The sequence below is a fragment of the Triturus cristatus genome, chromosome 8 (genome assembly GCF_964204655.1).
Source record: "Triturus cristatus chromosome 8, aTriCri1.1, whole genome shotgun sequence".
NCBI classification, from domain to species: domain Eukaryota; kingdom Metazoa; phylum Chordata; class Amphibia; order Caudata; family Salamandridae; genus Triturus; species Triturus cristatus.
In genome coordinates, this window is record NC_140591.1 from 677,031,364 (window position 1) to 677,103,452 (window position 72,089).

The following is a 72,089-nucleotide window of genomic DNA, read 5'->3' on the forward strand; positions in this document are numbered from 1 at the left end:
TTTACGCGGGGGAGCCTAGAAATGCCCCTGGCAAACGGCCTGGGAGCGATCCTCCCGAAATGAAGTGAGCCAGCGGGCTGCTGCACCTTGAATACCCACAGACTTGATATGGCCGGCCAGAATAGTATGGTCGACCGTGTCAAAGGCAGCGGACAGATCCAACAGTACCAGTGCCAGAGGGGAGTTTCTATCCGCGTTGTCCCGGAGAGTGTCCAGGACAGCGAGAATGATAGTTTCGGTAGAGTGAGCCGGCCGAAAACCTGCCTGATGGGGATCGAGGTATTTGGAATCTTCCAGAAATTTGGATAGGCATTTAGCCACGTGGGTCTCTAATACCTTTGCTAAAAATGGGAGCAGAGAGATCGGGCGGTAGTTCGATAGAAGCGCGGGGTCAGCTCCTGTTTTTTTTAAAAGGGGTACCACTAAGGCTTTCTTGACCAGATGAGAGTAACTCATTCAGGAGGGCAATTGCCGGACCTGGATAAGCTGCCAAGCAGTCTTTGAGTATGTGAGGTGGGCAACAATCAGAGGGGGAGCCGGATTTAACTTTCGCTAAGAGATCTGTGGTAATGTGTTTCTCTATGCTTCTGTATTGGAATGCAATGAGCTCATGGAGCTAGTGTTCTGACTGTAGCTTCTTGGTTCTAAAGGAGTCAGTTGCTCCTGAGCCCCTTCTTGGATGGATGTCAACCTACAATAAACTACATACTACCAGTAACCCTCGCAGGCCTCATCATTACAAGATTGGCGACGACCGGCATTGAAGAATCTAAAGGAGAACAAGAAGGGGCCAATCGTCGAAGCGGTGTAATTTTCATTTTATTTTAAAGAGAAATATCACATTAGACTTTGTGAACTGTTCTTACGAGTGAGGTGAGAAATTCAGTTTTCCCTCTACTGCTCTGCGTAAAGAGTGAGCAACTCAGCGTATTTTGACAAACTGTAGGGCTTTTCTATGAGCCGGGAGCCGATGTGTTACCATGGTAACGAGTTACGAGTGAGCGAATACGAGTGAGCGAAAGCCGAGAAATAAACTGTTATTTCTCAAGCAAGGTCTACAAAATCAGAAGGGTCGAGCTAAAAAAAAAATAACCTTACTCGCTCTTTTTGAACACCACAAGAGTGTAACCACAGAGTTCCACGAGAGCGAGTGTAAACACATAGTTCCACGAGAGCGGTGTGCTCGTGAAGGAACTTTGAACCTAATCGTGCCTCCCTCCTGCGCGTTCAGCTTTCATTTGCTTTCATTTTATTTGCAGCGTGTTACTTTTGAACAAGGACTGAAAGAGAAAGGCTCTCACCTTTGCTGCTTCCTCATCGTTCTTCCCTCGCCTCGCATCTAATCCCATCGACCCAAGTGATCATAGAGTTGCCAACTGCACGTCTCCTGGCTGGTTTCCTGACTGTAGCACCCCCAGTGGTTCGTTAATAATTTGCAACTTGGTTCTTCTTCATTCTCTGTGACGTGCACACACTCAGCTTTTAAAAAAAAAAAGAGAGAGAGGTTTTTTTCTTTCTCTCTTATGGTCCCAGCTTTGTGGACATATATATATATATATTTTTTTTTAAATTTCTTTTTCTGCACATTCAGCTTAAACATTATTCTTCTTTTATGGTTAGATCTAGCAGAGCTGTGTTCTCTTGCAATGTTTTTTTTGTAATTTCAGTAATCTACTTGGTGTTTGGCACAGCGCTGGTTATTTAGCATTTTATCCAGCATTCGTAATTTTTATTTTCACTGGTAACTTTGTTCCAAGATGCAAAACATTACAGCGCCAGCTTCTTTTTTGCAAGATCCTGGTGATCCTCCTCTAGAATGGAAACTTTGGATTCGCTCATTTAAAGCCTATTTAGTAGCTATTGATGCCACCAAATTCAAGCCAGACAGGAAAAAAGGGTTAATGTACTACCATCTTGGTGTGGAGGGTCAAAACGTATTTGACCATTCCCCTGATTATGATGGATCTGACGACGACATTGATGAATTTGATGCAGCCATTTTTCAACTTGACAAGTATTTTGCCAAATCTAAGAATTTGGTTGTCCACAGATTCAAGTTTTTCACTAGAACACAAAAACCGTCGGAGAGTTTCGATTCATATGTAACTGCTCTGAAAGTTCTAGCGTCGACATGTGAATTTGAAGGGTTTACTTCTCAGTTGATTAGAGGTCAACTGGTGGCTAGGTGCAGTTCAAAGAAGATACAAGAACGCTTACTCACGTGTAAGAATCCGTCCCTTGACAAGGCCATTGATATAGCGAAAAGTATTGAGGGATCGGGTCAAGATGTCAAGTCTCTTGAGGAATCTCTTAACAAAACTTGCATCTCGGGGGCTGTTGTGAATAAGCCTACTACGCCTGTTGAACAAAAAAGACAAACCATTGCAGCTAGATCTGGTTCCCAGAATTTTGCACAGAGGAAATTATTTTGTTTTAAGTGCGGGTCACCTAATCATGTTTCTTCCTTTAGGTACTGTCCAGCACTTGGTCAACAGTGTAAGAAATGCAATAGATGGGGCCATTTTTCAAAAGTGTGTAGGGGTGGTAGATTCAGTAATCCTGTTCGCTCTGTGTTAACTGAATATAACGATGTGGAAAATGAAATTGTTGGTACTAATGTTGAATTAATGTTGGGGGTTAGATGTGTAAAAGAAATACATTTTTCTTCTGTGGTTGACCCCGAAGTGGAGATTTGGATTAATGGAGTGTCCATCAAACTCTTGGTAGACACTGGTGCCCGCATTACCATCATTGATTACAAGAAGTACATTGTGTCTTGGAGTAGTCTTTCTTTGCTTTCTCCTGATGTCTCTACAGTGGCATTCAAGGGCAGCAAAGTGGATTTACTGGGGTTTTTTGTGGCCAGTATCAAGTTTCTTGATTCACACACCAAGGGCAAAGCTTATGTTGCTCGCAAGGGCATTAATGTCCTGGGGTTAATTCATCAAGCAGAGTTGAAGTTGGTTATTAGACCTGGTTCAACTAATCCAGTTACTGTTGAGAGACTTGTTTCCAGCTGTGGCTGTTGTTCTGTGAATTTGTCGGGTGACAGTAAGGCACAACTTAGCCCAGGTTTGACTTGGGAAAAGAAATTCGAAAAGGTTTTTCAAGACAAATTGGGGACAATTTCAGATTTAGTTTTTACAATGAAAGTCAAACGTCAAGTTGTCCCAGTTAAACATAAGTTACGTAATATACCTCTAAGTGTCAGGAAAGACCTTTTCGATATGCTCTTGCTTCTGTGCGAACAAGGTATTATTGAAAAGGTGGAGGGTACCCTTTGGTTGTCCCCCATAGTTCTTGCGAAGAAAAAAAATGGAGAACTTAGGATGTGTGTGGACTTGAGGAGTGTCAACGAGGCGATTTGGGTGGATAACTTTCCCCTGCCGAGGATTGAGGACCTTATTACCAAAATTGGTCACTCTTGTTGGTTTACAAAGCTTGACCTTCGGTCGGCTTATCATCAAGTGGTATTAGATGAATCCTCTCGCCATCTGACTGCCTTTGTTACGCCAGAAGGAACTTTTCAGTTTTGCAGGATGCCCTTTGGCATCGCTTCGGCGGCAGCAGTTTTTCAAAGATTGATATCAAGTATGTTTGACCACCTATCTCAAGTAGTGGTCTTTCAAGACGACATTTTGGTGTTTACAGAAAGTGAAAGTGAGCATGACACAGTTGTGGGAAATGTTCTGAGTATATTGGAAGCGAGAGGTGCCACCCTAAGGAGGGACAAGTGTATTTTCAAAACCAGGGAAATAGAGTATCTGGGTCATGTCTTTTCAGCTGAGGGTATCAAACCTAAACCTTGCCTAGTTAAAAGCATTGTGGATGCTACTGCCCCAAAGAACAAAGACCAATTGTTGTCTTTCTTGGGTCTTTGTGAGTTTTACGCTAAGTTTTTAAAAAAATTTGCAAATTTAACAGAAGCATTTAGATCTTTGCTTAAGAAAAATGCAGATTATAATTGGTCTGATGCGTGTGAGCAAACTTTTAAGGTTATAAAAGAGAGAATCATCAATGCTCCAGCCCTGCAATCTTTTTCAGAGAAAAGGGATACTGTTATCACTGTAGATGCATGTGAATATGGTTTGGGAGCTGTACTTACTCAAATGGAGAATGGACGTGAGTTCACTATTGGTTTTGCTTCACGCACCTTAAGGAATGCTGAACGTAAATACTCTGTGATAGAAAAAGAGTTGCTTGCATGTGTGTGGAGTGTGGAGAAATTCAAGGCTTACGTTTGGGGTAGACATTTCACGCTAAAAACTGACCATTGCCCTTTAGTTAATATTCTTTCGGGTAAGAAGATCAAACGCACCACAGCCAGGATTTCAAGACTGGCTGCTAAGCTGTTAGAGTTTTCTTTTACAATAGAGTACATTCCGGGGAGGAAAAACTCCCGAGCGGATTGTCTGTCTCGTCTCCCTATTGATGAATGTGACAGTCTTGATTGGGAAGAAGAAATTGAAGAATGTTTTATTGCATACATAGGAGACGCGAGCTTTTCAGAAAGCGAGTGGATTTCTGCACTGCACTCAGATTGCACGCTAAGTGAAGTAGTCACATTTGTGCAGTCTGGTTGGCCAAAAGAATCTTTATTATCTAAAGAGGTACAGCCTTTTTGGAAGGTTGCAGATGAATTGTCTTTGGAAGGTAACTTGCTAGTTTGTGGAGAGAAGTTGGTAGTGCCTTCTTCTCTTTGTCAACAAGTGATAAAATTAGCTCACAGTGGGCATTTGGGTTCTACTCTCACTAAGAGGAAGGTTAGGGAGAGGTTTTGGTGGCCTCGTATGGACTCACAGATTGAAGATTTTGTATTGAGTTGTACTAAATGCAAGTCTAGTGATAAGGTGTTGATAACAGAACATGAAGTTGAGTCAGTAAGTCTGTGTCCAAAGAGAGTGTGGCAACGTATTAGTGTTGACTTTCTAGGTCCGTACCAGATTTTGCCTCACAATTTGAGATATTTTGTTGTAATGGTAGACCATCTTTCCAGGTGGCTTGAAGTCGAACCGGTATCAGAACCATCCACAAGGAAAGTCCTTGAGTGTTCTCTAGAGAGGGTTTTCCAGCAGAACCGTTAACCGATAATGGGGTTCAATTTGTTTCCTCTGAAATGTCTTCTTTTCTAGAGAAGTGTAAGATTAAACATTTGAGAACACCTCTCTATCATCCCCAGAGTAATGGGAAAGTAGAGCGCTTTAATAGGGTGTTGGTGGAGTGCATTCAAGCTTCCATTAAGAGCAACTTGGATGTGGCTCAGTCGATCCATGATCCACCGCACTACCCCGCATTCTGTCACTGGAAGATCTCCTTTTGAACTCATGAGAGGTAGAGAGGCTGCTACTGAATTGTGTCCGTTCTGGATTCTTAAGAAGTTGCCAAAATCAGGGAATCTTGGTATTTGGTGTGAGACTGCTGAATACAATTCAAATTTGTTCAGCTCAAGGAAGTTGGAAAATAAAAAGAATTTGGGGTTGAAGCCTTGCAAGCTAAAGGTAGGGGATTGGATTCGCGTCAGGAATCCTGTTTTGGTTGGGAAGGGTTTCTCCAAGTTCAGAGATCCTGTCCAAGTTAGTGAAGTAAGGAAGATATGCTGTGAAGCTTTCTGAAGGCAACTGGTGGGGTGTTTCTCGTGTTGCTTTAATACCTAGCGAGGTTTCCGTCCCAAGGGCAGTTGCACAGTTACCAAGAGACAAGTCGGTCCCACGTAGGAGTGATCGTATACACAGGAGGCCCATGAGATTCAATGACTTTGTTTCCCGTTAAAGTTTTAAAGGGGAGGGAATGGTGGTAAATGCATTATTCTTAAGAGGTGTCTGAAGTGATTTGAATGCATTGTTAATTCAGATTTGTAGGTTTTTAGAATTGTATAGGTGGTGTATAGTTATTTTACTGTTTTTATTTTGCTTGTTTTATTAAGTTAAAAAAGGGGGATGTGTGGTAATGTGTTTCTCTATGCTTCTGTATTGGAATGCAATGAGCTCATGGAGCTAGTGTTCTGACTGTAGCTTCTTGGTTCTAAAGGAGTCAGTTGCTCCTCAGCCCCTTATTGGATGGATGTCAACCTACAATAAACTACATACTACCAGTAACCCTCGCAGGCCTCATCATTACAAGATCGTGAAAGGTCTAAATGCTAATCCTGGGGAAGGCAGCTAGGGTACAATTGTTTGGTGCGAGGCAGAAGGAGTCGAAGTAAGTAAGTATTTGGGGATGCTGGCCTTGATAGCAAAGATTTTTTTGATAAAAAAATTGTTGAGAGAATTACACAGAGTTTGTGAGGGCATAGCCTTTAGTAGAATTCTTTCTGGATTAGATAGTTCATTAATTATGGTAAAAATTTCTTTGGAATTATTATTGGAATTGAGGATGCGTGTGGAAAAATGGGTGGCTTTAGCAGTCAGGATGTTTTTCTTGTATTCTTTCATGGCTGCGATGTAAAGGAGTTTTTTGTCAGGGTAGTATTTCTGTCGCCACTGCCTCTCTAGCTGGCGCACGGCCAATTTCTGGGATTTAAGTTCATTAGAGAACCACCTTTGTGCATCGGCGCGGCGGGCTAATTTTACTCTTTTGAGGGGTGCATGTTTGTTACTAGCATTAAGTAGCCATTCGGATACGTTCATTTCTGTCGTGTTAATGTCAGTGCCAAAGGGCGGGGCAGTTTTAGTTAACGTATCCAGAAATTCTTTTTTATTGACAGTGTTCCACTTCCTAGCAAGGCCGCCTTCGGCCGTACAGGTTTTCTTGATAGGCAGAAATCTAAGTATAAACTTTAACAAATGGTGATCTGACCAGATACAGGGAACAACAGTAGGAATGGAGGTGGTCGGGCTGTTAGTCCAGACTTGGTCCAGAATATGACCTTTTAGATGGGCGGGGGATGAGACCTGTTGGCTGAAATTTAGATTACTGAGAAGGTCAGATAGCTCAGCCGATTGTGGGCCTTCATGAGGGTCTTTGTACCAGTAATTAAAGTCGCCCACAAGGAGGATCTTAGCATGCTCAATCACGAGTTTAGCCATCAATTCACTGAGTGAGAGGGGAAAAAGAGGCATCTGATGGGGTGGCCTATAGAGTAGGACACAAACAAAGGAGTCATTGATTGAGTCAAGTTGTATTACTATGTTCTCAGTCTCCTTAAGAGGGAGACATATTTGGGAGCAAAATCTGTAACTAGTGTGAATGATGGCTGCGACCCCCCCCCCTAATTAGCCAAGCGGGCGGTTGGCATGTATAATATAATAGTCAGGGGGTAGAGCCGCCAGCATATCAGGGGCAGAGTCAGCGGTAAGCCAGGTTTCAGTCAGCAGTAGGATACTAGGTTTGTCTGTGAACAGGAGAAGAAATATGTACAACTGGTGTTTGATAAGGGAATGAGTATCAAGATAGTAGATAGAGATTGGGGATGCCTCGGGTTTAGCCTGGCTCTGTGAGATGTGCTTGGGAATGGTTGGGGTCTGAAATTCTGGAAAAGTGAGCAGTTTGGTGTGAAATTCAAGTCCAGATATGCGAGCCAGGGTTTTATGGGCGAGATATAAGTGAGTAGAATGCAATGTCTTCAGAGTTTCCCCGGAGTGGGTTGTGCAGCGGGCATAATAGCAGGCCTCTGGGCCCGGCTGGGCGCGGACGGGTGCAGACGGGCTTGCCTTTGGCGTGCCTTCGGTGCGCCTCCGGCGCTCCCGCGCTGCGTGTTGCATTTACCTCCATTCCCCGCCCTCTGCTCCACCCTCTCGCAGCGTGATTGGCTGCTACCGGGGGGAGTCTCTAGGAGCAATCAAGGGAGCCGGAAAGCAGCTGTCTTAGGCAAGGAGCACTACTGTAACAATTCACATGCAAAATACAATTCTAAGTGCAATTTTTGTTTTTAAATGCAATGATTTTTAAAACTAAGCCATAGCGTTTTCCTGACAGGCCTAAAACAATTCAAGAGCAAGGAAGCCTAGCCTGCCTTTCAAGGGCATTCATTTTTGGTGCTGCCTCAGATTCACAGATTCTTGTAAATCTGGGGCAGTGTCAAAATACAATGGGTTTTGCATGGAAATGCCCTCAGCAAGACCCATTGTACGCCCTTTTCAAGCAATGTGGTGCGTGAAAAGGGGTCCTGTTTACAAGGCAAAGTTAAGCCACTCAAATGGCTTAGCACCACTTTGTAAATATGAAGCAGAGCATAGCACCTATGGCGCGTCAGTAAAAGTGATGCACTGGTGGTGCTATGCCCTTTTAAATATGCCCTACAATACCTTGAAGCATGTGGAGCCATTTCTGTCAGAGAAGCTGGTTTACACGTATAACACTTGCTTCAAAAGGAATACTACCAAGACTTGTGAGCTGGTATGTGTTACAGGTATCCCTCATTCTGGACTGGACGCTTTCTCAGCCAGCTTTTTGCTGTACATAAAGGAGATGACCCCATTGTTGTAACTATCGGTATTTTGCAGACTGGAGTTGTAGGTCTGGATTTGCTTTAAAGGACGGTAGTATTTTCAGGAGGGATTTATTAAACAACATTGTGTCCTGAAAATGGTCTCTTGTATCTAATTGTCCATCGAAGACGGAAACCTCGACTTAACTTCGTTTAAAATCTTAAATATTGTTGATTTGATTTTGTCTGAGCTATATCCAATGAATGTTAAAGCTTCGATAAGCTGGAATTCCAAAATAAGTTAATGCTATTTGTGTTAAAAGGAGTGACTGCACTTCCACTTATCCCTTGTTCAAAGAAACTGAATTAGATGAAGGGATACTCTGGAGGTGCCAGTGTTGCTATGTTTGTTTAAAAATGTGCATAATATTTAAACAGAATATGAAGTAAAAAGAATAACTTTATCTTCTTTATACCATTGAGTATGATTTCTATTTCATTGGATTAATCTTTTGGATCCTTATTGTGGACCGATGTTGAGTACTGTAATAGTTTCGATGAAAATAATTCCTCAAGGAATGTTCTATGTATACTCAAAAGGAACAAGGCAGCAAAAAGAGCAGGCGGACACCTTTAACCCGATTCCTCCACAATCGACTGGGCAAGGGTAGACCAAGCTCACAGGCAGCGAGAAAAGACAAGACAGTGGGCAGCCCTATGATCAAATGCTGAAGCAGAAGATAGAGTCCATATCGGTGATGCATGGGGCAGACCGTGCATCCCATTAAAACCGCCACCGACTCAGTAGTGGATTTCTTTGCCATCCCAGAACCAGCGCCAAGCCCCCTCAGTGTAGAAGGAAGCAAGACTGTGCCTGTGAACATAGGTAACTGGTGGAGCTCCCAGATGGCGGTTACATTGGAGGTCAAGGCCCCACAGCATTTACGGGCCCTCCCCCCTGCTTTCCTTGAACGATACTGAAATGGCTTGGGAGACCATGATAAAGTCATTGTTTACCGAAAAACATCCAATGATGGAACATGTATAAGCAACCCTTTATGGTGCAGGTTAGTCTGGGGGCTGCACAAACAAAAGAGAATGCATTGGAGGGAGACTTCACAGGCTGAAATGTTTCTGGGTTGGGAAGAGTTGGCCCTAAAAACAGCACAAATAGATGTGGGGAATGAGAGCACTGTGGATATGGTCCTCGGGGAAGTCTGCAGCACACAGCTTCTAATGCAGAATTGAGCTCAACAAACACATTAAGTGGGGGCACAGAGGAGGTGGTGAGAGCTGGATGAGATATTTCAAATGGCAAGGAAAGCGTCGCCACAAAGGAAGCGCAAAGAAAAGCTACAAAAAGCAGGGGTAGACTAGAGGAAGCCTCCCAAGGAGTAAATACATTATAGTGGGACAATTAAGATACTCAAGTCTGAGGAGGGTGATTATCATGGGACACAATTCACAATAGGAAATTAGTCTACAGGTTGTGGAACAGAGGAGAGAGGGGATCCCTTGCTAGGCCTAATCTATTGATCTATGAAACAGCTACAAGAAGACATTCGGAGGAACAGCCGTAAAGCCCATTTAGCCACCAAGAAATTGCAGTGAGTAATAAAAAAGATGAATAAGACATGCTCTAATATTGGAGGTGGAAGAACGAGTCAATGCACTAGAGAGGGAGGTCGGAGCAGCAGAAGGCCAGGGTGAAGCCCACGAGTCACAACTGGTAGATATAATGTGGAAAATTGAAGACTTTGAAAACAGGCAGCGGAGAAATAACCTGAGACTCCTGGGGTGTCAAAAGGGGTAGAAGGAAGTGATATAAGATCTTTTAAAAGGGTGCTTTTATGGACCTTTCAATGTGTAACTGGGACATGGAGTACATCACTTTCCATAATGCTGAAAAAAACACGGGTGGGGTAGTCAGACAGATCCAGAGCTTGCCCCAATGCTAGAAGGTCTTTTGATGATTATACCTTTTTTGTTCACCCTGACTTTTGCAATATTATGGTAGAAAGATGGGGGCGATTGAGACAATTAATCAAGTAATTACAACTTTTTTGCTGTGAAGTAAATTTGATGAATCTGGCCCTGTTCAAAATTATAGTCAGCGGCAAGATTTGGCATTTAAATCTGAAATAAAAGCAAAGGAGTACCTCCACAAACTGTCTCTGGGCCTTCAGAAGAATTAGTTGGGTCCAGTGGAAGACGTTGCGAGGGGCATGTTTAAAAAGGAGACATTTTTATAGGGACACAGTGTTGGTAATATGGTGGGGGAATAAGTGGATCAAACACTGGGATTCAGGGTATGATGATAAACATAGGATTACTTGTCAGATCCTCTATGTGACTGCAATTATAAGGATGTACATGATGTGTGATTGCACTCCCAAAGAAAGGGAAAATCTAGGTGTATTCTCCTTTTATCTTGGTAGGCCAATTGGGAGGGGAGCTCTGGGGCAGCCTCATGAACATCACTCAAGCCATGTCTGACCTGACAGCCTCACGGTGGTGGAGGGGAGGGGTTGGGGCTGAGGGGGAGCGAGGATTTGTGGTTGGGGAAGGGCCTGCAGATGAGGGCGTTTGGTGGAGTGTGGGCTACAACACAGACAGAAACTTGTAACAGTGGTGGTGTTGTTAAAGCTTTGTAAATAATAGAAACATGGAAGAATAAGGAAGAGAACTGCTGGGTTCTTTATTTTTGTGTTCAAAATATTTTTATTGAGTTTCCATATAAAGCAATACATAAAGACAATACAGAAAAATTAGTATTGGCCGAAAATACCTAAACATAATATAGAAATACAAAAGCATCAAATGAATTGCTTTAGATAACAAAAAATACAAGTACTCAATAAAAAATAAAAAAGGGGGAGGAAACAAATATAAAACGATTGCATTAACTAGCAAATATAGAGCTACTATAACAAGAACATTTGTCTATTATAATAGCAATAAACAAAAAACTAGATATAAATATGTAATTAAGAAGATAAATATATATCAACATGCATCCAAAAAGAGTGATAAGTTAGAATTATGGCCAATACTGGATAGAGATAACTGAGCACCTCTTCTTGCAAAAATAACCCATGACCACCAAGCATGCACTGATAATAACGAAACATCTTTCCAACAGAATGTAATGGATTTTAAAGCAGCATATATAGGAAAATTAAAAAGTTTACCTTCTAAGTCATTTAATTTGTGTGACAAAACTGCGGATATACATATTAACATTTTAAATCAAACATCATCTTGAATAGGTAATATCTTTTTTATAATATGCCAAACGTCAGTCCAAAATTTAACAACTAAATGACAATCAAAAAGCACATGTCTTAATGTACCAGGATGTAATTTACAGTGCCAGCAAGTTGAGGATTGAAGAAGTTTAGCTTGAAATGAACGTAATGGAGTCCATAAACAGTTGAAAATAATATAAGAGTTAGTCTGATAAAGTGAGACAGGTAACCAACCAGAAATATTGCTAAGTTAAATATCTTTCCATATATCAACAGATAAGGAGAGTGAAAGTTCATTATTCCAAAATACTGAAATCACATTATTGTTGGTTCCTAGAGAATTAGATTTTTTTAATATAAAATAGAAACACCATAAAATGGAAGTGGAAACAGTTTGAATATAAATTGATAAGTCAGCTTTAATATTAGAAGGAATAACATGAGGAAATGAATCTAAAAGTGAATTTAATAAATATTCATATTTGGTAATGTCAGACTGAGGTAAACTACATTTTTTGTAGAGCATCAAATGAAATAAATGCATTGTCAGAATAGACATCTTTAAAATAAAAAATACGAGCATCAATCCATGAATACCAAAAACGTATATTTCTATTTAATTTAATTACTGTGCTATGCCATAATGACATGTCTTCTGTATTAACCGTGGGAGATTGAAAAATTTAGTCTAAATCATTATGAATCGATTTATTGGATTTAAGAATACCATATTTATGAAAACATGGTGATTTATTAGACATGGTTAACAACGTGGGTAATGGAAATTGAGCAATTATTGATTTCTCGATAAGAAGCCTTTAAGGTGGATTATTTAAAGAGGAATGGTTAAACCATATGGAACTATGTTTTAAAATAAAAGCTTTGTGAGACAGATAAAAGTCAAGCAAAGTCAAGCAAGTCAAAACTAGACAGACCTGAGCTCTTGAGGCGGAAGCCGAGAGCGTCTTGTGTTCGACTTTTAAAAATACTTTTATTGTTATTGTATTAATCGTGTTGTACTTGCACTCTTGGTGCCTACCTGCTTTCACGCTGTTGCCATAGTGCTGTCGCCGACCCAGAACCTGCAACTCCCTCACACCGCCATCCCGGCGAGGACGGAGGCCACGCCCCTTTCTGAGGCGACGCCCCTGACGCCGCCCCTATAAATAACATTGCCAACCAGCGCCGCGCGCTAAGACAGACCTGAGCTCTTGAGGCGGAAGCCGATAGCGTCTTGTGTTCGACTTTTAAAAATACTTTTATTGTTATTGTATTAATCGTGCTGTACTTGCACTCTTGGTGCCTACCTGCTTTCACGCTGTTGCCATAGCGCTGTCGCCGACCCAGAACCTGCAACTCCCTCACACCGCCATCCCGGCGAGGACGGAGGCCACGCCCCTTTCTGTGGCGACGCCCCTGACGCCGCCCCTATAAATAACATTGCCAACCAGCGCCGCGCGTTAAGACAGACCTGAGCTCTTGAGGCGGAAGCCGAGAGCGTCTTGTGTTCGACTTTTAAAAATACTTTTATTGTTATTGTATTAATCATGCTGTACTTGCACTCTTGGTGCCTACCTGCTTTCACGCTGTTGCCATAGCACTGTCGCCGACCCAGAACCTGCAACTCCCTCACACCGCCATCCCGGCGAGGACGGAGGCCACGCCCCTTTCTGAGGCGACGCCCCTGACGCCACCCTTCCACGTCTATATATAATGTGCATTTCCGGGACGCGCAGCGGACGAGCGCAGCGGGCGCGCCGTCTGCGCGCCGAAGGTGCGCCTAAGGTAAGCCCGTCTGCGCCCGTCCGCGCCAGGCCGGGCCCTAGGGCACACCTTGCTAGTCATCTCATTATGTACTCGCCCGACGTGCTTAAAAAATTACAGCCTTTTGCCCCTCCACTGTCCCCTACCACCAGCCGTCGTGCACATACTGCCGGCCTTATGCGCCCTGGTCTACCTTCTCCAGGTCGATACACAAACACAGCAAATCCGTCTAAAAATGTCACATCTATCAGTATGTCCTATTTGAACACTCGTTCCTTAGTGAAACATGCTGAAGATATTTTTATCTTGTTGACGGATAATAGACCCGATATACTTCTGCTCACGGAAACGTGGCTTACGTCTGAGTCTCTCCCTGATATCTTGGCCGCCCTCCCCCCTGATTATTATATCCATCATGCCGACCGCCCCGATGGCCGGCCCGGCGGCGGGGTGGCAGCCATTATATCTAAGCGTTTGAACTCCATCTCATCCCTTTCCCTCCCACTCCCAGAGGTAGATAATCTACTTATCAGTGTGGAAACCGGTACCGGTGCCTTCACTTTCCTCCTGTTATACCGGCCTCCACACCCTATGCCATCTTTCTCCACTATTTTGAGTGAACATCTCTCTAACCTCTTAACGGAGCATTCCAGTTTTGCCCTTCTAGGTGACCTAAATTATTGGTTCAATGACACCAGTGCCGGACCTCATGCTTTAGAGCTTTTCGAGACTCTTACTAGCCTGAACCTCACCCAACAGGTCACCCAATCCACCCACATTAAGGGCCATATTTTGGATCAGATCTGGACCTGTAACCTGGCCCTGTCCCAGCCAGTTTTATCTTCTTGTGTCTGGTCAGATCACCACTTAGTAAATACCATCATCACTATTGCTGGCCGGACTCTTGCTCCCCTGATGGCCGGCGGCTCCTCACGCAAATGGAGTACCTTCGACTCTCAGGGCTTTCTCACAACCCTGGCTGACACTCGGCCAGCTTTCAACTCCCCTGATAACATCGAAGGAATAGAACATGACATCGGTTCCTGGCTGAAGTCAGCCAGTGACCTTTATGCCCCCCTAACCAAATTCCCCCCCACTAGACATCACAATTCCCACAGGTGGTTTTCTGTTGACCTCAAGCAACAGAAAACAAAAACCCGCCAGCTGGAACGTATCTGGAGACGTGATTATTCCAACGTAGCCAGGCAGTCCTACATGACTGCACGTAGGGAATATAAATCGGCCATCATTGCAGCAAAAACAGAACACTTCTCTATCAGGATTTCGTCCGCAGCAAATAAATCAAAAGAGGTGTTCAAAGTAATGAACGAACACACTACCGATGACAGAATTCTCCCAGCCCAAACCCCCACGCAAGAAGCTTGTGACACCCTTAATCTTTATTTTTTGGAAAAGATTGAAAAAATTAAAAACTCTATACCTTCCCTACCCCAGTCACTCACACCGAACTTTCCCTCTGACAACTCCCTCACGTTTTCTACCTTCCCTACCTTGGACGCACTCTCATTGGCGGAACTCGCCATCCGTGTGAAATCTGGCTCTCCTAACGACAGCTGTCCACCCTCTGTATTGCGGAGTATCTGTCTCAGCTTACCTGACTGTGTTTTACCCCTGCTAAATGGCTCGCTCAACAGAGGCATTGTCCCCAGCCCTTTTAAGGAGGCTACCCTCTTGCCCCTCCTTAAGAAACCCGGTGCTGATTCTGCACAACTGTCGAACTATCGTCCCATTTCCCTTCTCCCCTATTTCTCAAAACTTTTGGAGGCTCATGTTACTTGCTGCCTTTCCAACTTTATTGAATCTTCTGGTTATCTTGAGCCTAACCAGGCCGGCTTCAGGCCTGCCCACTCTACTGAGGCTGTCATCTTGGCAGTCTTGGAGACACTTAGGAGGAACGCAGATGCAGGAGTCTCTCAAGCCCTTGTACTTCTGGATTTGTCCGCCGCATTCGACACGGTGGACCATGACATCCTTCTCCACCGTGTCAGGCAAGCGGGCATCCAGGGCTCCGCACTTAAGTGGGTTGAGTCCTTTCTGACTGGCAGAACTCAGGCCGTCCGCTTAGGCCCTTACACTGCAACCAAAACGCCCGTGGTCTGCGGAGTCCCTCAGGGCTCCTCCCTCTCACCGCTCTTGTTTAATTTATACCTCAGGCCCCTGATTCAATCCCTCCAGAAATGGGACGCAGTTGTCTACAACTACGCCGATGATCTTCAGATCATCTTCTCCCTTAATTCCCCTCACGACATCAAAACATTTCATTCCGTGATGATTCATATTCAATCCTGGATGAACCAGAATCAATTGAAGCTAAATCCCGGAAAAACTGAGCTTCTCCTCCCTGGACTCAGTCACATCCACTGGGGCCCACAGTTCTGGCCCTCGGAGCTTGGTCTCCCTCCAGCCCCGGTCAAATCAGTGAAGAGCCTGGGAGTGATTATTGACTCCAAATTATCCCTTAAAAATCAAGTGGGTGCAGTCATTTCATCATGCATGTATCAGCTTCGGAAGATTCGTAAAGTTCGTCATCTACTTCCACCTGCCGCACTCACCCAAGTCGTCATTTCACTTGTGCTTTCCCGGCTGGACTTCTCGAACTCCCTCTATTATGGCCTCCCACAATCTCTGTTATATCGCCTTCAGATAGTTCAGAATCAAGCGGCCCGACTCATTCACAAAACCCCCAGATGGCAATCGGCCAAACCTTTACTTCATAAATTACACTGGCTACCAATAGGCCAGAGAGCAGCCTTTAAGGTGGCCTGCCTCACATTTAAAGCTCTCCATTGCCCCGGCCCCGCGTTCCTCAAATCCTTAATCATCCCTCATCACCCAATACGCAACCTTCGATCTGCTTATCGCCACCTACTTGTCACCCCCAAAACTAAAACAAAGAAATTCGGTGGTCGCCGCTTCTCTTACTTGGCTCCCAGTCTCTGGAACCCTCTTCCTCTTCTCATCAAATCCACTCCCTCCCTCTTGAACTTTAGGAAGTTATTAAAAACTCACCTCTTCCCTCTTTGAGTCTAACCTATGCGACTCTCGCCTTTTTCGTCCCTCACTCTCTCTGTCTTAACAGCGCCAGGAAGCCTTTGGTGTCAGCGCGCTTTACAAGTCACACTTAAGATAAGATAAGATAAGATTACATTTGGGCATTTTTAATTTTATGTAACTAATACGAGGTGATTTTTTATTCCAAAGAAATTTGGAGAGAAGTTTATCAACATCTTTGTAAAATTTTAAATAAAATTGAATAGGCAGCATGGCTAGGGTGTAAAAGATTTTAGGAGCAATAGTCATTTTAATAGAATCCATTCTTCCCCACCATAAAAGGTGAAGTGAAGACCATTTGGATGTTTTGTCCTTAATATAATTTAAGATAATGTCACAGTTCAATGTTATTGTAGACTTTATGGGTGAAGAGCATAGAATACCCAGATACTTCAATTTATCCTTTTTCCAAATTATTTCATTCATAGTTAACATATCAGGAGTAAAATAAACATTTAACGGAAAAAATTCTGTTTTATTAGGATTCAATTTATAGCCAGACACTGTAGAGTACTTCGAAATAATCTCTAATAAGGGAGGGAATGAGTATGAAGGATCACTAATAAATAAAAGTATATGATCAGCATAAGCTAAGGTTTTAATATTGACGTCCTTAATATTGAATCCTTTAATATTAACACAGTTTCTTATGGAAGTAAGTAAAGGTTCAATGCCTCTAAGAAATAATAGTGGGGAGAGAGGACAACCTTGTCTTGTACCTCTAAATAGGGAAAATTGGTTTGAAATTTGGCCATTGATAAATAAACGAGCAGTAGGGGCAGAATACAGAGCAGCAATCATGCGAATAAATGTGTCAACAAAATTAAATGATACTAATGTTTGGAATAAGAATTGCTAGTGAATTTTATCAAAAGCTCTCTCAGCATCTAATGTGAGAATTCCCGATGGTAAAGATAAAGTGGAAGCTTGTTCAATGACATGTAGCAGAGTTCTTGTATTGTTAGCAGTATATCTATTCTTCATAAAACCAGATTGGTCTAGATGAACAATGGAATCTAACACAGGGGATAATCTAGAAGCAAGTATTTTAGCATATAGTTTACAATCTTGATTAATTAAAGAGATAGGGTGATAATTGGATACAAGTGTGGGATCATTATCAGGTTTGGGTAGTTCAATAATTAAAGCCTCAGTAAAAGAACCTGAGGTAATTCCTGTAGAATCAAAAATGGAAAAAAGTTGAAATAAATAAGGAATAAGCTGTAATTGAAATTCTTTGTAAAACTCAGCAGGAATACCATCGAGACCTGGAGACTTATTTTTTTAAGAGATTTTATGGCTGATATAATTTCATCTTGAGTAATGGTCAAGCCCACTTTTATCTGATTGTGAAATCTTGAGTAAACCATACTTAGTTAAAAAGGAATCAATCAAGGAAGTATCATCAAAATTGGGTTTGTTATAGAGGGTAGAGTAAAAATCTAAAAATTCATTAACAATATCATTGTGGTAGAAAGCAATTTTACCATTAGAGCCATGAATTGAAATGATTTGAGCTTCATCTGTTTTTTATACGCAAAGAATTGGCTAAAAGTCTGCCGGACCTGTTGGCATTGAAACAATACCTGGCTTTAGAATTAGAAATCTGAATACCAGCTCTTTTGCTAAGGATTGAGTTAAACTCATATTGAAGTTTTTCTAATTAGATTCTACATTGAGAGTCATTAGACGTAATAAACAGTCTCTTAAATTTAGCAATTTGCTTTCCCAAATTTTTTATATTTCCATTAAAGGTTTTATTTTCGTGGGCCATAAGAGAAATAGTTACACCTCTAATATAAGCTTTAAAAGTGTCCCATCTATTAACCATAGAGGTAGAACCTTAAGGGTTAAGAAGGAAGTATTCCTGAATGACATTTAAGAGCTTAGGCTTATTATGTTCATTAAGAACAATGTCAGTATTCATTCGCCATCTAGATTGCTTTGTATAGGAACAATTTAAATTCAAAACAAGAGAAATCAAAGCATGATCCGATATGTCAGTGTTACCAATCATAGGATTAACGATGGATTTAATTAATTGTTTAGTGACTAATAAGTAGTCAAGCCTAGAATGAGAATTATGTGGGTTAGAGAAGAATGTAAAACTTTTATCTGTAGGTAAGTGTAGTCGCCAAATACCAACTAACTGTGTGGTTTGAATAAATGATTTAAAAGCATAAAAAACCTTACGTTTAACTGGATGACGTAAACCTTTAACATTTAATGAAACTACTTTACTGTTATGAACATTAAACTACAAAGAGAGGGACAGTAGGGGCTATTTCCACTCACAGGGGAGTGGGAGGTCCAGCAAGACAAGTGGCCCCAAGGGTGAAGACTACCAAAAAGGAGTATACCTGCTGTTCCTCAAGACAAGAAAGGAGGAGTCAACAAGAAGGCTGGATATAACTAAATACAAAATGCGTATATAGTTGGTAATCCATTTGTTGGATAATAATGCCCTCACACACCCTTTCAGGTGTCATGCTTCATCATATGGGCTGCTCCTCGTCGGGCCGGCGGTGCAATGCCTAACGGGCACCCTAAAAAGGGGCACTTTGTCGGAGATCTTCAATCCAACTGCTGTATGGTGAAGTCCGGGTGTGGGGGCCTGATACACACGTTTTTAATCAGGGAAGGAGGCCTTCAGAATAAAAAGTAAATTCCTAACCGGCACTTCCAACCCTGTTTTACATCACTTATTCTCATCTACATTAGTCAGGCCCCCACACCCGCACTTCACATTACGGCAGTTGGATTGAAGATCTCCGACAAAGTGCCCCTTTTTAATGAGCCCATTAGGCATTGCACCGCCGGCCCGACGAGGAGCAGCCCATATGATGAAGCATGACACCTGAAAGGGTGTGTGAGGACATTATTATCCAACAAATGGATTACCAACTATATACGCATTTTGTATTTAGTTATATCCAGCCTTCTTGTTGACTCCTCCTTTCTTGTCTTGAGGAACAGCAGGTATACTCCTTTTTGGCTGTTATGAACATTAGCCATGATAGAAGAGAAAGAGAAAAAATGTCAAGAAGAGGACAGTAAATTGTAAGGAAAGAATATGAAGACTAGTAGTTCTAGAACAGGCGAAAAGGAAAGAGTAGGACAATGAAAAAAAAGACCAACATTCAAAAGACAACAAAAATGACAAACACAGAGAAACATCAATAACAAATGTGAAACGCACATGCACTTAACAAGCATGACCAAACCAGTGGAGCCCGGCATTTAGAGAGTGACAAAATTAGTCGAGTCATGCGTATCCATCGAATGCTGCGAATGATGTGACTGCTGATCCAGAAATGATTTTAAATCCTCAGGGCGTTGAAATGACTTAGAAAAATAATCTCTCCAGATGCGCATCGTTGAAGGATTAAATAAGCCATACTTAAATCCAAGACTATGCAGTTGAGGACGCAAATCAGAGAATTCCTTGCAAATTTTAACTGTCTCTTTGGCGACGTCTTGATGGATAAACATTTTATTGCCATTAACCAATAAGGATGGAATTTCACGTGCCGTTTTCCTTATCAAAACCAAATGCTGATGACGAAGGACCTTGAAAATCATTTGTCGTGGCTAGGTATGATGAGGATTGCGATGGGATGGAATCCTATGCGCTTTATCTATTTCAAATTTGTCTGGAAATTTAACATTTAAAAGTCCAAGAATCAAATTCTCCAGATATAATCTGCAATTGGAGCCTTCAACATCTTCTGGCAAATTAAAAATACGTAGATTGTATTGCCTGTTACGATTTTCCATATCTAACATTTGAGCAGACATAGGGGAGATTTTAGCCACAAGAGGTGTAAAAGCGTTGATTTTAACTTTGTTATCCTGTATTTTAATGGAGTTATCCGAGGCCCTCATCGACATGCTAGCTATATCTTTACGCAGACTTTTGATTTCTGATGCAATATTATCAGTATTGGCACGTAGAGCATGAAGTTCGTCGAAAATTAAGGACAAAGAGGGTTCACTTGATTCCACCACTTTAGACTTAACAGCAGGAGGAGAAATCTGTTGTTTCCTTAGACTTAACAGCAGGAGGAGAAATCTGTTGTTTTCTTTTATTATTGGTATTTTGTGCATTTTTATTCTCCATTTTCGTATTTTAAATAAAATGAAGAAATAAATAACTCTAAAGCACAAAAAAAGAGGAAAAAATGCAGAAAATGCAGCAGAGAATAGGATGGTACAGCAGCTAAAATGGACTGTGGGAGTGGTTAGGCCAAAGCCAGGCCCTTTTCTGAGAGCTTGCTCCGCCCCCCTGACAGGAAATCTGGGCAGTACCTTATGAGAAGCTCCAAGCAGTCACCAGAGGACACAGAACACTCCTCCCGATGTCTTCAGCACCAGAAAAATGCCCTCACAGCCGCAGGTAGGCTTCACAGAGCTGCCAGGAATGTTTTAAAATAAATACAGCTGTAATTAGCTGAAATTCGGCGATAAAATCGGTCCCCAGACGCAGAGCGCACATTGCGGTGGCCAACTTGTTTTCGTGCGCTCGCGTGAAATCCAGAACTGCTGAGTTCTATGTTGGTCAATTTTACAGATGGGTTGTTATGGGTAAGATTAGGATAGCCACATTAAATGTTAATGGGCTGAATCAAAGGGCTAAGAGACAAAGGGCAGCCATAAATTTGCAACTATTTAGAGCCGATATTGTGTATCTTCAGAAAAACCCATATAGCTGGCAGAAGGAAGACTCTGCTGGAAGCGTTGGACTCTGTTGTAATCGGCTCCATTAATCAACGGACAAGGACATGAGGGGTGACCATACTAGCACAGAATAATTGGCTCAATTTTAAGCAAACCGGTGCTGATAGCCTTGGAAGATGTGTGATTACCCAGTGTTGCTATCCCGGAGGGGCTTTTATATTGTGTTCAGTGTATGAATTAGTCTTCGATGACCCAGGGGTGTTTGATTGGCTGAATAAAGAAACAGCAATATGGCCGCAAGCGTAGCGTAGTACTACGCCCAGGGTTATTGACTACAAGGAAGGGACCTTGAGAATGAAATCTGGGAAGAATGTTATGGTGCTATTGTCACCCTTGACTGGTGGAGAAATGTGTGTGGCCTCCTAGATGACATCTCTGTCCCAGTAGTTAAAAGTATGCACTATAATTGAGCGTGTATGGGCACTAGGTCTCGGTGGGGTGCCCGAGAACCTATGGGCAGGATCAGCTACGAAATAATTCCGCGGCCATGTGGATGGAACTTTTTGAGTATATCTTCTATGAACAGGTCAACTCCTGGACCCTCAGAAGGCTTGGGAACCTCTTTTATGTGGACAATGTTTCTTCTCAATCTTCCCTCAAAATCCTCCAACCTGGCCTCCAAGATGCCGGTAGTTGCACACAGTTCTGACACCGAGTCTTTACCGCCTTCGTCTCTGTCTTAAGCACAGCAACTGAATCTTTGGTCTCCTTAACCTGCGCTCCCATAGTGTGGAGATTCAGGGAGAATTCAGTAGAGACTGAGTTAAGCTTGCTTTCCAGATCAGTGCAGATACCATGTTTTGCTGTCATGATATCTGTCAGGTTGTGAATCGCAACTGTCTCAGTATACTGAACCATGGGTGGCTGCTGATCCCCTGCCTGTTGTGCGGAAATGGGCTCTTTTGGGAAGGTAAAATTATCCAGCATGTTCTGGTGAACAGTTTGAGACCCTTTATTACGAGTCATTGTTGGTGATGTGTTTCCCAGTCACCACTAGACTATAATGGTACGATACGAGGAGGGGGATGTCTTCAGGTACTCACTGCTGCTTGCCAAAGATCAAGGAATGAGCCCCAAATAGACTGTCGGGTTTCTCTTCTCTTCTCCACCCTGACCCCACCACCAGTATCTTCTCAGGCATTATGCACCCCAATACTCAGCGATCTCTCTCTCTAATAGTAGGGCAAGTGAAGCGTCACTCTGTCTTTCAATGTGAATGCTCCAGAGCACCCACCTTTTACTGGCCGAACCCTGCTGGTTGGGGTCCCGGGGTCAATATTGGTCCAGAGATGGGGGCTGAATGTCACCTTCTTAATCTTGCCAGGGCCTGGGAGATGGGGTCTCCAGGGCCAGAAATTAGCCCGGAGAGTGGGGCTAAATGCATTCCTCCCCATTGACAATATGGCCGGGCCCGAGAGATGAGGTCCCCGTGGAGGAAATCGGCCTGAGGAGTTAGGCTGCATGCCCCCTCCCCCTTAAATTAAGTGATGGGCCACAGGTACCCCATTACCCTCCCCTAAAAAAAATGTGGTGGGCACCAGGGGGATTGGGTCCCTGGGGCTGAAATCGACATGTGAAGAAAGGTCTGCATGCCCCTCTCCCGTGTTGGCCAACCCTTTGGCCATGTGCGGCGTGGGTTTGTTTGCATTAGGGGGGCTGGCTGAAGGTGTGGGCTGGGTGCATGCGAGGGGTTGGCTGCAAGCCAGGCCCTACGGCCAGCCCCCTGCTGCTCATGGCGAAAGCCCCCCCATCATGTGCGGCGTCAGTTGGAATAACATATGGTAATTAAATATGAGATTCAATAAAAAAAATGTTACAGGGACTTTATAGTTAGAAAGTAGCATTAAAAATACATAGAACTTCACTGAGAAAACAAAGGTTACAGGGACAGTATAGTTGGGAAATAGAATTTAAAAAAAAACCACTTAAAAAACAAAGGTTCTTATAGTTAGCCTAAGATTTAAAGCAAACACAAGGAGATTTTGCCCACCCAAAGCCATAGCAATTCAGCAGTTCTAGTTAGAGTTATCTCAAGTAACTCTAATTCGTTCCCTAAGTTAAGTATAACTTGCGCTTCACCATGCACTGCTGATTACCCCACATATTACATCACTCATGACATCTTCTATTACATCATTGACAATATCACTGCAACATTTGATGTAAAATTGTTTATGAAAAAACTGTGTATGGTTGGCACAATTTTTAGTTATCTTAGGGCACAAGTTTATGTTACTTGAGTTAACTCTAACTATAACTGCTACATTTCTATTGTTTTGTATGTCTAAAATCTTGACCTAATGATAAGGTCCCTGTAACCTTTGGTTTTTTTGTGAATATATATATATATAAATTTAGAGAGAGATTTATTGCAATTTCTTGAATCATTTAATTTATTTTTAAAAAGAGATGCTAATCTATCATTGAAGCAAGAAGTTCAGAAAAAAAAATTCTGCACAACTTCTGTTAATTGTGTATAGTTTTGATGCATCTTTCACGATTCCTTTGTACCATTTCCAAATGTTTACGGAAAACAGAAGTGATTTGCATATAAAATATTTTACAAAGGGGTTTGTTTTCTCTTTAATTGACATGTCGTGCGCCTGCACACAAGACAACTTAATTGGTTTGCATTAACATGTTTGACCGCTAATGGATAATTTAAAGTACAAAATAGAGAGATTATGCTGGCTTGTGTGCGTGTTTCTTTAATAGAACTTGGAACACGAAATATGCAGTTTGTCCTGGTTTCTAGAATAGATTCGCTGTTAGTTGTTCATTAATCATTGCCGATGGTTATTGAGGGGAGTTAACAGCACACAGATAATAGAGCTCTGTTTTAAATTAAGTATCACGGAATAGATGCTTTCAAGCTGAACGTAGGGATGATAGTTAGGTACCAACATTTGTATGGTTCACAGCAGGATCCCATGCATGTTTTTTTTATTGTGTTCTTGCTGGTTGCATTTTATTTCTGTGTGTAAACATGTACTTTATTTGCAAGGTAGACAATAGAGGATTTTTCAAGGCCGTTAATCCACAGTACTGCCAAAGGGTGGAATCGAGGACAGTCCGTGATACAGGCTCCGTGTAAACACTGACAAAAACAGCTTCAACTATTCAGAGAGCAGCACCTAGAGGATCGTCATTACCAAACCAGCCGCAGCGGATCTTGGGACTACTTTTCCTTTTGAAAAGTTTCAGTCTATGCATTGAAAGGCATCACATTGCCACCGGACCTTGTCACCCCTTTCCTACCTAGTGACATTTAATTCATGCAGCTCTGCCCCTTATGTACTTCGGGGCTCATTTATGAGAACTTGCGGCACATTTGCGCCACTGGTACATCACTTTTTGTGACGCTCCGGCGGCGTAAAAATGCGCCATGTTGCGCCATAATTATGCAGATGCGTCACTTTGTAAATGCCTGCGCCACATTATACCTCCATCAGGTATAATAATTGCAGGGTGGGCGTTCCCTGGAATCCAAGCCTCGTAGAAGTATTGCATTAATCTATAAGATTTCAGTGCACCACTTCTAGGACACTATTGTGTCAATATCTTACGCATGCCTCATGGCAGGCGTAAGACTGACACAGGCCCTTTCACATGGGGCAATGTGAAAGGAACATTGCTGGAGTTGCGTCACGCTTCCGACACAACTCCAGCAATGCGTCATTTTTTAGACGTGTCTGTCATTCCTTGCAAAATATGACACATCCATTATGGCACAAGGAGGGCACACTGATAAGTGACACATCATTTTTTTCACGCAGGGATGCATCACTTCTCATAAATGAGGCCCTTCGTAGTCGTGGCGTACCTGCTTCGCTGTTGCTAGTGAGCAGACTGCTTTTGTATGATGGTTCTAAGCAGATAACTTCCCGCAGATGCAAGAACTCTTACGCACTCTTAACATGCACTGCCTCTACCACAGCTTGAGGCCCCCTCACATGGTATTCCACCACAATATATGAGTACTCACTCCCATCACAGACATCAGCCACCACCAGCATGCAACAGAGCCAACTAGCCCTCCCATTGCAATAAACTTCTATGTCAGAAGATGCCTCAAAACACCCCTCAAAACACCGCACTGCAATGTTACGTATATATTCCAGTACATCACAATGACAACGTGAAAGGCTTGTTTGCTACATTGGAATGAATTGCATGTAGACCCTCAATTGATCCCCACATAAATCATCTGTTCCCACCCACTCCATCACACCCAAGTCAATCATCGCACTCAGTTACATCCCATTACATCGAACAACAAATAACCACTTTACAGAAAACTCCAGCTTATTCATAAATGGTAATTACTAAAGAGCAAGGTGTTGCAGGAATCACATCATACAAAATTTCACTGCTGATGACACCATACTTCTAATACCTTGTTCGACGCTGGCACTTTGAGTAGCTGCCTGTTTGCAAGAAATTAAAAGTTATGGAAATGAATAGGGCTCCAAATGTCCTACTAACTTTCTTATCCTCTCACTGCCTTCAAGATCCCTCAATGCAAAAGTAGCAGGGGAAGTAGAGAAACCAAAGGCCAAGGCGGTGGTAGCATTTGCTACCCCTGATTACTCTTAATTGTTGTTCAAGACTACATGCCACATTGCCTCACTGAACTCTTCTAAGCTCCACAACACCCCGTAACACTCCCTAACACACACCAGTGCCCTAGGCATCCTTCACTCACCGATAAAATCAACACCCATATCGCACTCTAGTCTACCACACCTCGATCGCCTGAGAAACACTCCACTCCTCTGACTAACAACACTACTTATCGCATCTAAAAAGTTATTTCTAAAGTGCAACGTTAGGCATTGTTTTTTTTAATATGTAGAGTTCACAAATGTATTGCTCATTCATTTTTATTAGCCACACAATTGTGATCCATAAGCTGAATTGATTGTGATGCTTTTTCTAAAAGGTGTTGGTCAATTCAGTCGTATTCATGTTATTGACTTTAAAAATGTGATTCGTTTTTTTTTTTTTTTTGCAGGATTCAGACTGCCAGTAGGTAACACAGAGGGCCTGATTTACAAAAGTAAACTTTCCCTTTTGTGTATATAAATACGAGGTTAATTTTACTAATAGGCAATTCGCAGTTGGCGGGGAACTCGACACATGAAAAGATAAGACAGGCCTATCTTTTTATGTGTAGAATGTCTGCTACGAGTGTGGAGTCTCCACAGTCATAAAATCAATATGAAGAAAAAAAACTTGTGGTCTGTAAACACCCAAAAAATAGTAAACTTACACACAAGTGTAGGTTTACTTTTGTGATCCAGCCCCATACCTTTCTCGCTGGCCATTTTTGCTCAGTCCACTCGTCAGCTTCTGTACTGCAACATGTTCTGCCACCCGTTTTCTTTTCCAAACCCCTTCTAATGAATGAATAAATGAAGTGAGGAGGTTTATCAGAAAACCAGGATCTTGGCGCTAAGTGAGTGAAACTATAAGAAGGGAGAGAAAAGAAAAGCAACACACCATAAGGACAGGACAGGTAAAGTGAACCCCCTAGCATATGATACAGAAAAAGATAGGGTTTCAGCTTCTAATAAAAGCGTGAAAATAATTTTGCGATGTTTGTTGGAAATTGACTCGACTCATTAGCTCCTACAGCTGATGTTTGCTCTTTATTTTTCTTGGTAAACATATCTATAACTCCCGAAACTACTTATTTCAAGGACAGCTATTCAATGTGGTTTGCGTGGGCCCAAAAAGATAGAAGAACAGATTTCTCGAACCTCTGCAGACTTTTGATAGATGGAAAACATTTAAACATCTTCTAATACAAACTGGGAATTCATGTTTCACAAATGTAAGCAAGACTTAGTACTCCTTTCTCACAGAGGTGTGACACATGGTCTCGCCCACCGTGGCACACTTGTTAAACCGGGGTTAGAAGCAAAACTCTGCCAAGACTCTAACCTGCATGCATCTCTCTCACGACTTACCTGCTTGCAATGCATAGTGCGCCACGTGGCCATCATATAGGGTTTAATGGTTGCCTTTACGTCGAGGGCCACCCTCGTTGTAGCTAGGAACAGCTTGGCTCCAACCCTGCTTTTTCTGAACTGTGAACAGAAAGTGGTCCGAATATAGGTTAACTTTTTTAAAATGACCAATCCCCAGTCTCTGAGTCCACATTGCTCAAAACGATCACAGTGCCCTCACATCCTCTGAGTCTTTTTATATTCTCCACTAATGTAATAAGCTCCTGTCCCCAGGGACCTGTGTTGAAATGTTAGCTGTTTCTTTTTAGTGCCTGCATGGGCTTTGGCCACGAAGCTCTGTATTTGTCACTTTTTTAGGTGTCTCCCGCCTGCATTCATTCATGGATGTTAGTCCTGTTCTGCTCTATATATTTGTAGGAGAGACTCAGTGAAGGGATATTCTTCACCCTTTTCCTGTAGCTCATATCAAATTGCAGTTTCTTTACTGCTGCCGGTGTTTTAAGCTATTTCTGCTTTACCTCTACTTTAGTCACTCTTCTTTGGAGATATCTTTAGCTTCCATATGTCCTATATTGTCTAACATGCCTAACGCAGCACCGAGGCTACAAGAAGTCATCTTTTCATCTGAAAAGCAGGCTGCACAGCCTTCTACAGAAGTATACAAAAAGAGATGGATTGATTGCTTGAATTGATCTCAGCCAGTGGTATTTTTTGGGGTTCGCATCCCATTCCGGAACACAAGAATCCTAAGACATGTTTTAGCATAGTTGGGCCTCTTCAGTTGGGTGCAGTTTCGTTGCTGTGGCAACATGAGCATGGGTCTACCTGATGACTGTATGCCTACCCTCATCACTGCCTGGCTTCCCCATACATGTCAAAACAAAAAGTGTCTCCCCAAATGCATGAACTTGATTTTCTCGTGCATATTGTGCATTTATGCTTCAGTCTCATGTTGGGCTCCTTATTAATAGATGACCCCAGATGCTGCTTAAGTGACTACTGGCAGCCATACGCATCAATTTGTAAATATGCTTTGAGGAGGAGGTTTACTGCTTGTCTCCCTTAAGACTTTTGTCAGAAAATCAAGTCTAGACTACCTTCCTTCAGCACCAATGATGTAAATGTCTCCCCCCTCTGCGTTCATCTTGACTGTTTCCTCCCTAGATCTTCTTTTTCTGTTGTAAGCACTTGAAATTTGCGAAGAGTCAATATCCTGTAATTGGGAACACTGTTCACATCAATGCCTGGACTATCTGATATAAGTACATGTCAGAATTTGTGGCTTGCATCAATCAAGAACTAACTTTGCTCCTCCTGGATATTTTCTAAGCTCACCTTAGAGATTCCTTTCCTCCCCCATCATCAGGAATCATTTAACATCACGCCTATCTACAGACTGGTGGGTTATTTAGAGATAGTCACAAGCAATAATGGGGGAGCTACATGATGTTAGTTATATAATTCTTCTGACATCTGATCCTCTGATGAAGTGTCAACCTCTCCGACGGTTTAGTACCCATTGTTGGTTTAAACTTCTTCAATTCTCCTTCTAACAAGCTTGAATAGAACACTGGATGATATTATCAGTACTGGATTTCCTTTTGGGAGTTGTGAGAAAGCGTATTATTAGATTAAGTGGATGGTAGTCCTCTTCAAGTTACACTGGCACTATTCCTTGCTAGGTCCAGCTAGGTCTCAATAATTGAAAACCTGCACACAACCCCTGGTAGCTGTAGTACACAGCAAACAGGTGTAACTTGGGAGAAATGTGTAAAGCATGTTGCAGTACAAAAACAGTTAAAAAGTAGAAAACACAACACAATAAATATCCCACTCCAATTGTTGCATCTGCTAGTGGGAGTATAATGGCTTGCAATGAAGGAATGAATGGGGAGTGCATTCAACAACCATGATGGAGTCCAATCCAGAGCTTTCCTTGCACCCAGTGTGAATTTCACAAAGTCATGCTGATTTTGTGCATTGTAACAAACAAAAGGTGTTTGGCTATATAACTTTGGCTATAATGTGCAAAAATACAAAAGCGATATTTAGTTGGGATCAGTTGTAACCTATGTTAATTATTCACAAAGAAACAATCAATTATTATTGGAAACATGGTTCAATCAAACATGATTTTTCTATAGGGGAGTGGTTATGGTGATTAAGCTGCCACGTGTGCCATACCTTTTGGGTAATATGGGTTGTTGAAAGAAACAGATGCAATTGTTGTCGTTCGTATGGGATACAGTCAGGAAAAGAGCACAAGGCAGGTTAAGCAGATTAAAAGTAATGAAAGTTAGTATCTCAAAGGGTACAGAAATACTCAGTGATACTTTACAATTCAAGGATGATCAACATGAAAGTTTGTACATGTCTACTGTTTATAAAAAGCAATATTTAAACAAGACAACTATCTAAACAATAAACAGTGCCTGCTTATATAAGTTGTGAGAGAGTCTATTGTTAAACATAGTAAATGTAGGAGGATTATTCCAGAAGATTGGTGATGAAGATGTCATGGAACAGTTATACTTTGGAGCATGATTAAAGGTCTTGTAGCCTTATAATACTTAAAAAAACAGCCATTGGTCAAAATATAATTATACTGGAAGGAAATCTTATAAAGGTTCTCAAGAAATAGCAATATATGTGGAGTGCAGCCAATGTAGAATATATTGGGCTCCTATTAACAAAGTGAGTGCTGATACTGCTGAGGGTATAACATATGGGGCGAGAATGTCACACTGGACAATCAGAGAGGTGTGCTGACAAGCAAGGCTGTCGGGTGGTCCCCAAAGAGGAGATCACATGTTCTATAGTTCATAGTTCTCATTTAGGCCATTACTGGCTGTATAAAATTTAAAAATGAGAGCGGCCGCTCTTTTCAGTAATATGTTTTCTATGCATAAGTCTCTGGTATCTTTGACTATGATGTCAAGGACAGACCATAGCAGCTCATTTGCAGTTTGCAATTTGCAATTCTTCAATGAAGTGCGTTGTCTACCCACTTAAGAGAAGGGAGGCAAAGGCAAAAAATAAAACATGGTCATAAAGGGTTAGTGACCAGGCTTTGGGGGAAGGAAAGAATACCCTCTTAAGGTTCTCAAATTGAGAAGTTGTAATTAAGAAAGGAAATTGACATACCACTCGCCCCAGCAGTAAATTCCTATCCTTTCTGGTCCTCCTTCTCCAGGGATGGCCTTATAAAAAAGCCATGTTTTTTAGTAACATCACTATGAACCACTGCTAGACCTGTCAACTTAGGGTGGTCTCCCCTCAACATTTTGCCTGCTTACCTTCACTTTTTGCTATATTTTTGTTGCCATTAGGAGTCTGAGCAATGTATTATTGCTGACCAGTGCTAAAGTGCATATGCTTCTGCCCTAAACATGCTGACATTGGGGTTTACCTGATTGGCACATTTAGATTGCCTGTAAGTCTCTTGTAAAGCAGTATACCATTTACCCAGGGTCTGTACTCTAAATGCTACAAGTTGGCCTGCAACACTGGTTATGCCACCCACACAAGATGCCCTTCAAACGTGTCTCAGGCCTGCCATTGCAGGGCCTTTGTGTGCAGTTTACTTCCCCTTCGACTTGGCATTTAAAACCACTTACCACAATTTAAACTCCACTTTTCACACATAAGTCACCAATAATGTAGATCTCAGGGAGCCTCGAGGGCAGGGTGCTTAGTAACTAAAAGGTAGGGTGTGTACTTTTAAGTTTTACATGTCCTAGTAGTGACAAACAGATAACAGCTACATTCATTTTTCACTGCTGTGAGGCTTAGTCTTCTTATAGGCTAGCACTGGGAATTCAAAAAACTTTTAAGCTGGAATTCCTGATCTGAATGGGGTAGGTACATCAGGTATCATATCTTTGGGATGGTGATGGTAAAGTTGGATTTGACATTACCATTTTTGAAATGCAACTTTTAGAAAGTGAACATTTCTCTGCTTTTATTTGATCTGTGTGAAGCCTGTCTCCAATGCACTTCTTGGTTAGATGACTGCTACACTTTGTGCATTTCCTTTAGACAGCCAGAAACACAAGAAGGGTGGGTGTAACACAAGACTCATCTGCATTCTTTTAGCCTTCCTGGCCAGGAAGGGGGAGAGGCAGCTTATACATACATCTAAATAGGTTGTGTTCTGTCCTCTCACCAAGGGCTGATTACTCCCCACAGATAGCATGGCAGACAGGACTACTATCAAAGGGATCCTTGTGGGCTTCAGAGAGTTTCTTTGAAGTCACCCCCCACATCAAAGGCATTTTCGGGTATAAGTTCTGGGGCTCTGGCCCTCACAAACCACTACCCTACTGGACCTTAGAGGAACTCGGCTAGAGTAAAGACTGCTGTGCTGTAAGAATTGCCACCTTGCTGTGACTGACTGTTATTAGGAACTACTTCTCTGCTTTTCTAACCTGCCCTGCTGCCTGCTGATCTCTACCCTGCTGAGGACAAGGATTAGACCCATCTCACTTGAACCCAAGGTGACTACAAGGGTCTGCTGGCTTGACACCTGGTTTCCATAATCTCATGGACACAAAAGACGTCCTGCAATCCTACTGGTGCTGCTGGACTCTACTATCTGTGAGTCCTACCCTTGCCTGAGGTGCCCCCTCCAGTCCACAGCCTCATAAGTGTGTTTTGCAGTTGATTTCTACAAAAACAAATGGATCGCCTCAACTAGGTGAGACATTCTGCTGCATTGCTTTACAAAGCCAAAGTAGCAGCTGTATGACGATATTGGATTAACAGCCTGTGTGGCTCGATGATGACGACACATTGCATTACCTTTAACGGAGCTTGAAGATGATGCAGGAGTCCCTTTGCATGGCTCAATGATAGTACAGAAGGCTCACAACTTTGAAAAAAGCTCCACCTGGGCCTTCCTTCAGCGGGGCCTATCTGGGTCCTGTAGCTGGCCTCCATTCCATCGCGGTTGGCCTCAACTTTGAATCTGTTTTCACATTTAACATTTAAAAATTAATATCTTGACTTCTACATGTTGGATCTTTGTCATTTTAGTCTTGTTCTAATCAGATCAATATTCTCTATGTTTCTAATCTAAACCTGTGTGGAGTCTTTTTGTTGTGTTTCCATTGAGTTAATGTAATTTAAGGGTTGCACAAATATTTTACAAATTGCCTATTAAGTTGAGCCAGACTGCTCTGTGCTAAGCTACCAAAGGGTGAGCACAGGTTAACTTAGGGTCTGTATATGACTTATCCTGACTAGAGTGGTGGTCCCTACTTGGACAGGGTGCAAACCTCTGCCAATTAGAAACCCCATTTCTAACAACCACTGTATCAACAAATATTTTAAAAATACAACACCTAAACAAGTAGAAGTTTTCGCTAAACAAAATATGATAGAAAGGTTTATGTGCAAACTTTTAAAAATCAAAATAATCGAACATCCAACACAATAATCTGGGAAATGGCTAGGAACAGATTGGTAAGAGGAAAAACAGAGAATAAAACTAAAGGGGGATAATGCAAAGAATAGCACTATAAGAAAGAAGGGAAACGAAAAAATTAAAAAAAGGGTAAACAGGATGCAATAAGGTGAGGAACAAAATGATTGCACAAAGGACATGAAGAAAAACACAATGAGGAAAAACAGGCGGCCATGCTTTATAAGAAAGAAATGATATTAACTACTGTAAAGTCAAGAAATAAATAAAGATGACTCACCATAAGTAGGCACGCTTGCAGCACTTAAGAGGGTGGGTGCAGCATCACTGGTGCAAGCCTTGGTAATTGCTTTGCTTATTCCCTCAACCACTATAAGTGCAAGTAAATTTTGCGAGTCAAACAATTTAAGCATATGCTACTTCATTAACAAATCAAGTCACCTCCTTTATCCTAATTGTAAACATAAGGGTTCATTGACCTACAAATAATACTCATTCTCCCCTACTTTCATTTGTATTATCTATCATCACAATAAAACTATCTGCAAAGACGAGTAAGATGTACCTCACACAAGGATGAAGATTGTATAGAGACAGAGGAGCAATGGGAAGTGACACCACCATTGGGATTGTTCCTTTTTCCTTCCCACTTCCTGTCAATTAGTGTTTACCAAATGAGACCTGACATCCACACAGCCTGCTGCCACTTGAGGTAACCCTCTCTCATTACTGAACTTTGTTTTTTGAAATCTCATAAAATGGCATGGCATCAACTCCTGATATTCTCCTTGACATGACTCATCAGTCTCTAGACCAGCTCTCCACAGTCCTCACCATAATGATGTACTCACTGCTCTCAATTAGAGATTGTATAAAAAGCATCTGTGCCCATGGGGATTGATGCTCTCCTGTCAGCCATGGGTCTGTATCTATGCAGACCCACAATTGACAGTAGAAATCACATTTACAGCAGAAAAAATGGCTCCACCTCATACCGCTGCCTTCCTCTGGACTGTAGAGAGTACGATGCAACACAATCATGAACCATGCCAGCACTTGACTCATGTATATAGAGACCTGGGCAAAAAGAAGACAGACTGGTGGAGCAAGTTCTACTATTTGCCAAGACACAACAATGAAGAACACATTTTTAGGCCAATACATAAAGACATATTGGATTTTGGAGTATCTACAGTAGCATTCTTGTGATATTTTAGTTATACGTGAGGAAGGTAGTAAGATTGTCACTTATGTTAAAAAACATTTCATATTCATCAAAAAAGTACTACCATGTAAAAACAAAAAAGTCACTGAAATTCACCAGCAACACGCAACTGAAATAAATGTAACTTCCACCATCTTAGAGGTCGTCAATATTGTAATATGTGAGGTCATAGGAATTGCATCACAGATGTATAAGGTATACTTATGCAAGTAACGTGTGCCTGGCAAATTTCTGTTTTCTTTTGTTTTTTAAACAGTAATGATTTGTCACTGAATTTCTAAGGTTTGTTTCAACATAAGGTAATATCGTACTACCTTCCTTACATATAACTCTACTATAACCTTAGTTTTTCAGTGAATTTTGAAGTTTTATAACATAAAGTCAACTCTCAGCCATGCAAAGCCTTTGGCCATGCACAGTGTGGATTGATTGCAGGGCCAGGCCTGCGGCCAGTCACTTCACATAAAACCTGTGGTTGGCCATCCCCTGGTTATGCATGGACTCATGTATTGCCTCAAAAAAACAATGGTAAAGTGATGTTATAGCAAAGTGCTGGAATGAGACATGAGCTAATGTTAAAAAAACACAAAAAACACTGAAATGCACTATTTTTGTTTAAGTTAACTAAACATAACTTGCACCCACCTCACTTACTGCTTATGACATCATGTATTACATTACCCATTACAAGTTAAATTACATCATTGATGACATCACACATGACATCTCAGTCATGAGTGCTCTGTCTCTTTGCTATAGCCATTGGTTGACTGTAGCAGGTTGGGGGCAGGGTCTTAGAGCAGGCCATGGTCTCTTGCCCAACCCTGTTGAGCACAGTGTAAAATCTGAGCAGTAAGAGTTGGCCAATCACAGCATGTTGGGTGCAGGGAGTGGTAACAGGCCAGAACTGGTGGCCAACCCCTGCTGCCCACAACCAAACACCATGTGTAGTGGGTATTGGCTATAAATAGATTAGGTCAACGGAACAGTTGCATGTGGTATATGATCAATAAACCCCAGAAAATCACTGAAAAACACAGTTTGACAGTTAAGTTAGGATTAGTTTTGGTGATAGGACCATCACAAGCATTTTAGAAAACAAAGCCTTAGAAATTCAATGAAAAAAACTGCTAAATTTCAGTTATAGTTACAAAACAAAACTTATCAAACACTGAAATGCAACAATTATGGTTATGGATACTCACGCTTCTGTCATGCATTGCTTATGACATTACTAAGACATCACTGATTACATGTTAAATTATGTCATTGATGAAATACTGATGACGTATCAAATGTAAGCAGGGATGTTATCAGTGATGTCAGCAGTGATACATGAGTTATGCAATGTGCTGCAAACATAACTGTTAAATATAATTGGTTTTTTGCATTTGAGCTAGAACCATACCTCAGTTTCTAACTTTTCTATGAATGTCATTACTTTTTTAAAATTCAATGCCATAATTTAGCACTATTAAAGTTACTTGACTTTTTCTTGAAATACATTGAAAGCATTTTCTCAATTTCTTACCTATCCTTATGGCATCTCCTTCTGACCGATCTTTTTGTATGTCTCTTTATATTTGATATCAACTTGCTGCCAAGTAATAAACTTTAACAAGCAATCATAACTATTATTTATATATCAGCATTTGCTTTATCCATTTCTATAACTTGAAAAAGAGAAACAGACAATTTTTATTTGATCTGAATATTTTTGAATGTTTAAAACTGCACATCTTGTGCAACTACAGCTAATTTTATTTCTGAATCTTTACTAAAAGAAAAGCATCTGCTTTTTTTCGTGATTTGAGAATGTTAGGAGGAAAAATACTTTGTCTAGACATTTTGCATTTTAAATTAAAGTGCTATTAATTAGGTACATTTATATGCAAATAACAAATTCCACAGTTTCAAGCTCCTCAAATTTCTACAGCTGCAACACTTTTTGGAACTTTTAATTTTAGGTTATCATGTTTTCTTCTGTTACCTGATTCTTGAGCTATTCTTTGGTAAAGGTGTGTTATTTTTAAATGTGGTGCATGTTTTGCCATGCAGAGATATCTAACTGTACAAAAAAGCGTTTATTTCAGCAGTTATTTGTCCCCTCTGCATTTTATATATATAGATCAAAGTAAGATCAGATACCTGAAGTCTTCTATAATTCTAAAGTTTGCATGAATGTCTGTTGTGCACACATTGTGTTTTTTATTTTTTGTTAATGCTTCAAACTGCACTTTCTGTTCCTGTGAAACATTAAAGTTTACAAATGTTTCAAAGCCAAAATGTGTTTTGTTTTATATGTCCACCACTGAAATTGTGTTCCCAAGCATACTTGTAAAGAGTTTCCCATGTTTATTCTTTTATCCTCCAGCCGATTTAAAATACCTATAATAAACTCATGCACATCTTATTCCTGGTTTAGATACTGACTCTTCTTGGTGGCTCTTGATACTGCTTCTCTTATTCTTGTTGTGTAGTGTACCCTTTTAGATTTTTTTGAAAGCTCTGCTTCAATTCTAAAATTAAAAATCCTTGTTGATATTCGTTTAAGCAGTATTTTACTTTTTCAGTTCATCCAGTGTTTTAGATATCATATTTGCATAACAGTTAAGTGCACTTCTGTTCAAGAAGCAATGTCTTTAACAACTGCACCTATAAATGGGGTGGTGGAATAGCTTTGATCCACCTATCAAAAGATACTACAACTTAATATGATACAATGAACCCAGTAATCAGACGTCTCAGTATATGTAATAATAATGAAGCTTTACTAGGATGTATACTTTCTTATCATTCTTTGAATGCACCTCTAACATATTTTAGAAGTTTAGAAGAACAAATTATCTACCTTCAATCCCATTTGGAGAGCTGCTGGTGCTATGTGATGTTAATTGTTGGGCTGAATAACAGAAAACTTTCCTCACTGCCATGACCCTGACATTTTTAACTCATCTGTTCTTTCCTAGTTGGTGAAAGAACTTGCTTATAAATTAGGTCTTGAATCAGATCGGGATTTAACCAACTCTGATAAAATCAAATTAAATCATATTCAAGAACTCCTGTGCACTAATCACTTCCTTTCTGTTTTTCAGTTAACAAAATTAAAAAAGACTAGAAGACACAAATGACCCAAATCACAAAGAGAGACCAGTAAACAGTCACACTGGCTACCTTCTAAAAGCAATTTGAAAAAACTCAGTGCTACTTGCTTGCCTCTGGCCAGACGAAGGATACTAATCATCTCATTTAGTTTAACTCATTATGAAAAAAAGAAATTGAGACATCTATAGAAATATGGTGTAAAACTTTACTACCCTTGATAAGCAAACTAATCTTTAAAAAATGCTTATGTACAAGCACTTGATTAGGAAATACAAAATTACATTTTAAACTCAAAACATTCTAAATGCTAAAAAGATCTGTATCAGCCCTTTTCAAAGCAATCGAAACACTATTGCCACGATTAACAAAGGCAAACTTAGATGTTTATGCCAGTTTTCCAGTATTCACAAACCTGCATTTTAATACTAAGTTTACGTGTTTAGTGACTCTGCAGTCAGGGCACATAACTACTCATGTAAAAAGGCAGGCCTGTGGCTATGTGTGGTTGATTGCCACCATTTGCTCAGTTACCCATGAAGTATATGCAATAGGGTCAATGTTGCACATAACACAAGCTTATTCCACCTAATGGGGTTATATGTGTGTTGGCATTAATGATCTTCATATTATCCTGAGCAATTTTGTACTTGCTTTCTGACCTGTAATGACAAGCTTGTTTATACTATGTGTACAAAAGAAGCTTAGATAATGTCATCAGTGATGTCATCAATGATGCTATATGAGATGTTATCAGTGATATCATAAAGGATATCATAGAACATGTCATGAGTGAAGTAATATGTGTGGTCATAAGCAGTGCATGGTGGGGGCACATGTTATAGTTACCTCTGCCAACTATAACTGATGAATTTAGTTGAATTTCTGTGGTTGGCAATGATATATTCACCAAACTATAACGTCAGTTGAAACTTTTTTTCAGTGAATTTCTAAGGTTTTCTTTAAACAAAATCAGATCTTTTTATCACACCTAACTATAACACCACTTTAGCCTTTGTTTTCAGTAAGATTGTGCGGCAGCTGACATTGCACCTACCAAGACGGAGCAACTTTCTTTGTATACTCCCTCCGGACAGGAGCAAAATATTACCCTGAATGCAGGAGTGCAGGCAGGGAAACAGAAGACTGCTCCCCCCTGTCAGGAGCATGTTTAACTTCTCCACCTGTTGGGAGCAGACTTACCTTTCCTGCCTGCGATGCTATAGGCAGCAAAGACATATTTGCTCCTGCCCAAGCAAAGAAGGCTCAAGGAGTTCACCATGCACCCCCTCCCATTAATTATCACATTGGGCCCTGGGGGATGGGGTTCCTGGTGCCACAATTGGCTCAGAGAGGTATGCCAAATGCTCTCTCCCCTAATATTAGGTGCTCGGGCCCAAGGGATGGGGTACTCAGGGTCCAACATTACATTTATGAGGGGACCCTATGCATGCCCCCTCCCAAATAATTTCTTAAATGGCTAACGCCATTTTCTTAGTTTTTTGCCCTGATCCTGCGGGAGACTTGTGGTTTCACAGCAAAAAAGGGTGACACCGGGCCTAGTGGGACGAGGAACCATATCCTGTCCCCTTATATTATTTTTATTTTGAAAATTCAGGACAGGAGACTAACTCACTGAGCCCTGTAATGGTTGCCAGCAACATTTTTCTTATTTTGTTCACACCCAATCAGAGATTTGCTCCCATGGGAGCAAATTGCCCCAATGCCAAAAAGTTCCTCTGGCCAATCAGAAGGCTACAATTTGAGAGAGCCCCTCAAACCCTCAAGCAAGTCTTACCGTTACATGCTCTCATGCTCCTCCCAACCACCAAGGAGGCAAGCCGGAAGCCTGTGTTAGTTAAATGGTGGCAATGTTCTTTGTGAGACAGATTTGGGATTCCCCAGAACTCATTTTCATCCTCGATCAAAATGAGAAGATGGATCGAAGGAGATGTTAAAATCCCCTGCAACCAAAGTTGTGGTCTGTTGCTGGTAGGTACCAATCAAACCATCTAACATAGTCAAAACCAATGCGTCAGTGCCCGAGGGGACAGAATTAATATATGCATTTAAAACACTTAAAATTAGTCCAGAGGGAAAGGTAAGCTGGATCCCATTAGAACAAGTAAATCAATTTATAACTGTTTGTGGGCACAAGCAATGGTATTCTTTACAAATAGGGCTAATCCTCTGCTAGCTCTACCGGATCTCTTTGGAGCTATCGGTTCAACACATATGGGGCCGATTCCAATCCTGGAAAAAGGCTGTACGAATCGTTGTACGGAGCGTTTTTTCTCAGTACGACTCGTACCCGGTAAACTTTCCTTACAACCTAGGAAGTACGATTCGTACAGAAAGCCTATTTCCGTACGTTTAGTACAAAATACCGTACGGGTAAAAAAAAACAACGATTCTGATACGTAACAGCTTGTAGTCGACGTCCGGACGTATTCAGGCAGCGGTTTCCGGCCCAGCAAGTGCGATTCGTCCCTACGTCAATCCGTACGGCTCTTTTTTTACGGGAGGCAAACACAGCCGGAAAAGCAGAGTCCTACGTGAACCGCTACACAACGGACATGTACCCCTACGGCACCAGTACAATAGTGATATGGACCGTACACCGCAATGAATGCGTGGGTACGGTGCGTTTCACACGTACCCCTACGGGTCGGCACCAGTAGAACAGTGATACGGACCGTACACATGTAGTGAATGCGGGTGTACGGTGCGTTTCACACGTACCCCTACGGCACCAGTAGAACAGTAATACGGACCGTACACATGCAATGAATGCGTGGGTACGGTGCGTTTCACACGTACCCGTAGGGCACCAGTAGAAGAGTGATACGGACCATACACACGCAATGAATGCATGGGTACGGTGCGTTTCACACGTACCCCTATGGCACCCGTAGAACAGTGATACAGACCGTACACACGCAATGAATGCGGGTGTACGGTGCGTTTCACACGTACCCGTAGGGCATCAGTAGAACAGTGATACGGACCGTACACACGCAATGAATGCGGGTGTACGGTGCGTTTCACACGTACCCCTACGGCACCAGTAGAACAGTGATACGGACCGTACACACACAATGAATGCGGGGGTACGGTGCGTTTCACCCGTACCCCAACGGCACCAATACAATAGTGATACGAGGCGTACACACGGCAGGAATGGAGGGCTACGAGTCACACAAGGATGTCCATCAAGTACTTGTCATTGCATACTTTCATGTGCAGGCCCTAGGTGTGTCAGCCAGTGATATTGCACAGGTCATCTCATCTAGTTGCACAATTGATGTGTGATGACCTGTGGACACATGTCATGTGTGAAGGGGCACTATGTGGCACACATTACCTTGACAATTGCCACATGTGTGTCTGTAGTCCAACTGTGTCATGCACAGCAGCAGTGGGATGGCACAGTCATCACCACCCGCAACTGTCTCCTGATGCCAGGGACAGGGACACTCTATCAACTGACATGTCACGATCAGCGTGCCCCTATGTGACTATGTCAGGTGTGTGTCATGTGTTCTCATGAGCTTGCTGATAGTGTTCTGTCAACTGCATCTGCTGTTGGTGCATCCAACATGGGTCTGTGTGGAGATGGGCATGGCACACATCTACGCACACCATGCCACATGTGGATTCCCACAGCTGTAGGATATGTGTGCATTGGACATCATATTTTCCCAGGCATACATGTCTGCGTCATCTCAATGGCTGTGTTTATTTGTTGTCACGTGTACCCCTTCATCGCAATGTGTTTCATATGTACATTTGACATTCCATGTGACATGTGCGTGTGCGTTGAAGTCAACTGTCTGGATGAGATGACATCCTTCCAATGCAGCTATGTGGATGTGTGTCACTCCGGTGATATCACTGGCTGTTCACTCAGACTTGCCCCCAGCTCATTTCAGGGCATGTCATGTAGACTTGACAATCAACAGGTGTATCTGGCTTTTCGTAGGAGTGCCAGCAAGCTGGCATATGTGTCCTGGATGTATTGCACACACCAGACTCCATAGTTACCTGATGTTTAGTAGCAGTTTAGCATGTGCTATATTCATTGACATTGATGTTGGCAGACTCTCAATCTTCATTATTCCTAACAATGTCTTGCAGGGCACCGCCTGTCCCAAGACCAATGCCAGACTTGGCTGCCATGAGGGAACGTGCCTGCATCCAACGTTACAGATTCACTCAACTGTTGATTGAGGATTTGACCGACAAGCTGGCACCACACCTACAACCGCTACACAGGTATCCTACTGCACTGACCCCAAAGATGAAGGTGATGGCAGCCCTACATTTTTTTTGCCACAGGTACGTTTCAATTGACCATAGCTGACGTTGGTGGGATGTCACAGACAATGTTCAGCCGTGTCCTGCGTGATGTTTTGGCATCCATGTTGGAGCACCTTGATGAATTCATCAAATTTCCTACTCCTGAGGAGTTGACAGATGTGAAGGGTGATTTCTATGCCCTGGGAGGGATGCCCCATGTCATTGGTTCCATTGATGGGACACATGTGGCTTTGGTACCACCACAGGCACAGGAGCAAGCCTATCGCAGCCGTAAACATTACCACTCAGTAAATGCCCTTGTGGTGTGTCTTGCTAACATGCTGATTTCCCATGTCTGTGCATGTTTTCCAGGATCAGCACACGATGCCTACATCATAAGGCGTAGCAGGGTGCCACAAATGATGCTGCGGCTGCACAACGAACGAGCATGTCTTGTTGGTGGGTATACTCTGTTGGTCCTGTGTGTTGCAGTATCTTTGGCTCTTACGGCATCTCCTGACCCACTTATTTACATGATGTTTCCATGTAGGGGACTCTGGATATTCCAAAATGCCATGGCTAATGACACCTCTCCGCAACCCAAGAACAGCAGCAGATCACCGGTACAACAATGCACACGGGCAGACCAGGCGAGTGATTGAGAGGACGTTTGGCCTCCTGAAGAGCCGATTCCGGTGCCTTTAGAAGACAGGCGGGTCCCTCCCATATGCACCGGAGAAGGTCTGCAAAATCTTCATTGTGTGCTGCATGCTGCACAACATGGCCGTTGAGAAGGCAGTGCCACTCATCCTTGATCCTGGTGAGCAGTAACATCCACCCATGGAGGATCCAGGGCTTGGTCACGAGGCAAGTGATGAGGAGGATGATATCCGGAGTCAGCTCATACGCAACTTCTATTCATAATGGTGAGTCGCTGGGTATGAGTGTGCAAGCTTGTAGCATTGAGTGGCATGTGTTGCAATGTGTGTGTCCAGCTAACTGTACTGATGTGTCACTCGAGTGATGATGTCATGCCACACAGTTTTGCGGAGAGAATTTCTTTGAAATTTGCATGTGTCCAACATTGTTCATGTTTCATAAATGACCATGTGTGCGGCGAGATTTGTTTTAGGTGACTTCTTGTGTGTCTGTCATTCCCAGGTTTTTGCGCCTGTTGTCTGCTCGTGTCCTCTTTGTCCTCCTGCTATTCCTCATGAGGATTGCAATGTGTGCTGAATCAGCGTTCCATGCACGGACATGTGGAAATGTCAGTTTGGGTAAGGATTGCAGCAAGGCTTTTTTGTGATGGTACGGGTTGGGAATGTGTGGGGACTGCTTCTGTGCATGTTTTGGTACCATGCATACATGTATTCTCACCATGGAGCATATAACATGTAGCATCACTCCCATGACATGAAAGTCACCCTTCTTGACAGTCATCTGTAGTGGAGTGTGGAGTCTGATGAAGGCATCAATGTGCGTAAACCTTGCCTCTGAAACATTGCGGATGCTACGGGTGGACATAGTGTGGGACATCACAACAGGCTCTATGGTGAATTGCAGCCTCTCTGTGTGCAGCAGGATGTGTTAGGCTCATCCCCTTAACTTGTGTGCCAGTTCATTGGGATTTACAACATCCGTGTTGTGAAGGGGGGGGCAGCGTATGTCCCACATGTTCTGTCAACTGACCTGTGAGTCTGTTCGTATGGATGCATTTCCCTTTGTGTGAGTTTGTGCAATAAAGGTGTTCAGCACAATCAAAAGTGCCTCATCTCTGTCACTGCAGATCTCTTGCCAGTTTGCATGCGTCATCTATGGCATAATTGTCAAAGATTGAGCATATGAGTGTATGTGTACTTCGGCAACATGCATGCAGTTCTTCATGGCTAATAATCTCTATTGTGCATGAAGTACCTGGTTGTGTATGTATTTGTGCAGGTTGCTCCCCACAACGGGATGTCAACGCCTGCTGACAGTGTGTCTCCTGTGCGCAGCTCTGCATTTTGTTGCCTGATCCTGTGGCCGTCTTTTTTGTTGATTCTTCATACATTTTCTCGGAGTGACCCATGAGTAACCTGACACTCCTTCCTTTACATACACCTGTTGCACTGTGCCTTTCTGACCTCCTTGTCTTTGTGTGCTACTTTTTGCCTAGTTTCACACCCCTTCCGCCTGCTGCAGCCTCACCTGCGGCACCGCCCCACTGAGTGCCCTGATTCTGCAACCCACACGCCTCCAAAATGCTCCTCCCTTCCCCCCTCCACCCATTCTTAATGCAGCCAGCAGCTTGTCTGTGCCACTGTTGCACCAAAGTCGTGCCAAAGGCAGGACCGTCTGCGCCTGCAACGTGCACAGTGCACGACCCTCTGGTCCTTGCATGACTCACGTCACACAACAGGCTCATGCTGCAGCCACCCTCCAAGCAATGTCCACCAGACAAGCAACCGCCTGCTATCAGGCAACCCCTAAGCGCACACACGACACCTTTGCATGCTGAGTGTGCAACTCCAACTGCCTACGCAGCACTGCCCCACCTACCAGACCCTGTCAGAACAACCAGGTCATGTGCCTCCTACTCCACACCCACTCCGTCCACCAGCACGCCATTGGACTCTGTTACCTCCTCAACACAACAGCCCCACACATCACCTTCATGACAGTAACCTGGATAAAAGCATCCTCAGCACACAACTTCTTCATTGCCATCTCTGACAAATACAAGATCACCCGCAGGGACGGCACCAACAATCCCGGCGGATGACTTGCAATTTATTCACAAGTACACCCTCAGAGTCACAAATCCGGTTCTGCACCAACCCCCAGGCAACCCTCAGAATAACTCTCATCTACAGATCTCCAAGACTACATCCACAAATCCGCAAAGCCATCAACACGTACATCTGCACGCCTGCCCTCACCTCCACAGGCTACATGTGGCTGGGGGCCAGTAACTTCTTGCTGGAGGAGAACCACACCACCATCCATCATTGGTCCATCAATATTTGCATCCACGTCTCCGCCAAGCAACACACTGCCCCACACCCCGCTACCGATCCCCCAAAGATGCTTGATGTAAGTCACCACAGACAAGCTGTATGGGACACTCGAACCAACACCCCCGCCACACCCTGCAACCTCAAACACTGGATCAGCAACTGATCCAACAATCTTGCCACATTGACGGACTTTCCTGTGAAGCACAACAACAGTAAGCCACCTGGGACAAGACAGACCTACTGGACTCATACAGATCTAGCCGGACTCTTGTGCAAACCTTGCAACACAAAGAACCATCAGTTACCTTACAGCCCTGGAAAACGCCACACACAGCCATCACCATATCATCAGCAAGGACAAGTGGAGATCCTTCAGATAGGGCCGAGGCACCAAAACACACGACATAAAGGCGATCATCAGCTTTGTGAGTTGACTGACAGCAGCTCTCCATCCAAAAGACTCCCCACCCTTGCAAGGCAGATCAAATCCCTTGCAACTTTCTACCACTGCAAGCTCATGGAAATACACGACAGCCTTGGCACACAGAGGCAGACAGCACTATTATCCGCGGGACAAACCCCCCTCAGGTTCTGGACTCCCGTCAGCAGCAAATACACCACCTGGCTCATGTGCACCATCCACTCTGGCTCTCCATCAGGCCCCTTCCCACACAACATCTCAACCACATCATTCCCCATCCTTGAAGCCCACGTCCAGAACGTCATGAATGTCTCCTTTGAGTTTGCCACATTCCATGGGAGCTGGAGGCATGCAGAGACCCAGGCCCTTCTTAAACAACGGAGGGCACTACCGCAGGAACTCCTGGAACATCACCCTGCTTCCCTACCTAGCAAATGTCATCAGGAAGACACTCAACGAGCAACTGACAAACTTCCTCCACGCAAACAGCTCCAGGCAACCGGCACCAGACCATCTTCCACAGTAATTACACCACTGCAACCGTCATAATTGCCACCACCAACGACAACATTGCCCTGCTCAACAATGGTGAGACCACCCCCTTTACCTCTCAACGGCATTCTACACCATGTGCTACCAAACTGTCAGCTCACACATCTCAAACACTGGTATCCAGAGGAGGGCCGAGGATTAAATCAACAAGTAGCTCACCATCAAGGCCCAGGGAGTCGGCCTCCACCCTTCCGCATGTGGTACACTGGGGTCATCTGGCCCATGCCCCAGGACTCATCTCTCAGCGTGATGATCTTCAATGTCTCCATGACCCCCCTCTCCACCATCACATGCGCACACGTCCTCATCATCATCTCGTATGCCATTGACACCCAGCTGCTCCTCACCCTCACCAAAGACCCAGCCATTGCCAGATCCAACCTTCAAGAAGGCATGAGATCCGTTGACGAATGACTGAACATCAGCCACCTGAGTCTGGACTTGGACAGGACAGAGGTAATCATCTGAGGATTGTCCCCTTAGGGCTGGGTCAACTCCTTGTGTCCCACCGGCCTGGGCACCGCACCAGCACCCAGTGGCCACGCACGCAAGCTGGTGTTCATCATGGACTCATCGCTCACAATTACCATGCAACTCAACACCATCTGTACCTCATGCTGCAACACCCTCCGCATGCTGCAAATGATCCACAGATAGACCCACTCCAAGGCAAGACAGACCGTCCCCCAGGTCCACGACACCAGCCAGGTTAACTACAGCAACGCCCTGTACGGAGGGACAACAGCAAAACTGCAGGAGAACTTGTCCACATCCAGGGTGCATCCGCACACCTCATCTTCAACATCCCCCACCCCAGCCACATCACTGTCCACCTGAGATAGCTACAATGGCTCACTGTCTGCTGCAGCATCACCTTCAGACTCCTCACCCACACTCAGGAGGCAGTCCACAACCCCAGACCCAAAACCGACCTTGGACGTCTGTCATCCAACACCCCGTTGGCCAAACTCTGTGCAGACAACCTTGCACTGGCCACCATTCATCACATCCACAGAACAACTGCATGCAGGAGATAGTTCTCCCACCTCACCAAACAGACCTGGGACTCCCTCCCGGGCACCTCCACATGACCCATGACCTCTACGCCTTCATGATACTCTTCCAAATTGGTCTGTCCGAGCAGTATTGCAAGCCCCCCCTCAGCAGCTTGAGGCCATCATGGGTGAGTATTAGGCTCCATGTCTGTATTTGATGATACATTGTGACCCATGTGTGTCCTCGACCGGACTCAGATCCCAGGGTATGGATGGCTGGAGTTAGTTCCACACTCAGGCATACTTTGACATACCCCCACACTTATGTTGTGGACTCATGCGAAATGACTGCAACATCAAATTTAAATCTTTTTTTATTATAGGTCTGGGGCGTGATTTGTGCAAGAAAAAGGTGCAATACAGGGACCATAGAATCCAAAGTTCCCAGGGGGAGGTGGGATCCTTGGCATTTGAAAGCAGCAGAGTCCAGACCACAGTGTTTGGCATCATTGGTCAGACTGTGACCAGCAGGTCCATGTGGCAGAGAATGTCAGTCAATGAGGTGATGCTGTTGCACATGAAGGCCAGGTGCCAGGCCAGGTGACCTAGGAGATGTGGATGGGCCGCTGCCTCTCACGGTCTTTTCCGTGGACGACCCACCTTCCTCAGGGGACCCTCAGATGCAGGCCTTGACGATGCTTGGGATGCTCCATCAGACAAATCCTCCTCCTCCTCCTCCTCCCTCCCTGTGGCTGGTGGCGGTCTTCGCCTGGTGGCACAGGGAGGGTTGCCCATGTTGTCTACGATCCGACAGAGTGAATGGCTTATGTCCCTTTGCACCACCAGGAGCTCAGCCAGTCTTGCCTCCATCCGTCCTTGGTGTTCTTGTTGACTGGCATGTTGCTCGGCCTGCTGGTTCTCCATCTCTGTGATGGTCCCCTTTATCTCTGTGAGTGTCCCAACTACCTGGCTGATCTCCCTGGTGTCATGCCGGTATGCCTCCATGATGTTGTGTATGTGTGACATACCGATCTCTTCAGCTGGCTGGTCAGGTTCTCGCCTCCACCTGCCTCCACTCCCACCACCCCTGCCCACACGAGCCTAGCCTGCCGTTGTGGGCACATCGGGTCTACGGGACCCCTCAGGGATGGCAGTGGTGGTGTTGTCTGCCTCCTCCTGGTTGCCCGGCGAACCTTGTCCCTCCTGGTCAGACTGGCTCAGTTGTTCACTGCGGGCAGGGCTCCTCGGTGTCTCCTGGGATGTGGCAGGAAAGGGGGTGGTGGTTGGCACAGATGTTCCTGAACCAGGTGCTGCAGGGGCTTGGACAGCAGAGGGTCCAGGTCGGTCGGGGTCATCCGTGGAGTGTTGAGAGGCGTCGCTGCCGGTGGGACCAGGTTCCTGCCGAGCCTGGGACTGTGATTCTTCACCCCCATTGTTGGGGGGAGATTCCTCATGTTGCCCTGTGTGTGAGAGACAGACAATGTTAATGCTTTTTCATGCAACATCCATGTTTCATACACATTCTAGTTGGCACTGTTCCTCCAGGTAGTTGTATGTGCCTAGCATTCTCCTCAATGTTCACTTGTGGATGGGTATGTTGTGGGGGACAGATTGATATGTGTTCCTGAGTCTTTGACTTGTTGATTTTTGGCTTGGATGCTTCTTTGGCTATGTATTGGTCTTGTTGTGTTACATGTCCATTGTGACAGTGGGTAAATCCATTGCCTGTCCCGGGGGTGTCTGCTTGTGTAAGGGGTGTGTGTGACAGAGCCTGCTGGTGGGTGTAGTGTGATTTGGCACTGGGGCTCCCAGGTGATGTAGCTGTCCCCCCATGGAGCATGCTGCCATGACAGTGAGTGTGAGTTCCTGTCCTAGATATGTGACCTTGTTGTCTTGGTGTTTGTGTTTGCACTGGTCACAGGAGTGCCTTGTGCTGCCTACACCAGGGCCCAGTGTCAGCTATCTTGTCAGTACTTTCACAGTCCCTGTGTATTGAGAATGGTGCTTGGGTATGTACCTGGGCCATATGGAATGAGGGCAATTATGTTTTGGAGTTCAACAATGCGTTTTGTGACACCCACCCTCCCAGCATACCGGACATCCATTCTTGGATTAGTGCTTCGTGTAGCATGGGACATAGCATGGCCTTGCTTTCTCAATGGGGCATACACATGTTAGTGGCATTAGCATTGTTTTTGACTATGGTTCTGGCCAGTGAGTGTTTGGAGGTAGTTGTGTGCATTTTGTGTAGTTGGGGTGTGGATGCCATTACCCCCATGTTACATAAGTTGTTTGTGTACTCACCAGGCTCTGGAACTCCTTGAAGTTCATGTACTCCCACTGGCGGAAGCAGGGCCATCACCTTCTCCTCCCAGGGATGGAAATGTACTGGTCTGCAGGGCCCACCACCTCCAGTGATGTTTCTCTGGGCGTAGTCATCATTCATTTTTCGCTTGACTGCCCACCGCAGATCGTACCACCTGGCTTGGCATTCAATCCTGGTCCTTCTGATGGGTGCAACAGCATTCACCCTATCGACAATCCACTGCCAAAGGCGTGATTTTTCTGCTATGCTGGTCTGTCTGACCAATGTTCCAAACAGCTGTGGCTCGACTCTGATGACTTCATTGACAAGGATCTCCAGCTCCTCCCTTGTGAACTTTGGATTCTTGTCTATGGGCATGGTGTGGGGTGAGGGTGTGGATGGTTGTGGGTGTGTGGGTCTGAATATGAAGTTGTGGGTCTGAATGTGAAGAGGGGGTATGTGTGAAGGAGGTTGTGTGAAGGTGTATATGTTAAGGTGGATAGGTGCAGATGTTGGTGTGTGCTCTCTAGCTGCAGTGAGTCTGTTGCAAAGGCTCACGGTTTGGCTGTGGGGACCCTTTTTATTGGGCCTTATGTGGGTGGGCCTCAGTTTGAATTTTTGGTGTGTGTGTTATAAGGGGTGTTTGTCAGTTTGGCCCGCTGTTTGCCTGTTTGGATGTGGCCAGGTCAGTCATTTCCATGTTTTGTGCACTGTAGACGTGTTTTGTGGTGTTGGGCGAGTCGAATAGACCCTCCTTGTGCTGTTTTTCATTGCCTATGTACGGTGCGTACATACGCGATGTTGTTGTGAGGTGCGTACATACGCGATGTTGGGGTACGCACCGTACATACGCGATGATGTTGTTGGAAGGTGTGTACATAAGCGATGTTGTTGTGAGGTGCGTACATACGCGATGTTGGGTTACGCACCGTACATACGCGATGATGTTGTTGTAAGGTGCGTACATACGCGATGTTGGGGTACGCACCGTACATACGCGATAATGTTGTTGTAAGGTGTGTACATACGCGATGTTGTTGTGAGGTGCGTACATACGCGATGTTGGGGTATGCACCGTACATACGCCATGATGTTGTTGTGAGGTGTGTACATACACAATGTTGTTGTGAGGTGCATACATATGCGATGTTGGGGTACGCACCGTACATACGTGATGATGTTGTTGTAAGGTGTGTACATACACGATGTTATTGTGAGGTGTGTACATATGCTATGTTTGGGTACGCACCGTACATACGCGATTATGTTGTTGTATGGTGCGTACATACGCGATGTTGGGGTACGCGCCGTACATACGCGATGTTGTTGTAAGGTGCATACATGTGCATGGGGGGGCCTCTACGACTTGTACCCCTGTACGACTCGCACCCCGGGAACTACTTTTCCCGGGATACGAGTCATACAAAGTTTGCTTTGTAGCGGGTAAAGTCATTCCCCGTGTGCGGGACGTTTTCCGTACGAATCCTAAATCGGAAAGCTGGTCCAGATCGTACTTGTACGGTCAGACTTTATTTTTAGGATTCGTACAGAAAAGTGTCCGGGTCAGTCTCGTACAACTTTTCCTGATCTAATTTGTACGGATCGGGCCGATCCGTATGTAGTTTTCCTGAACGAATCGTACTTCACGGGTAGGACGGGACTTGTACGATTCGTACGGGAAAAATTACGGATACGAGTAGTACGGAAAAAAAAAATACAGGATCGGAATCGACCCCTATATGTGGAGTAACCATTAATAAGTACCCTATCCACAGCCCATGTCTCTTGGAAAATGCAGACATCACTTTTGTCAATAAAGGCAAACCACCCTGGATCAGAAAACTTGGAATAGATTCTTGCGAGATTGCAAAAGATTATGGATAAGCCTGCTTTAACTTCAGAATCCACCACAGTTGCACATGAAGGAGCCCCGGTTCCAAGAAAGCAATTGCCATCAGTGTTAAGATTAGCTTTGCTGGGCTCCAAATCTTGGTAATTTATGATAGGTGAGTTGGTGAAGGAAGTATTACTTAGGGGCCGATTTCAATACGGTTGGAAACAGCTCTGACTGTCGGTCGGAGCCGTTCCGACCGCATCGAAATGTTCCATTCGGATTCTTTTCCGACCGACCTATTTTGATGGGATCGGTCTGAAAGGAATCCCACCCGGATTTCGGAATGGCCTGTGATGGGCTCGGAGAGCCCAGCTGCCATTCAGATATCCTCCATTAACCCCTCGGGCGGCTCTTTCTGGCCGAGGGATTGCGATGGAAGATTACCACAGCCTTTCTTTGCTGGTCTTTCCGACACATAAAGGCTATGGAAATCCCACTTTAAGGGCATATAGCAGGGCCCCCATGGGTGCAAGGCCTCCGAACGGCAGCCTAGGGGTCACCGGGTACCCCACTGTTGATCCCTGCAGCCTGTGTCAGGCACCTCTAGGTGCATGACACTGGGTGCAGGGATGAGCTGCATCTCTGATCTTTACAACGAGAGCATTCATTCCGTTCAGAATGCATGCTTCCATTGTAGAGAACAGGATTGCGACCAAACAGTGTTCGTCGCATCCTACTTGCTGGGCTGGAACCGAAGACAGGAGGTTGTTTGGTTCCAGTTCCCAAACGATGTCAGACTGACTCCAGTCAGTCCGATATCATAATCGGACCCTTAGTGCTTCAGTCAAGGAAAAACTCAAAACCAAACAAACATTATTTTGGGTATGCCCTTGTAAGAAGAGTACTTCATCTAGTTCAGGGGTAACCTGGCTATTGAGATCCATAGATGGTGGACACATAGTGTGTAATGAGGAGTTAGTGGGTTTCTTAAGTCAATCTAGAAAACATGTATATGTATTACATATTGGCAATCACCAGTAGATAGTTATAGATAGGACCTACTTACCATAGATTTTTTGTTTTGCTAATAACCTTCAAGACATTTTCAAAACTAGTATGCCAATCACTTCAGCTGCGTCTGAAAAGTGTTTGGGTGATTCGCAAGTGGGGGTCCCAAAACGTGTTTTCCCGATGCCAATTAGCCAAAGGGATTTTAGACATTACTACAGTCCAAACCACTGAACGGAATCACACCAAATTTAGCAGAAAGCCTGGTCTTGGGCCAGAAAGATCTCTTTTTGCAATTTGGTAGAAATCTGTTCAGTAGTTTTGGAGTCATGAAAGAAAAAAGATGTATATATATCTAGAGAAGCAGATCCACTGTGGATCCACTGCGAAATGCTACACTTTCTAGCACTCTCAATGGCCGAAAACACAAAATGGTGGCCCACGGTTCAAACTCTGACCATTTTGGAGACGAGCAGGAGTAGCACACATGATAAGTCTGCTGTATAAAGAGGTAGTTTTGAAGACGAAAGACAGCTAAAATGGAGGACAGCAAGTAAAAAATAAAAGAACATATTTGATTGGATGGTGGAGATGTGCAGGGAACTAAAATTAGGTAACGACTTTAACAAAAATGCACCTACCTCTGTGATTTGCTTGGGAAAAATAAATACAAAAGTATGTTCCATGCGATATGCTTGGAGTTGCAAACAGTGAACCACACCTGCTACAGTTAATATTAAGGTAGTATGTTGTTTAGAGAAAGTCTAGTGAACTTTACATCTTGGTAGGCAGAGACTTTTGGAAACATGGTGGCATATTATCAAGCCAGGTGATAAAATTATCGCCGCAGAAAACTGCCGCTAAAACGGCGATAATGGGCTTGATAATATGCTCTATGGAATTCCAATTGAAGCCCATGTTAGATATCCTTCACATCTAACATGGGCTTCAATTGGAATTCCACAGAGCATATTATCAAGCCCATTATCGCCGTTTTAGCGGCAGTTTTATGCCGCTAAAGCGGCGATAATTTTATCGCCTGGCTTGATAATATGCCCCATGGTTACTATGGAAAGGGAGTTACAAGAGTGTGGGGGGAAGGGAACACAAGACACTGTAGTGTGAAACTGAAAAGCAGAGCAATATATAAAATTTGCTTATTGGGAGTGTATGCCTCATAATTGACAATATTTTACAAAGTGAAACATTAATGAAAAGCATTAACAGCAGATTGTTGAATGCTTTTAGGGCTTTCATGTGGATCTGCGGATCCACTGGAAAGTTACACAGGGAAGGGCAACACTGAGTGCCGCGGTGGAGCCACAGATCTGCGAAAAATTTACCAAATTGGTCTGCTTGACAGGAAACATGGAAATTGTTAAAAAATATTGACCATTTTGGAGTGGTATAAGAAAAATACAAGATTAAATGAAGTCTGTGATTTGCTAAGCTTTGGAGTAGGAGTAAGAGCACATGGCAAAGTGTAGCCATTTTAGCTGCTTTTCTACTGGGCTCAGAGGAGGATTGCCATAGTTCTGACTTGAGATTTGCAGTGAGAACAAACAGTAACAGATTTTACAGTGAAAGTTGGACAACAGCCAAGAGCTATTAAAGGTATGCTATTAGCTGGTAGTGTAAAACAGTATATTTAAAAAAAGTATGAGTGTATATGAGCTGAAAGAAAATGTGTAGCCTCTAGACACTACAGTAAAAAACAAAATAGAAGGGAGTTTAGATGAGAATATTGACTAAGAATATAGTGAGCAGCAAAGGAGGAAGATTAATTCATGTACTGAAAATATAGTTATCATATTAAGCCAGTATGAATGAATGTGTTAGAAATTAGATGATGTGGGTGCTTGCTTACAGACAGTATATATTTTAATATTTTAATAGTATGTGATTTGCACCCAATCACACAATTAGGCAGGCACTTACACACCCAGTGATACTCCCACAAAATCAATTATCAACCCACCACTCGTATTGCCAGACAGTGACTAACACACTCAATCACACACCCATAAATCTACTCACAAACCCTTTTACTCACCTATACATCCACTTGCATTGTCATACATACAGTCATAAGACGCCATCACACCTACTCACACACCTATATACCCATTCATGTACTTAGCATTCAGTCAGTTACACATACACTTACACTTACACACCCAGACATCCAATTATACACCTAGTCCCACACCCTTACAGCCACTCACATAACTATTTACAAAACCATATAGCCACTCACCCACCCCGACAGACAGTGATAGAGGCACTTACACATACATTCACACATCTACACAGCAGTTACGTATCTACCACTAATGGAGCCACTTGCACACACAGTTACACACTAAAAACCTCACTATCTCAGCCATTTAAAAATCTATACAGCCACTAACATACCAATTTAGACACTCATACTCAGACACTTACACAGTCTGTTACACACTAATATAGTCATTTATGTAGTTATTCACTTGCTTATAGGATGTAATTGAATAGTATGCAATCTGAAGACACATGTATGCTATGTTTGCTTTGCAGATATTACTTGTGTTTAAAGAGTAAAGGAAGGTGGACGGATGAGGACAAAATAATTTGAATTATGCTTCTCAACAGCATCCATACAGTGGGCTACAGGTTATATATTTAGTCCCACTGGCATATTGTGTTTGCCACAATGAGTCACCAAGACTTGTAAGACTGGTAAGAATCTGGTCAAGTGGTGAGGGTCCCACAGATGGTCCAACTGCTGATGATCATGCACTACCTTATGTCTTTCTTATCATCCTCTTACACATCATTGTATGTATGGTTTTATAAACAACTAGGCCTTGGAATGGAAAATACACATGTAACGACTAGACTGTGTATGTTTAATTATTTTGGAAATGGCATGTCAATCCCTAATGGAAAAATGCCACATATATGCACATTTAATGACCTGTTTAAATCTATTACATGCATTGAATGTCTTCAAATGTTTAGTAACCAAGTTCAACTCCACGCAAATAGATGACAATACTATCATATACTAACACTGATCCCTATCTATTTTGTTTCATTCTAGGTCCCAATTTTCTTTGCCACTAACAGCGTAGATGTAAATACCTCACTTTCACCAATAACAATGTGCTCTAATTGTCAACAGGTCAATCAGCCACACAACCTGCTCAGAGGTTGGACGCCAGAGTTCTGCTCCACCCCAGGAGGAAGCCCTCAGTTATTACAACACTCCTGGAGATTTGGACATGGATGACTGTCCTGCCCAATCTAGTCAACCTGGGCAGACAGCAACAGTGGGCCTCACTGTGCCCACAACACCTCCCAACACAGCTGCAACAACACAGCCAACAACTGCACCCCCAACCTGTGTACCTAGCAGTCACTATCATCCTGTGCCATTCAGCCCGGAATGTGCGGGGTGATAATATCACCACCCAAGTCACTGAGGAACCAGGACCCAGTGGGAGGGTGAAGTCCATGCCAAGGGCACAGGCCCCTTGGGAGTATGCTTCATGGAAGGGTAACTTTGGGCCCATAGACTGAGTCCAATGAGACCACAGACACTCAGACTGCCTAGGAATCTATCATGATTTCTAAAGTGTGATGGGCCAGGTATTGACTGAAATTCAGGAAACTAAAGAGCTGCAAAGGGACAAATACCAGGAGGTTGCCGGCATACACACATAGGTGGCTGGCATACACACTGAGGTGGATGGCATCAACCTCAGCATGGCCTTCCTGGTTGGGGTGCTGCAGGACATCAACACCACCCTCTGTTGGACTTTTCCATCTGCATTTACCCCTTCCTGTGGTCAAAGTCCAGCCAGGCCGTCATCATCTGCTGCAGCCACAGGAAGCGAGGCACTGTCAGATGACGACATACCTGCTTGTACCCCTGTCTCAGCAGCCCTGGATTCCTACTCTGTAAAAAAAAGGGAACGTCAGAAAAATATTCCAGGAGGTGGGGATGGCAAGAAACCCAACACCACCAGTAAGAAACCTTGCTATTATTGTCCTCCTGTGTGTCATACACATTTACTCTTTGGAATATTCTTGCCCACTTTTCCATGTCTGGTGGGAGGAGTATGTTGAACTTTGGACTCCAGACAATTTGGACTCAACTACAATGGTTTAACTCACCATGCTGGAAGGCTTCACCTTTTGTTGTTACCCCATACTTTATTGTAAATTTCTTATCTTATCCTTTTTTACTCCTTTAAAAACACACATCACCAAACCATTGTCTCCTGTTGCGATTTTCATATATAACAATTTGACTGTACTAGCATGTGAACTTTGCAATGCCAAAACTAGGTACTTCTAGTAGTATGGTTAAGGTATATGTAAACAATGTTCAATTCAGGATGATTATCATGTCACAACAGATACATGCAAGTGTCTGGGCTGATAACATCTTTATTCCATTGTTCAAATCAAAGGATGACATGACGGCAGAAACATAGCAAATAAGACATGACTACGTTATTCTGTGTCAGTGGTCACATAATCAGTTGAAGACTTTCACAACATGGAAGGAGGGGACACATCAGAAAATTACCTAAACAATAGGCATCAATGAATTAGGTGTACATCATCAACTGGAGCCATATTGCCAACCTTACAAAAGGAATCCTACATCAAATAAGGAAATAAACATACACAGGACAGTACAACAGTTACTAGCCACAGGTTCATTTCAATCTAGTGTTACTTGCATTTACTGGAATTTCATAAACAAATGTTTGTGATGTGCCATAAGCATTTTGGCCTACAATGAGGAGACAGATCAACAGCTACATACAGTTTATACACAGTAAGGGATTAACCAATGTGAAGACAGCATAGGATAAATTAGGCCCATCACAACATTGTATTGGTTCACATGATTGCACACATATTGCTTAAGGACCAACAGACCTCAAGGATCAAATCCAATCAAAACCACTTAATTTGCATCCTATCTCTGTGCAAACTGTCTTGGTACTGGCTTTGTACACCCAAACTCTTTGACAGATATTCCTAGGACCAGTCCATGTCCACTTTGTACGTCTGAACAGCATATATACCTGCTAATGTCACAACTCTGCAAAGTCCAAATGAAGATGCTATGGTGAAGGAGTCTACAACACAGAGAGGGATTAGATAAGCCACCATACAAATTGCACAAAACTCATTGCCAACTCACAGTTGACAAAGCCCCAGACAACATTTACTTCTAAACAAAACTACACTTACAAAACAAACGCCTTTTCCCAGATATTGCCAGACCCATAAATTCCTGATATGTTGCATTAACATCCTCTTCACAGCATCACTACAAGAGCAGGAATAATAGTAAAAGCCATCACATCTCACACCATACTTACACTCAGGAGAAATAGTTTCAAATGAGATCTAGTTGCAAGTCCATTTCTTCCTCTTCACCACTATCATCATCATCATTTGGCATTTCAGGTTCCTTACCCCTGGCTCTTAATGGGGTGCATCGTCCGCGATGTAACGGATGTTCCATTGCAGGGCATTGTTGTGGAACATGCAGCAGGATCTGACATACCTTTCCGGGTGAGTAGGAGAGGGCTCCCTCAGTCTTGACGATACAGCTGAATCTGGCTGTCAGGAGCACAAAAGCCTGCACCTTTGGCCGCTATGTTCTTCCGTGGGCCTCACTGAAGCGGACTTCCCCTAGCATAATAGGATTCCTTAGTGGTGCCAACAATAATGGCTGATTGGGATATGCTAAGTCTCCTAGATGGAAGACAAACAGAAGTGTAATGATGAGTTACATGCTTCCAGATTATACTACCTGACATCACCCACACAAACTTACGACGGATCACACTTACATACAAGCCAGGCCCTCTCTGGTAGCAGTTGCGACATCAGCTGATGTATAGTGCTATTCCGTAGTATGAAGGAATCATGTGCAGATCATGGGAACTAGGCACAGATGTTTGAGATGTACAAATCCGATACGCAGACAATTTGCACATTGATAGAGTGGAAGTGCTTCATGATGTGGTACACTCGTTCCCTGGATTGCAGTGGTACTAAGGCAATATGGGTGCCATCAATTGGTCCAATCAGATGTGGGATGTGACCAAAAGCAAAGAAATATGCCTTCACAGTGGCTATATCCTGACATCTGGGGAACTGAATGAAGCTGTCCACATGTCTCAAAGTGCTGATAACACCTCTTGGAGTTCCCTACTGAACATAGGTTGTGATATTTCAACTGATATTGCGAGAGTGACTTGTGAAAGAGCCTGTGGCCAGAAAAAGTAATGCAGACATGATTTTCACAACTGATGGGATAAATGTAGGATAAGTGATGTTAGGTGGTAGGTCAGACTCCAACTAAAGACATACGTCCAGCATTGTTTGACAATTCAAATGAAATTTCTGCATGACATGTCGCTCTTCCATGGTCTGAAGGTCTGGAAATGGGCGGTACACTGCAGTCTGGTGCCTCCTCTGGCTCGCAGGCTACCTATGTGAGGAGGAAAAAAAATATGTATATTGGTCACAGTGTGCACAGCAAAATATTTGAAGAGTAAGGTAAAAGTCATGTTACTGAAACTAAACGATTCATTAAGCATTGCACATTTCACATCATCATTGTCAAATGTTAAGCAACCACCAGTCCTCCCCAATGCGGCCTTCACATGACTGTAACAGAACTGTGCACATCATCAAATAAGACATTGTAAATTTGCACTGTTGTGAGGGTATCATTAGATTTCAAGTGAAAAACTGCCAACTGCAGTGTACAGTACACCACACACATTTTGCCTATGTGCACAGTAATGCACTACACAGATGATGTTATGTACTGGACATAACATAGGGATGGAGTTTTTCAAAAGTAAACATTTTTGCCCTCATTTGTAGTGGTGGTGACACACTTAATTGTTACCAATACTTTTTTCCCATTCACAAACATGGTGGATGTCTGACTTCACTAATAGGACATTTTGAGAGTCCCCGCTGGCAGAAGTCAACCATGCAGTGGGCAGTCACATGCACCCCAGTCATAGCCATAGGCTAACATTGCTAATAGTGATGATCGCAGTCCAATGGCTGTTTGCGCCGACACTGATGACCGCATTCCCATGTATGCATGTATGCCGTGGTTTGAAAATACCTCACTTGACTCCTGACACTGATGCTATCAACACCTCTTTCATTTTAGCTGCTGGTTGCTACCACTGAGAATAATCATGGCACACACTGCAGGAGAGAGGACTCATACCTTCAATCCAGGGGAGCTGGATTCCCTGGTGGATGAGGGTCTTCCCTGTATTTCCCTGTATGCTACGCTCTATGGCTCACCATAGGAACAGGTAATTATGTCAGATAAATATTTAACTCTATTTAGCTGCTTCCCTTATATTCCCATTTGCTACACTATGCCACTGAGTGTCAGAGTGTAAGCATTATGGTGATTGCATATATTGTGTGGTCCCTACATCAGATACACATATAATGGGTTATGGCGACATGTATTTTGTGGGGAGAAGGCCACCATTGCAATGTGTGAAAAGGGTTGTTTATGCTTGTGTTACATGCATATATCTACACAGGGCTCAAGCTCAAAGTAGCAACAATTAGTTCTCTAATCACAACATGATATGTGGATTGTTATGTATAGGCTGGGCTCAATCAGCCAAGTCTAGATACTGTTACAAGCATTTGAGGATGATGTGAGCCATGTATACCATCTCACAGATCACACAGACTTTGTAAAACAGTTGTCTGGGTGGTAGTTATACTTCACAGACCCCGTCAGAGGGCCACACAACTGTATGCTCACATATGTGATGGGTAAAAGATTCACTCTTATGTATTGGAATTGTGGAAATGTGAGGTTTATGTGGGATACGTAGCCTCAGGCTGCAGAGAGGAAGGTCCGACAATGATCTGGGGTCAGTTTGGCCCAGAGTTACTGTGGCAGGAGAAGTATGGCACAGTGTAATGTCCCTGCTGACCTGCTGATGCATGGATGTTCACAGAAAGAGTTATCTGTTCCACTAGTTGGCCTGATATGTGTAACATGAATAATATAAGGAATGGTGACTGGGGTGACCCCCTGACCTGATATTTCTTTGCATTGACCCACAGTGTCAATGTGTGTCTGTCACAAATGACAGTCCCCTCACTCCCACAGGCCTGATGACACTTTTCCTCCAGTGTTGCTTCCACTGTATAGACCTATTGCACATCAGAGACATGAACTGTGCAGATTGTGGGTTACCAAGGCAAACACAAGGAGATGAAGGACGGAGTGCTGACATTTTCCAAACACTCACCCCAGTCATAGATCTGGGTTGAATCCATCATTGTTCTTTAGCTGACTTCGCCACCCCAGTTCAGGCACACCTATATGCAAATTAGTCTTGGCCCTGTGCCTCATGGGAACAGTCCAGCCCGAACTGCCAAGCCATGTCTTCCCTGGACCGGAAACAAACATCCTTGGGCTGGTGTCTAGGTAACACCCTTCATCAGCCAGGCTAGCTTGAATCCAGTGGCAAAGTGAGCAAGGGACACACGTCTGGGCGTACCCAGCCAATGTAGGGCAAACAAAGCAAGCACAAGCAGATGATGGATGGAGTGATGAAACTTTCCAGACACTCACCCCAGTCACAGATCTGGGTTGAATCCATCATTGTTCTTTAGTTCACTTCTACACCCCAGTTCAGACAAAGCTATATGCAAATCAGTCTTGGCCCTGTACCTCATGGGAACAGTCCAGCCTGAACTGCAACGCCATGTCTTCCCTGGACCAGAAACAAACATCCTGGGACCGGTTTCTAGGCAACACCCTTCATCAGCCAGGCTAGCTTGAATCCAGTGGCAAAGTGGGCAAGGGACCCACGTCTGGGCATACTCTGCCAAATTAGGGCATGGCCTACCCAGAGCTTGATGGGCAGTTGAGGGCTCAACAGCAGTCACACATGTATTATTGCCAACTTTGAGTGTTAGACAGGCATTTCACCACCCATATTGGTGGTGGCCCATGTGCCACACACAAGATGAGTAATTGTCAGTATAGGTCTGGTAGTAGGTGCATGCCACTGTGCTGTGCCTATTGTCTTTCTGAAATGAAATACAGCAGTTCAATGTCCACATCAAATTGTCCCCTTTTGAGCAGACACCTGGCTGAGAGAAGTGAATGATTGTTTCATGTTTTCAGAAAATCTGGATGACAAGTGTACCACACGGGCAACTTGTCTTCCTTATGTGAGGAATGATTTTCCCTCACTATTGTCTCTCATTTGATGGTGGCCCTATTACAAGTGACATTACATAGAATACACAGTACATGCAGTAACTGTGCAACAGTTCCCATTAGTAAGTACTGGTCATACAATGAAGAGAGAGTGCAAACATCACCGTTGCCATCAGCATTAGTGCCTACATGTTGGCCAGTGTGCATTAGCTATTTGATGGTTCATCTGCTATAGTGTTCCTAAACACTCATTCAATGGCTGGTGACATGCATTAGGGAGTGAGATGTAGAACTGTAGAGATCAAATGTGAGTGTCTACGCTCATTCTTACAAGGCATCTGAGTGTGCAAAAGCAAAGAGTGATGTGATGTGCCTATCATTGGAACTCAAGTGATCCCACATCCTCATGTTATAGATAATCATGGACACCCAATTCCTTCAAAGGTGTCTTGTCTAGTTGATATACAACCCCTAACTGGCACCATCACCTGTACCAAGCAGGACTGGGATGTTCATTTGGCTATATGGAGTTTAGTGATGTGTGAATTCTGTCTATCTCCCAAATGTTCTGACCTCAACGTTTTCATGGGACTTTATATGCTAAATGTGTTGAAAGTGCAAAGTGTCATCAGTGTGAAATGTGCATTTGCATGTGACATGATGTCTGGCATAACACTACTTGGTCGTCGTTAGACTTGGCTTTTTCAGCATGTTCATACCGAGACTTTTAGTTTTTTGGCCTCCTGTGTTTACCCTTGTTTTTGTTGGCTTTAGGACTCTGGGCATTTACCACTGCTAGTCAGTTCTGTAGTGCATATGTTCTCCATCTAAATTGTATCTATGGATTGGTGTTTCCATGATTGGCTTATTTGATTTACTACTAAGTCCCTAGTACAGTGCAAATGTGTACCCAGGGCATGTAAGTAAAATTCTGCTAGTGGGCCTGCAGCACTGATTGGGCAACCCACACAAGCAGCCTTTCAAATGTGTCTCAGACTTGCCACTGCAGTTTCTGTGCACAGTTTTTACTGCCATGTCGACCTGGCAGGTGCCCCCACTTGCCAGGTCCTAACCTTCTCTTTTCAGACATTTAAGGTACCCCTCAGGTAGGCTCAAGTTACCCCCATGTGCAGGATGTAGTGTATGTGAAAGGTAGGCCATGTACTGGCATGTGTGACATGTCCTGATAGTGAAATACTGTGTATTTAATTTTTCAGTGATGAAAGGCTGTTTATCCCATAGGCTTAATATGGGAGTTGCCTTGTAATATTTTACAAGCATAACTCTCCATTGGGTTAACATAGAAAATGATGTTTAGTATGCCAGTTCTCAGAATTTAAGAATACATCTTTTCGTCAAATTGATTTTTATGATTGAAAATGCCAGTTTTAAAAAGTGGGCATTTTCTTGTTTAATCATCCTGTGTGCTTCTGCCTTTTGTGTATTCACCATCTGGGTTTAGAGTGACAGGAGCAGGGATTTGAAATCACACTAGACAGACACAAGAGGGAGTTGAGGTGTGCCTTGCCTTTCCTAGGCGACTTATAGTTGGGCCGAATAGGCCTGCTTTGTATTTAGAATGGTGGGAACAGTTTTCACTAGTACCTGAAAAGGCAGTGTTTCCTCTGCACAATGATGTCTCCACCACCTGTTGTGAAGCTGGGCCAGAGATGGCAGAACTGGTTTGGACTGGGCTCAGAGACCCTTGCCACAAAGAGAACAAAGAGAAAATTTGGCATACATATTTGGGCTCTGACACCAGAACTTTAGAACTCTTTTGGATCAAAGAACCTGCCAATACGAAGAACTAGAGAACCTGTGAAGAGGAACTACCACTTTGCTGTGTGTTTTACGGTGTTGGCCTGCAGTGGCTGCTTCTGTCTTGGGCAGAGAAAGGACTGGATTGAACGTTCTTCAACTACTTTGTTTGAGGTAGAGATTGCCCCCTATTCAAGAAGTTCCAGGAACAGCAAAGACTTGAAGTTCATCTGCTACCAGCACTGGGAACTGTGTGTTTTGGGCTGCAACAAAAGAAAAAGCAACTTGATGCTGTCAACAATGCCGCTGCCGGCTCTGTGTCCTAAAGGAACCGCAAAGGGCACCAGCGAACTTTGCACGGCTACTCTGGTCTCATTGATGACCATGTTTGGCGCTGCCACCGAGCCAGTGCTTGCACCATGACCTGTGGACACCTCACTTTACACTGGCTCTCTTCACACCGCTGCCTTGGTATCCCCAATGGCGACGCTCCACACCGACATCGACGCCGCTGCTTGCACCATGGTTTGAGAGCACGGCTCACATGTTTAATGATGCACTGCCCCATCCCACATCGCTGCCTTGGCTTACCGATACCAGCGCTATCGGCTCTGGTTTGTCAGCCGATGACAGTGCTTCAGCAACAACGACGTCGCTGCCTGCACCGTGACCTGCTAGCACCGCGACAAGCATCGCCCCACTGCACACTGCAGCCATGGTCTCACCAATGCCTCTGGTCATTGTCACTGAGCCACTGCCTGCACTGTGACCTGAGGGCACCACACACCACACCCCTGCACTTTGCACCACAGTCCTGATGCCTGCCGATACCAGTACTCCTGACTTCAACCTAACGGAGTTCAATCTGAAACACGTGTGACTTCAAGGGTCTGACGACTCCTGTGCTGAGCTCCGGAACTGATACCAGCTTTTTAGGGCTCATCGCCAAATCTGAAGGTATTGTAAGACTTTCCAACACCGTAGCTGGCTTGTGATGCCGTGGTCAGTCAGAACTGTTTGGATTTGTTGTTCACGACACCATGATAGTCCTGGACGGAGCTATCAACTTCAAGGAACTGTATTTTAAGTCTATTTTTGCTTATTGATATTTAACTGTATGGTGGATTTGTATCATTTTTGGTCTTAATTTGAACAGATAAAATATTGGATATTTTTATAAAAGTGGTGTGGTGTCCTTTTGTAGTGTTTTCACTGTATTACTGCTGGTTATGTGCAAATGTTTTATACACTGCTTCTGAGATAAGCCAGACTGCTCATGCCAAGCTACCAAGGGGGTGACCATGGATTATTTTAGAAGTGTATCCCCTTACCCTGACTTGGAAGAAGGATCCCTTCTTTGGCAGGGTAACAACCTGCCCACTATAGACCCCCATTTCTAACAGTGGTACATTGGTGGAGAACTTGTCCTTCAGCACATCATGATGTGTTATGAGTAATAGGCATATTTTTTCTACTCTGGGCCTTGTGTGAGCCCTGTGTAATTTTCAAAGTTGTATCCATACTATTTGGTTACATCATTTTACAGTGGTATAATACAAGTGCCACACTATGGAAGTTGATCAACTATGGACATACGGATGGAGTGAAGACAACCCCATCATTGCATTTAGGCCTGTCTGGGGTTATGACATGAGTGGACCCAACACTTTACAGGTTATGTAGCTTGCATGTGCTAATGCAAAATTTGAAGCCTACTGAGTGAACCATGAAGCTGGTGTGATATATGGATTTCTTCAATGTTTTCTGTTTCTTTGTGATGGTCACATGTGGAAATGCAGTTGAAATAAACCAATGCTACATAATTTTTCAGATACATCCAGGGCAAGCAGAAGAGAAGAGGCAAACGTCACTGGGAACATAGCTGGTCACTGCTTTTCCAGATGTGAGACGTCAGACACAGAGGAACCCAGTGACCAGGAGGGTGTTGGAAATGCATAGGAAGACAGCAGCTCAAGCTCTTCACCTACTGAGTCATCCTCCTATGGGCACTCCCAAGTGGTGGCGGACCCCACAGGATCATTACCAACTTCATCCTTGGCTGCCACCTAAAATTTCATCGCCACCCTCCCTGTTGTCCCTCAACAAGTTGCCTGTTCCAGCTCCCCTAAGAGGGTAGCAGTTTCCTTCACTTTAGGCACCTCAGTACCTGCCCCAGTTAGCCCCACTGCCCTGAGTAAGAAGGCTATTGACCTCCTGAGGAGCATCGCTATGTGTCAGAATAGTCCTCAATGCCTTCCAGGAGAAATGCAGACAGCTGACCCAGATGGTAGCCGACCTGGAAGGAATTCACAACGCAATTTATGGCTTACAGAGATATTTTCAGTCTCTGGCCTCCTCCCTCACAGCAACCCTCCAACCATCCCAACCTTCTTCCTCACCTCCTGCCCCTTCCCTCCCACATTCCCATATTCCCATTCATATCCCAAGCATATCCCACTATGAACTCACTTATAATACAGAAGGACTGCACACAACCACAAACAGCCCAAAAACTCAAACATGCATGCACACAGCAGACACTCATCCTCCTCACCATGCCAATTACCCCAGGATGCCAGCAGACAACACAGCAACACACACAGATCCCTCCACAGACACAACCATACCTGCAGAGGACACTGCAATACACACTGACCCATTCACAGACACACCCACAGACGACACATCAACACACACTGATCCCTCAACAGACACATCCATACCTGCAGACAACAGAGCAATACAGACTGACTCCTCCACAGACACACTCATACCCGCAGCCACACAGCAACACAAAGTGAGCACTCCACAGACACATCCATATCTCCAGACAACATAGCAGCACACACTGACCTCTCCATATAACCCAGCACATCCATTGCACACACAGGCACACAACACAAATGCTCACAGTCACCCAAACAACAGACACCAAATGTTATGGTCGTCCGGAGTGAATGCCTTAGACTAGGGAGAAACTACAGGTCCAACACTGCCAGGAGAGAAAGGGAGGAACAGGGCTATAAACGCCCCTCCCTTTAAACAGGCCAGTGCTTGACAATCAGTTTCCAGAATTGAGTGTGGCTGCTCCTTCCAGCATTACCAGAAGAGTCTGCTGTCAAGACGCGTTCAGGACTGAATGCTGCTGTTCCTTCGAGCATGGCCTTTTCTTACGGTTACGATCTCACCCTCTGGGGCTCCTGCCTTTGTCGTGGAGAGATTGGGTAGAAGTAGGCTCCCAGCTTTTTTTTCAGCCGCAGCTAAGTGCCTCATTCGCTCCGAGGCTTGTGAGCAGGTGGGTGCACATTTACTGGATTCTGGGTCACCTTATGTTTCACCAGAGGCAGGGGCATTGTAAGGTACCTTTGTTTATTTTTATTTGTTGTTCGTGTTAGGTGGAATGGATTGAAACACCTTTCACCGCATAACGGATTGAGTTCGGAATAGCTCTTGCAGACCCAGCGAGGTCTCCTGGTACATTATCCTTTGTTTTGAGACTGTGTGTAAGCAGACCATGTGGTCTCTAAGGGTAGAGGCTATTACCAAACTTACGCTTTCTGAGAAGACTTACTCTCTCCCGGTGTACATGGGTGGGCAGCTTATGTCCAGCTCCAGTTCCATGCTCAGAGAGAGGAGTTCCTATAGTTAAAGACAGGACCAAAGAGGTTAAGTGGTGGAGGACTGCTGCCTCCTTTTCTTTTCTTTTCCAATGTTATCCACTTCCCTATTCCCTGGGGTGCTTCTGTGCAGATCAGTGTACATGTTAGCTCTCTGAGAGTAGCATTAGGGGGAATTGTGAATCCTAGCATCCCCCCGATGGATCTGTCACTGGGAGGTGCGTGAAGTTACCTTATACTAACCTTTCATATCCTGACACCAACAAAACACAAAGAGCAGACAGCAGACCCAGCTCACACTTCGAATCCCTCCTCCTCCCAACCCGAACTCCATCAGGAACATCCTACTCATTTTCCCCTTGATGTTGTCTTGTTTGTCCTTTTCCTTACCCCTTTGAAACCAAAGCCCTACCCTTCTGAAGTCCCAAAAAACCTCTCCTACACCCAATCCCATCCCTTCCACTCCCCCTCCATTCCAGAGAAACAGCACCCCCACCCCCTGAACCCAGCTCAAAACAAAAGAAACATAAAAACCCCTCCCAAGGACAGACCCATCCCTTCCACTTCCCAATCCACCCCAGAGAAACAGTATCTCCCTCCCCTAAACCCAGCCCAAATATACAAAGAAAAGAAAATCTGCTCCCAATGACACATCTACTCCTCCTTTAACCTCAAACCCCTGACCCAAGTACCATATTCGAGGTTCCTTCTGTGCCCAAGGGATGCTCCTTTGTGAGGAGGTTCCCTGGCACTTCAATAAGGGCAAGGTGTGTCTCACAGCATTGTGTTGTGGCATTGGACATGTGAATGGACTGGCAATTGGCCTTTGTTTCCCTTGATGGGTTGTTCAAGTATAAATACATCTTGTGGTCTTGCCATTACTATTCTAACTATTTGATGTTCTTGTATTGTTAGTGATGTGTGACTACACTTGTGTTTGTTTGATCCCTGATTGCTGATCCATTTGAAGTGGTTAATATGATGCGTCCTTGCCCTCAGTGCTGCACTTATAGAAGACAAGGGGTAATGATGGAGGGATGTATATGTGGGATGTATATGTGGGATGAACTGAGATTGTTGCAGACATTGCATGTGTGTTATGAGATATGATAAATATTTCAGCTTGCCCTGGCCAATGTCCACATCATTTAGGTTGCTGTTGTCCCCATGGTGTATGTTGGATCATTGTTAGGTCTGTTCACGTTGGATGTTTGTTCATCCACACATGGAGGGCACAAACTTGCCATACATTTATGGAGTTCTGCTTGGACATGTGTCAAATTTCATGTGTGTACATTATATATACTTTATGTAGATGTGTAACACATGCTGTGCGTGGTGTGTGCTTTCATGAAATGCACTTCAACATTCCCTACACATGCATGGTACTTGGTAATGCTATCGGTTATCCCTGATATACTTAAAATCACAGGTCCAGTCCACACTTAGTATGTCAAGTATGTGCAAAATTGTACTGTGCCCAGGACCCCAACAATTAAGGGTTTCTGCTGATAGAGGCATAGTTATCCTGCAGAGAGTGCTTCCATTGTACCATTAGAATGCTTCTCACACTGATTCTATGTAATCCCATTGACTGACATTGCCTTTTCATGTTGGCAATGGGTGAGAGTCCAATAAGGAGTTGTAGCAGAGAAGGTGGGTTTCAGTTTAATGACACATCTATACAGATGTTTCTTTGACATCAAAAAGTGACCTGGGATGTATGCAATGTGAGTGTGTCACTTTCCCTATTGCATCTTGGTTTGTGCTGCACTCATAGGGCCTCATGGTAGTTGTAGTGATTTTTGTATGGACCTACCGGGACTTGACAAATGGTAACCTGCATGTGAAGCGACCATCAGTAGTGACATGGCGGACAATTGTGAAGGGGCAAAAGAAGTGTGTCATAAATGAGGAGGTGCTGTTGTGTAACATAGATCAATGCACCATCACTATCATTATATATAATTTGTAATCACATGTCCATTTGTGTAAAGTGTGCCTGTGTAGTATCAGTGGCCTAGGAGGGCATCCTCCTGATGTCATTTTATATTCATAAGAAACAATACCAGACAGGGTCCCCGTAAATATGTTTTACTTAGGGATGCCAACTACCTTGCCTGGTCCATGACGGGGCATCATTTTGCTGAGGAGTCTATGGAAACTGGTTGTTAAAAGACTTACTGCCAATTTTGTCCATGATTTAGTGGGTTTTGGACATGATTGAGCAGGTACAGTAGTGCCAGGACATATAGGATCGGGTCCATGGTGGACAAGACGTGTAGAGATGAATAGTGGTGAGATTTGCCCTTATATCCCTTCCTTTCCATCGTCTCAGATGTGGTGATTGGACCACCAGGGTCATACCAGCTGTAAAGCAACTCAGAATTGGGCCGGCAGTTTCACTGGTTGTCTGAGCCTCCCACAGGCTTATTGGCTTATTCCGTGCCTGTTGTGGTGGGAGTTGGCTGGCGGTGTCAGCAGGATCCCAACCGTGTTTCTTTCGTCTAACCGCATGTATCATAACACAACGGCCGGACCACCGAGCTTGCGGCAGTTGGACCGCAACCACAAACCCAGCGGTTCCTGGTCCGAAGAACTAGTAATCAGGCCCTAATTTAAAAATGATGAATTATGAATTTGCTTATACTCAAATTATTAACCTAAAATGTAGTTTGAAATGTATATATATGTTTTAATCTCCCCACCCTTATCCACTAAAAACTCAATATCCCTCTATAAAAAAGAAACAAATATTTTATACATTAATACAACCAAAAATTACAAATGTCCACAATTGCATACCTACAAGATTATATTACTAAAACCACAAATAAATAAAAAGAATAAACATACAAACACACTCCAATAAAACAATGACTAATTAACACTTGCAAACAATATAACATACTACAATATTTTCTACATCAATATTTATTTACAAATATTAAAAACAACACTAAAATGATATATCATTATATCCAAGTGTACTTGACACAATCATTTTGTATCACAATATATTTTTTTCTGATATTTTGTTCAAATACCTTTATTCTGATTTGCCAAAGAAGTTGTTACTTGTGATCATCTCATGATGAATGTACACTTTTCCTAGGTTGTTATGCAAGAAGAGTGTATAAGAACACTTGGATTTTTGGAGTGAGACAGAGATTTTCCGAAGACCTTCCTGTTCTGTGAGGTATGCTGTCCGATTTTCGTATAATTTGGTTGCTCATTTGGCTTCATGACATTTATGCTGTACTGCTTGCTTTTTGAGAATTTCTACAAAAAATCCCTTTACCATTTCCTCTGCTGAAGAACTCAGTCATTGAATGGTCCTTATGATTTATTATGCTAATCTGGAACCTTCTCAGGTAATAGTGGTGATCTGTAAATGTTGGGATGTCATGATTGTAGGGGTACGTTCCTAAATATTGGGGTACAGATTCTGCTTCCACAGTACAATATGAATATTCACTATTTGTGAATTCTGAGTCATATATAGTTCAAGCTTCATTTATTCATGTCTGATAATTTTGTTTGCTAAGGATGAATACAAATGAATACCATGTATTTGTTCTTTAAATGTATTATGTTCAGACAGTGTATAACTATCACCAAATGGAGATACATGCACACAATATTGATGACCTTAATATCAAATAATGAAGATCATGAATTAGAAGATAATATAAATATTTATCAGAGGTGTTAGAAATATGTATTTTCATTTCTTTATAGTCTGCCATTAATATTGTGGTCACTTGCCAAATACAGATTTGTGTGAATATTCTTGTTTTCTTTTCAAGTAAACTGGTTTATCTATCCCAATCTTCTTCATTAATGCTTGTCATGTCTCTTTGTTAGTTTTAGTTTCCCTCTGTTTAATGCTGCGTAGTTGCTTCCTGTCACTGAGTACAGACATGCCTAAGGAAGCAGCCTATATTGATCAAAATCACAGGATGACTGATCAGTGAAGTTTTAAAATGGCAACCTATTTATCTCGAAATTCAATCTCCTAATGGCATTTAAATAAGTGTTTTAATTAAACAGTATAACACAACATGGTGTTTCTCTAATGAACCGAGATACAAGTTAGCAAAGCAGAAGCAAGTAATGCAGCTCCAGCGGCTTTTTGGTAATAACATTGATTTAAACAAGGTTTATGAGAAAGTAGATTAGGGAGACTCTTGCTGAAATCTCATTTCAGCAGCATCAGTCTATATTTAAATGTTCTTGCAGCACAATGTTGAGTTTCCTGAAAAAGTGAAGTGCGTTAAAAACTACTAGACACTTTGTGGCACATTTGCAAAAAAACTCATGCAGCACAGCAAGTCACCTTGTTGCACTGTGAGACAGGGAATGCCGAGTGTTTAAAAGAATATGACACATTCTTGTCCATTCCCCTGAGCTGGCGTACAATGGGCTGCCTAGCGCCAACACAGGTACCCTTGCACCATGGTGGAAGAGTGCCTGTCTTGCATTCAGGATTGCTTTTGTGCAGGAAGGGTCACCTTCCTGCACAAAAACAATTCGGAGAGGCTTTTTCCTCTTTCTATGTGTGCTGCATTTTGCAGCACACATAGAAAGAGGAAAAAAACGAGAAGACAAAAATATATTTCTACTTTTTATGCCTCTCCTGGGAAACCGTATGCTTTTGGTGAATTGCCAGGTTTACCTGTTCTTGTAAATCTGTGGAATGTGTCAAATTCCATGGAAGTTGCATGGGAACACCCACGCAACACCCATGCAAATGCGGCCCTAGCACAGAGTAATGCAACGCAGCGATTTGCACTGTGTTACTTTACTCGAGATTTATAAAGTAACGTTGGGCCACACAAAGTGGCCTTGCCTGACTCCATAAATCTCTTTTTTCAGTTGTTGCACTAGTGTTCGTAAATATGCCCCTTTGTCGTTGAAAGCTCAAATCCCTCTCTCAACACTTATTGCAACAAAAACTACAAAAAAAGCTTCGAGGGTATGATGAGCAACTGTGTAACTTTTGCTTACATCATGCAGACTGAAAAACGTTACCCTCAGCAGTAGATTTCCGTTTTTTTTTTAAATGTCACTTTTTATATTTACATCTGTTTTTATAGGCAGCTTTGTAATGCTGCAACTGATATTAAAATCAGGAAGTGTGATCATCCTAATTAAACAGACGTGTGATCGATGTAGGAAAGTAGCTGTAGTAGCTGCAGGGAACACAGCTGGAGTGGCTACAGCGAACAGTGAATTCCTGTCATTAAGATTCTTCATTAAGAAAATGTCACGTATTTTTAAGGTAAACAAATTGACTAGTTCGTTAAGATTAAAGTGTAATTTACATAGGATTATATTATGAATTGCCTGTAAGATTCTACAACTAAATCAACATTCGCACATTTAGCATGATGCAACAAATGAAATGCTGCTGACCTAACATTGAAGACGATTGCCAATGGTAAAGTGTCATCACTTTCTAACAAACAATGTTTAAAACTGCTGTTGACGCAGTGACACTATTTTACCATTTACTTTTAAAACATACTATTTTGTAAAATATATAACCAATGCATTCATTATAGACACATGAGAATTTACAGTTAGAATGGCAATAATTAATAAGTTTCACATACGATTAATTGTAGGCAACACATATTGCTATTAAGCTAGCATAAGCTGTGGTAGGCCTCAGAATAAATGATTCAATTTTAATGAAATATTGTATTCTTGCTTTATGTGCAAAGTCTCCCTCTTGTTCCAGGCACCCAGAGCTACTCTGATCTTGTTAGTTTGAAATGCTGTTACTAAACTTTGTATGAAGGTCGTTGGATTGCAATTACATTTATAGAATGTTAGCTTTCTGCACCAGGGAAGTGATGGAGTCAGAAGGAAACAAGTCCTACTTTTGTTTGATATCTCTGAAAGCCTTAGAATTGGAACTGATTGCTGCCATAACCATGGGAAGGAGGCAGACACAGAGGTTGCCATTAATGAATAGTTTTGATTGGCTCTTGATCTATGAGAACGTAAGCAATGTACAGTTTAATACATTAAATTTCCCTACTTATCAACAATCTAAGCTTAGCATTAGGGAGGTTGCATTCAGGGGAACATAATATATCTAACTTTGCATATGCTGTGTTTTATTAACTTGTTCTTGCATTTGCC